The 72,089-nt window shown below is 33.6% G+C and overlaps 2 protein-coding genes across 2 annotated transcripts; one reads left to right on the top strand and one right to left on the bottom strand.

Moving 5' to 3' along the window:
• Window positions 1-39,087: 39,087 nt before the first annotated feature.
• LOC120144948 (secreted RxLR effector protein 161-like) lies at window positions 39,088-39,525 on the top strand. Its single transcript, XM_039158881.1, has one exon. The coding sequence runs from the start codon at window positions 39,088-39,090 to the stop codon at window positions 39,523-39,525; it is 438 nt and encodes a 145-aa protein (XP_039014812.1).
• Window positions 39,526-48,395: 8,870 nt separating this feature from the next.
• Window positions 48,396-65,665, bottom strand: LOC120145392 (DNA annealing helicase and endonuclease ZRANB3). Its single transcript, XM_039159240.1, has 26 exons — window positions 65,646-65,665; window positions 65,291-65,460; window positions 63,873-64,320; window positions 63,259-63,618; window positions 62,621-62,753; window positions 61,108-61,283; window positions 60,820-60,893; window positions 60,624-60,659; window positions 60,463-60,547; window positions 60,010-60,069; window positions 58,795-58,978; window positions 57,065-57,261; window positions 56,436-56,537; window positions 55,770-55,880; window positions 52,724-52,789; window positions 52,537-52,635; window positions 51,671-51,901; window positions 51,293-51,442; window positions 51,112-51,198; window positions 50,086-50,397; window positions 49,806-49,993; window positions 49,632-49,734; window positions 49,394-49,539; window positions 49,085-49,164; window positions 48,790-48,965; window positions 48,396-48,625 (listed from the first exon to the last, which is right to left on the bottom strand). Exons 3-26 carry the CDS (start codon window positions 64,218-64,220, stop codon window positions 48,515-48,517), a joined length of 3,615 nt encoding a protein of 1,204 aa, XP_039015171.1. The 5' UTR covers window positions 64,221-64,320; window positions 65,291-65,460; window positions 65,646-65,665; the 3' UTR covers window positions 48,396-48,514.
• Window positions 65,666-72,089: the final 6,424 nt, after the last annotated feature.

Genomic DNA, 72,089 nt, shown 5'->3' with positions numbered 1-72,089 from the left:
ATAATAGTATCTATTTATGCAACATAGGATAAAAATGTGCTTACGTAAAATCGTCTTTTGAAAGGTCTTCCTCAAGAAAACATTTTTTTTGTTTATGTGACAGGCCTTTTGAAGTATAAATATAATTTATATTTTATATGTAATCAGTCACATAAGCAAAGGTGTTGTCATGTAGACATATTTTCGTCCTCAGACATGGACTAGGGGGTAAATAGAGGCATTCACCCCTTGAAATTTTTAAATTCTCCTATATTCTAGATTTTTTCCTATGTATTTTCTTTTTATAATCTATTTTCGCCCCTGCAAGTTTATAACTTCACTGCATTCTAAAATTTTATAAATCCGCCCTTATCATAAAATCATACGTCCGTCCCTGTTCATCCCATATGATATAAATGGGTTCCATTCTAAGAAAATAATTTTTAAATGCTATTTTAATAATAAAATAATAAAAAGATGTTATTTTAATAGTTTAACCAAAAGAAAGAGAATCAACAATTTTAAATACTCGATAAATTAATAATCTCTCTACAATAATAATTTTTTCGATCCCGACTTGAGCCCAAGGTCTAAATTAATAATTTTGTTAAATTAATAAGATAATAATTTTTCAGAGGACTTATATATTTTAGAGTTGTTGTCGCTATGAGTGTTTCCTTAAGACATATTTTCGACCACTCTTTCGTGCTTGAAAACGTTATTCGTTTGTCTCCCAAGATACAACAACTAGATGATCAGCTATAATAGCACAACTGTAAAGATCACGAGCTATACTATTATCTTTATTTATCACCGAAAAACTAGAGAAAAAAAGCTTGTAAGCTTGTAAACTTGTGTTTAACCTAGAAGGTTAGCAATATATAGAGGATTCTCAAAGGAGAAAATAAAGGTAAAGCAATCCTTTCGGAACTACAATATCGTATTTTACTCGAATATAAATTTATAATAATATATTTATATTTTATAAATTCATAAATAATATATTTTTATTTAATCAAATATAAAATTATAAATAATATATTCTTATTTCAATAGAATATAAATTCGTAAATAACATATTCAAATTTCAATTGAATATAAATCCTTAAATAATATAATATTATCATATTAATATTCAAATTTTAAAGAATCAATACAATATCCTTTTAATTCAAAATATTAATATATATATATATATATATATATATATCAAATTCAAAGAAAATAGATTCAATATATTTTTTCAACAATTACGTAGTCTCAATATTATTAATTTATAGAGGTACGACACTACCTCGCCTTTGAGTTTTTCTTCTCCTCTCACATGTTTTGTCGTTTACAATTTTACCCCCCCCCCTCTCTCTCTCTCTAGCTTCACGGAGCACACTTCACCAAACCGTCGAAATTAGGGACCCACTAGTGGCTTTAGAAAAAACGAAAATTTTCGGTAAATTGCTTTGAATAATATGTTGAAAAAAAATCATCATACAAAGTATATGGAAAATTGTTTTTTAAGTATTTAGTGAAAATTATATGAAACATATAATGATTTTTAGAAGTTGTTTGAAATCTATAATATCTTCTTCATATTTCATGTATGCACGATAATAATATAGTTAAGACATTTTTCATAAATTATCAATTGATTTAAGAATCTTTTAAAAATGGTTGTACGATCAAGATGACTTCTAATAAGTACCGTAGCAAGGAATTTAATTAAAAAAATAAAATTTTATATTATATATGATAAATTTTTAAACATATTATTAGAGTAATTTTGTTGAAAATATTCTTTTTTTAAAATAAAAATCAAATAACTTTTTAAAGTGACATTGAATAGCTAATGTCAAGTAAAAGTGCCACGCGTCCCAAAAAAACATAAAGAGAATTGAGAAAGCTAAAATTTGATTTCAGTCTTAATATTCGATTTGCTTTAGGTTTGAAATTTTTAATATTTTCTAATATTTTGGTTTAATTACTATTTACATATTATGTTTGATTTTATTAAAAATATTTATTCGAGCAAATGAATTTATCTTTATAATGTAGAAAATGATTAAATATATAAAAGGTGCCCAACCTATACCCGTTTATCCAATTTAGTATCTAATATTTTATTTTGTTACTCAAAATGGGTTAAGCCATGACAGAATGTTAGTTTTCTCCATTAGGTGACACGTGTCACAATCTCGTAATTTTGAAATTTATTTTTTAAAAATATTAAAATTATTATTATATTTATATAAAAAAACTCTTATTTCTTTTAAATTACAAAAAAAAACCCTCAAAATCCCCAAATCCTAAGACTAACCCATCGACGTCACCCTTTTCGGTCACGACCACCGCCGTCGACGTAGTCCTTGTATCATCCTAGTTATAAGTCATCGTAGTTGTCGTCGATTAGCCATTGAAATCGCTTGGGATTGCGATTTTCATCCTAGGGTTTGTGGGATATAAAATGTCGATTCATTGTCGATCGATCGTTGATCAGTCACGATTTCATAGGGGTTTTGGTCATCGGGGGAAAATGAGATTGGGTGGAGCTTCGTCGAAAGCAAAGGGTGATGGTCGGTGTAGGTTTAGGGTTGAAATGAAGGTTTTCAAAGTTTTGGGGTTATTTCAAAATTTATGTGTTTTTTAAAAATATATAATTTTTTTATAATTTTATTTTATAATTTTATATAAAAAATTTAAAATTATCATATTGTGACACGTGTCACTTAACGAAAAAAACTAATGGTTTGTCACAGGTTGACCCATTTTGAGTAACAAAATGAAAAGTTAGGTACCAAACAAGAACGAAATAAACGTTAGACACTAAACTGGAAAAACAATCATAGGTTGGGCACCTTTTGTATATTTAAGCCTATAGAAAAATATTCCACTATTAAATTTGTGAAAATAATTTTAAAATATCATGTAATAATTATTTTTAAAAAATAAAATTCAACCAACATACCAAAATTGATTCAAACCAAAATATTACTCCAGTTAATGAAAGGGCAAGTCAAGCTAAATATGTAGCTAATTTACTCATAATCTGTGTATAATTGAATTCAAATGTAAACACTCAATCTCAAAATTTGAGTTTTTATCAACTACTAGCATTTTTTAAGAAAATCATCATTTTTAAAAGATAATATATATGTCATAATAATAATTTATCTTTTTATATTATTAAAGTAAAATATTTAAAAAATACCACTTAAAGATAAAAAATTAAATTGATAAACATATGTATAAATACTTTATTATCTTATTTATAATAGTTTATTAAATATTTATATTAAAAATATTTTATGTAAAAAATAATTTAGGAAAATATAAATATAAACGAGGTATATCTAATTTGTTTTAATAGTTTAGAGTTATTATAAGATAGTATATATTCATATTCTTTTTTATATATTGACGACACTTACATATTTTACAAATATAACTATCCAAACTATTTTTTAAAGTAAAATTATCTTTAATTATTAATTTTTTAAAAGTAAATGAACATCCTCGATTAAGTTTTTTTTATAAAACATATAGATTCAGTTGCACTATACATCCCTAAATTATGATATTCATTTAAAAATTAGACCTTAAACTTTTAAACATTCTAATTTCATCCTCAAATTATGTTTTTATTTTAAAATAATCCCCAAACTTTTGAACATATCTAATCTATCCCCAAACTATAACCCTCTTTTTATATTGATCCCCAAACTTTCAAGTATTCTAATTTCAACTTTGATGTTTTGAATGATTTAGGAGGATATTATTGAAAAGTTTGGGGACCAATTTAGAATAAGGGTCATAGTTTGAGGGTGCATTTGCAATGATCAAAAGTTTAGGGACTAATTAAAAATGAGAGTCATAGTTTTGGGGATAAAATTAAAATATTTAAAAGTTTATTGACTAATTTAGAATAAGAGACACAATTTAGGGATGTATGTTGCAATTAACTCAAACATATACTAGTATAACCTTTAAATAAAAGAAACCAAATAAAATGAAATCATGATGATTATTCACTTTAAATTAGAACACTTGTTTCGAGGTATTTTTATTGTTTACAACGGCGTTTTTACTAAAAAAATCACCCATTTCATAATAGTTTCCAATATAACACATTTTCTGACATAATCGTGCAAAGGCGTGTTTCAGGGGGCAAACTTTGCTGATGTGGAGGGAAGTGCATTTTAAGGGGGGCGCCTTCCATAGGTTTCTGCTGAGCTGGTGCTGGGGTGGAAAAGGTGCATTGCATGGGTCATGCATTTCCAGGATTTAGGCAACACATCGGTAAGCGCATTTCATATTTCTAAAACGTGCATTTAAGAGAGAAATACGCGCCTTCTGAATATTGTTTATGAAAACTAATGGCTAATCTCTCTTTTGATTGTGATCTTAAAATGCACGTTTTTTCTCCCCCTCCCCCTCCCCCTATATAAACCCCTCCATCCCCTAATTGTTCACACAAAAATCTTATTTCCTCTCATATTTGTCATAGTTGCTGTAATATTTCTCCTATTAAAAGGTAATAATTTTATTTAATTATTATATATATATATATATATATATATATTAAATAGACTTTGTTTTATTAATTATTTGTAATAACTCTTTTTTTGTTATTTGCAGTTATAATGGAAGGCGGGATGCTGCGATTAGATGCTAACCATATTTCGAGTCATTTTACTGATATGGTAATAAAAATAAATTATATTATTTTAATTGTTTTTTAATATTTTATTAATTGTAATATTTTTAATAATAAATAATGTAATTTTTTAATATTGTATTAATTTTAATTTATGAATATGTTATTAATTTGTGGAATGTTATTTTAATTAGGGAAATGATCGTATATTAGAAGTGTTTATTCGGAACTCTAAGATGAGCACACCAAGACATATCTGGAGGTATTAGTCTGTTGTTGGATTCGGTTACATAGCCAAAATAGTTGGAGGCTGCAAACTTGAGCCCACCCTTATTTTCGCACTAATTGAGAGGTGGAGATTAAAGACCCACACATTCCATCTTCTATGTGGGGAGTGCACCATTACCTTGGAGGATGTTTCAATGCATTTGGGGCTTCATGTTGATGGAAATGTTATTTGTGGTATGGCAAATAGTGATTAACATTCATTGTGCATGGAGTATCTTGGAGCTTCCCCGATGGAGTTCAACAGTGGCCGGATAACATTATCATAATTGAAAGGCCATTTTGAAGAGTTGAACGAAAAAGCTTCTGAGGATCAGGCTAAAGCATATGCCCAGGCATACATACTATGAATCATAGGAGGAATTTTGATGGCTGACAAATCTCGCAACCAAGTTCAATGTATCTGGTTGCGTTACCTCACTAATTTTGAAGTAGTCGCACATATAGTTGGGCTCCGTAGTTTTGATATTTCTGTTTAAAGAAATTTGTCGGGCAACAAATTACAGTAAAACTGCTATCGACGGCTGTATCCTCTTCTCCAATCATGGGCGTAGTATCGCATGCTTTTTTTTATGCTCGATCGTGAATAAGCCATTTGTCTTCCCGATATTATTAAGGTAATTTCAAAACTGAATTTTTATTTAAATAAGTTTTTTTGAGGAAATAATAAAATATTTTTATATTAAATAGGTGGTCAGTAACAAGGAAAAATCATCGAGATATCCCTGATGAATTAGACAATATCCGATTACTTATTAATCAAAAAGCTGGGTCATAGGCATATCTTTAAATTTTAATTTTTTATTTAATATTTTTATATAATTAGAATATTATTTTGATAAGAAATATATATTTCTGTTTTATTTTCAATGGATACCCTATGCAAGCGATGAAATAAGGCTTGCACCCCACCTCACTTGAGTAGGACATTAGATGTATGGGTGGCAGTTTTGCCTCATATATGCCATGCTATTGTTGAGTGCCATTTGATTGGCCATATGCTTCGTCAGTTTGGTTACACACAATATATTCCTGAAGCACCAATGAATCTCGACAATATGCTTAACATAGATAGACGAATCCAAAAGAGGTCAATTAGGTGGTGAAGCACAAAGACTGGATAGTAATGTGGGAGAACTGGTATCAACGCATGCTCCCTCGACAGTTTATAGTTGAAACTAGTTCTTTGGTTACGAACGACTATGTTGAGTGGTTCAACGGAAATGGGAAGTCGTTCTTACTTTTTGAGAAAGCATGAAGGGTGACAATTCATTGTCACCGAGAAAGATGTCCACCGCCAAAATCTTATTGTGTCCTGACTCTTGGACGAAGAGCATACGCTTCTGGGTCGTCCTCAGTAGCATCATAGAACCATCATAACATATACCATCACCACCCATTATGAGCACCCTGGGTTATATCCCAAGCCCCACAGTTCGGATGCCACCGTCTCAGGGATACTTACTGAGCCCACGGGGTACATAACGAGCTCACATGGTTACATTCTGATCCCACAGGTTATATTGTGAGCCCGTTGGGTTTTATGACACCCCATGAAGAATTCTATATGGCGATGCTTTACTAATACAATATATGGTTCATATGCTTCTTATTTTATGGGTGGAGCTCCTCCATAAACACTTCCACATCTTTATGGATTGCAGAAATCGATGTTAATGTTTTCACAAATTTTTGTAGTTCTCTTTGAGTAGTGGGATAGTCAATGATATAACTCTAGGGTCGTTATTTTATAAAGGCCCTTCATGTCATCCATGCCTAATCAAGAAAATGTCGATGATGATGATAATACTGAAGATGAGGAGAGTGAAGAGGAAGTTATACGAAGAAATCCTCATCGAAATAGACAACTATCGTCCTGTGGAACTCATTCAAGAAGAATACGTTGTTGATCCATAATAATTGTAATATTTTTATTTAGTGTTTTTATGCAATGTTTTTAATATTTCTTTATGTCTGTTAAATGTTTAATGTTTTCATTTAAGAAATGAGTGTCTTTATGTTTTTTTAAATGTTTAATATTTTTAATTTTATTTTAAAAATTGAAGTAATGTAAATAAAAATTTAAAGCATTAACTCGAATAGTACACAACATTACATTACATTACACGACATTAGAGTACATTACATTACATTAGAAGCATTAACTGGAAAATTATAAGCATTAACTAGACACAAGCATTAACTCGAATACTACACACCATTACAAGCATTACATTACATTACATTACATTAGAAGCATTAACTCATCAACAACACATCTTAATCTTCATAGTCAGTTGACTTGTCAGATGTTAAGTTCTTCAATCCTCCATTCTTTCACTTGTTTCCTTCTATATGTAAACAATTCAAGTTCTTGAAGTTCAGCTTTAATATTATGGGAAACATCTCCCAATTTGAAATTATTTGAAGTGGAAGGAGTTGCAGCTTGCTTCGGAAGACATTATTCACATATCCAATCTTGGAGCTTCAAAATGACGTTCATGCAATACCTTTTAAATGAAAAAAATGTTAATAGCATAATATAGATGAAAGAAATAATAGAAGTTAAGGTTAATCAATGATCTTACAAATGGCGTTTGATGTTACATACATAACAAATATTAAATAATTCATCCGAACATCAAGCTTCACATAAATCTCAACAAATTTTCAATGGCTTGTTGCTTGAGTTGTTGGTAGATTGCTCCATATTTTTTATAGATGATGAATGGTAAGAAATTTGTTTGTTTTAATAAGTGTTGAGTTAATCGATCGATGAATATAGCCAAGAGGAGGTGAATTGGCAAATAAAATTTTGGTGGAAGCTTTTGCAGAAAATTGAAAGTAATTGTACAGTGATTTACAGTGGTTCAACTTTCTCAAACAAAGTCTACGTCCACTACCTTAGCTATCCACACTAAGGATTTTCCAACAAATTCACTAATTTGTTCTTTCTTTTGAGGCTAAAGAGATAACCTTACAACACCCTCAAGAATATACCCCAATTCTTGAGAACACTCTTTCTCAAAGAGAAGATTACAAATTTACAAACTTACAAGAAAAACCTCACAAGACAAATGTGTTAGCACAATTCTAGAACAAAGAAAAGAACACTCAAGAATGAATACAATTGAGTACAAGTAGTGTTCTTGAAAGAAAAATGAATATTGAATGAAAAATATGCTTGAAATGCTCAAACTTGAGGTTTGATGCTTTCTTTTTGATTATCTCTCAATTCTTGTTTCTTGTTTCTTGTTGATTCTTGTTTTTATCAATGGCTTCTAAGCTTGTTTAAATACTCCTTGGATCACTTCTGAACGTTACGGATCATTAATGGAGGTACTAGAGCCGTTAGTGTGTGAAAACAATTAATAAAATTGGTTGGGAGCGTGCGTGCATCGATGCATACACAGGGTGCATCGGTGCATCAAGTGTAAAATTTGAATATTTTGGCCGTTGGAACACTTAGTGCATCGGTGCACTAAGTGTGCATCAATGCATCAAATGCATTCGATGTTTTGAAAAAGCCTGAGTGTATCGATGCATGTTATGTGCATCTATGCATGTTATGTGCATTGATGCATGTTATGTGCATCGATGCATGTTATGTGCATCGATGTATCAAATGCATTCGATGTTTTCATTAAAATATGAGTGCATCGATGCATGGAGAGTGCATCGATGCATTAACTGCATTCGATGTTCAATTTATTCGTATCGATGCATGGATTAGTGCATCGATGCATACCTTTGAAAATTTGATTTTAGGCTCGTTTTTGGCTCAAAATACTTTGTGAAAATTGTCTCAAAAATAGTTTAAGTATAAAACAAAATTTTACACATTTAGTAAGGATTAAAATTGATCTTGAAAGACTTAGAGTAATATTTGGATATTCGAGTAATTAAATCGAATATACTTAGAAAATCTTTTGTAAAATCTTAAAATTCATTTATACTTAATTTGTTATATCGAAAATGTTTTCAACAATCTCCCCCTTTTTGATATAACAAAACATTTGTGTAATTTTAAGATTTGTTTAAGAAAATTATTTTTGAAATCAATTTTGAAAAATTACTCCCCCTTACTATAACACTTTTCTCCCCCTTTTTGTTAAATCAAAAAGACTCTAAAATGTTATTAAACAAGGTTTGAAAAATATACGCCAATTGAGTTATTATTTTAACGTTTAAGCTGCTAAGACCACAATCAAAAGAGAGATTAGCCATTAGTTTTCATAAACAATATTCATAAACATGTAAAGGATAATTGGTCATATATGTCTAATGATGCAAAAATTAATAAACATTAAGCTCAAATTGAACGTTAAAACCAAACCAAATATAGATAATAAGCTTAAATATCCAAACATATAAATCATAAATCCAAACAAACGTCAAACTAAAGAAAACAATCCCAAAGCATTCCAAATGTTTTAACAATTAAAGTTCTAAGTTGTTCCAAAACAAAACAAAGTCTACTCGTCCATAGAAGGATCGGGAGGAGGAGGAGGAAATCGTGCTTGCATCTCAAGAGTAAGAGCATCCATACGTGCAAACATCTCCCTTTGAAACTCCATCTGTCGAGCTTCCAAAGTGTCTAAGCGATGATTTACCGCTTCGTGAGTAGCAATCAAGTGGGAATCGATGGAAGCATACCGTAGATCAAATGTCTCCAAAAACGAACGAAAATATGGAGGCACTTGATCCTCTTGTGGAACTGGTTCCGGTACAGGCTCATCATCTGGTACATGATCGTCGATATCTTGCATAAGCTGTTGAAGTTCGGGATCATCGTCAGCAGTCGGATCCGGAGGAGGAGCATAAGAGGAGCTAGGAGCAGCTCGTGAAGAACTCGCTCCCGGAGTTTGCTTACCGGGTCAAAAGACCCAAAGACCGATTTCCTCGTCTTGTTTCCAATCCGCTTTCTTCAACGAGGTGAGATTGATTTGATTTTGAAGAGGGATGGGATTGTCGAGAGAGACGTTTAAACCGAGTTTGATAAAAAGGTTACTAAGAAGACATCCATAAACTAATGTTTTGACATGTTTTGAAGGAACAATGTTTATGGTATCTAATAGCTCACTAAATATAATGTGTGGCAAATTTATTTTGTTTTTATTATTTATACAGTGTATCCACCACAAATCCCTAGTACGAAGAGTGGAGTACCTGCCTCCGGATGGTCTAAACCACTAAGAGATCAAATGGAGAAAACGATTGTGATGAGATCGTAGAGTACTAACACTGGCATTAGGAATGTAGGGATATGCCCCAATTTCTTTTTCATTATATAAACCTTCGTCATCTAACCCAAAATATGTAGCTATAGACTCGGAGACAATATGAATATATTGACCTAAAAGGTAGGATCTAATTCCTATAGTCCCACATTGAGTTTCATTTTGAATACATACCGCTTTAGAGTAGAAAATGCGGACTAACTGATGAAAGACGATAGGTTTTAGGGAAAACAATTTATCAAACTTCCATGTTTTAAGAATTGGAAGGTATTCGAAGTCAATATCAATCATGGCTTGACTAGAAGGAATACACTCTTCTCGGATTTTATAAGATTGGAAGGAATCCATATACCTATAGTAGAGTTCATTCCTACGACGCTTAGGCATATTAAAACATGTACTAATAATGGTCATGTTTTGGTCATTCGGGTTTGGATTTTTAGGTTGAGGAACGAGAGGATGGTTTGAATGACTTGAAGAGGACCTAGGGCATTTAGGGTTTAACATAGTTAAGGAATAGAATAAGGAATATAACCTGCAATTTTGAAACACATGTATGTAATAATCAATCCCAAAACTCCATTAAGTCCGCAATAATTCAAGTTTCTCTAAACCGAATCCTAATGTGCATGATTTTGAAAACTATTGAAAATATTATAATATATGTATAGTTTTCATGCAAACAATACAAATAAGTCAAAAACATCAATAAATTTCGAAAATAACAATTTTTTTAATTTCGAAAATTTAGAAAAATCTTGAAACATTGTTTGGTTTTGACGAAATTGATTATAAAACCTTGTTTAGAATCATAATATAATCAAAGCCCGATATAATGTTCATCCTAGAACTAATTAAAACTAGTCCTAAGATCAAAAATCAATAAAAGATAGGTTTTTAAAAAATACCTTGAAATTTTCGGATTGAGAGGAATGTAGTGATGTTTTGCATGATTTGATGATAAAAGAAGGATATGGAGATGAAATATGAATGAATTCCGATCAAAAACGAAGGTTATGGAGCAATTTTGAGAGAAAGGAGAGGAAGAGGAGCGGTGGCAGTTTGAGAGAGTTTAAGAGAGTATGAGAAAAAAGAGAAATAGGGTTTTTAACCAAAAACCCGACGGATGCATCGATGCATGGCCTTGTGCATCGATACATGGCCTTGTGCATCGATGCATATTCAAGGCGTGCATCGGTTCATTGTCACAATGAATTGATGCACATTCAAAGGGGATGCATCGATGCACTGTCAAGTGTATCGCTGCATTAAGCACAAAAATGTCAAAAATCTGTGTTAATCACTCAAAATGCTAAATTAATTAGATCTAGTGATATTGGCAACTCATATATTAAAAATTAATTATGTTCAATCAATCAAATTTATCTTTAAACATTATTTGAAAAAAAATTAATTTTCACTAAGAATCATAAACTCCCTCTAACTAATAGCAAGAATGCAATAAAAATGTCATTTTTATAAACATTTTTCAATATTAATTAAAAGTGTTAAAAACATTTTAAACACTAAGTGAAGATAGGTCAATTAAACCTAATTCTCCCCTAAGTTTCCAAAATATTTCTTTATCTAAAGGTTTTGTAACGATATCCGCTAATTGGTGCAAAGTATCAACAAATTCTAGAACTACATCTTCTTTAGCGACATGATCTCTAATGAAGTGATGTCTAATTTCAATGTGCTTAGTTCTAGAGTGTTGGATGGAATTTTTAGTGAGACAAATATCACTAGTATTGTCACACTTGATAGGAATAGTACCTACTTTAATTCCATAATCAAAAAGTTGTTGTTTCATCCATAAAATTTGTGCACAACAACTACCGGCTGAAATGTATTCCGCTTCAGTGGTAGATAATACAACACAATTTTGTTTCTTTGAAAACCAAGAAATCAGCATATTTCCAAGGAATTAGCAAGTATCGGAGGTGGTTTTCCTATCTAATTTGTATCCTCCATAATCCGCATCAGAGAAGGCATGCAAGCTAAAGCTAGAGTCTCTAGGATACCACAGTCCTAAACTAGGAGTGTCCTTAAGGTATCTAAAGATTCTCTTAACAGCTAGTAAATGTGATTCCTTAGGGCATGATTGAAATCTAGCACATAAGAAAACACTAAACATAATGTTCGGTCTACTTTTAGTTAGATAAAACAAAGAGCCAATCATTGACCTATATAATTTAACATCCACACATTTACCTTTTTCATCCAAGTCAAGCTTTGTAGAAGAACTAATTGGAGTGGCATAAGGTTTCCCATTTTCCAATCCAAATTTCTTGAGTATATCCTTGACGTACTTAGCTTGATTGATAAAGATGTCATCTTTTCTTTGCTTGATTTGGAGTCCCAAGAAAAATTAGAGCTCTCCCATCATGCTCATCTCGAATTCACTTTGCATTAGCTTAGAAAATTCTTGACAAAGAACATCATTAGTAGAACCAAATATTATATCATCAACATAAATTTGAACTACTAATAAATCTTTACCTTTATGCTTTAAAAACAATGTAGTGTCAACCTTCCCTTTTGAAAAGCCTTTTTCAATTAAAAAGTTTGACAATCTTTCATACCAAGCTCTAGGAGCTTGTTTTAAACCATAAAGCGCTTTTGTCAATTTAAGAACATGATCTGAACATTTTGAATCTTCAAACCTGGAGGTTGTTCCACATACACTTCTTCTTTTATAAAACCATTTAAAAATGCACTTTTAACATCCATTTGATATAATTTAAATTCATGAAAACATGCAAATGCTAATAACATTCTAATTGCTTCCATCCTAGCTACGGGAGCGTATGTTTCATCATAGTCTATACCCTCTTCTTGAGTATACCCTTGAGCAACAAGTCTAGACTTGTTTCTCACTATATTACCACTTTCATCAAGCTTATTCATAAATACCCATCTATTACCTACAATAGATTTATTACTAGGCCTTTCAACTAATGTCCAAACTTTACTTCTCTCAAATTGATTTAACTCTTCTTGCATAGCCATAATCCAATGTTCATCTTTTAATGCTTCTTTGATATTCTTAGGCTCTATGCATGAGATAAATGCAACATAATTACAAATATTTCTAAGAGAATATCGAGTTGTTACCCCTTTGGATGAATCACCTATAATCTCACCATCCTTGACATAGGTGTTCTCTCTTGGATAAGATACTTCCCTTTCTTCAATGGTTGGATTCTCGAGAGGATCGTGAGTTTCTCATCTTTCGTTTCTTCCTTTGATGATGGTTCTCCAACGTCATGTCCAACGTCATTTATATGTATAATACCTACATCATCATTCACACAAGAATCCTTCCTCGGAAGGAGATTATCATCGAAAACAACATGTATAGACTTTTCTACAACTAAAGTTCTTTTATTAAATACTCGATAAGCTTTAGAATTTAAGTAATAACCCAGAAAAATTCCTTCATCACTTTTAGCATCAAATTTGCCAAGATTATCTTTACCGTTGTTTAAAACAAAACATTTACATCCAAAAGGATGAAAATAGCTAATGTTAGGCTTTTTATTTTTAAAAAGTTCATATGGAGTTTTCTTCAAAATAGGCTTAATCATTACTCGATTAATAACATAACAAGTTGTATTTGTGGCTTCGTCCAAAACTATTTTGGCAAATTATTTTCAAAAAACATTGTTCTATCCATTTCTTCTAAAGCTCGATTTTTCCTCTCAACAACTCCATTTTGTTGAGGAGTTCTAGCTGCTAAAAAATTATGGCTTATACCATTAGAATTACAAAACTTGTAAATCCAAGATTTTCAAATTCAGTGTCATGATCACTCATAACACTAGTTATAGAGTAACCTTTTTCGTTTTGGATTTGTTTTAAAAAATGTGATGTAATTTTCTAATGCTTCATCTTTAGTACTTAAGAATAGAACCCAAGTATATCTAGAATAGTCATCTACCAAGACCAATGCATATTATTTTCCACCCAAGCTAGTAGTCATAGTTGGCCCAAAAGATCTATATGGATCAATTGTACTAGTTGATACGTCATTAATGGATTTAAAAGAAACTCGCTTTTGTTTTCCTTTAGCACAAGCATCACAGAATCTAAATGCTCATCCTTAGCAACTAGGCAAAAATTAGTCATATATATAGAATCTAAATGCACCATGTAAATGTTTCCTATTCTATGAGCAATAAGCATAATCCGATTAGATGCAATGTCAATAACTTTACAACCATTAATTTCAAACATGACATTGAATCCCTTATCACATAATTGACTAATACTCAAAAGATTATGCTTTAATCCATTTACATATAAAACAATTTTAATTTGTATGGAAGAGGTATTACCTACTATACCTATACCTTCAATGTGACCTTTTGAATTATCACCAAAAGTCACTTCTCCTCCATTTTTGGCGTTAAGCTCTATGAATCAACTTTTGTTTCCGGTCATATGTCTTGAGCATCCATTATCAAGGTACCATGAGTTTGGATTTGTTTCTCGTGCCTTGTAGCAATGCTCCTACAAACATAGATTAATTTCTAATATTTGGTACCCAAATTCTTTTGGGTCCATATTCACTAGTTTCTAAAATTCTAGTCCCCTTAGGTATCCATTTGTGTAGGATAACCTTATCTTTAGTAGTAATGAGTTCTTTAGGAACCCACATACTTCTAACGATTTTACCATTTAAGGTTTTTTTAGGACCTCTATGATTGTAGTTTCTAAAACTTTTTCTAACAAATTCATGAACTTTTGAAAGTAAGTTATGCAAATCAGTATTTTTCTTTTCAAAATCATTAATTTTGATTTGCAAATTTTTAATCTTACTTTCAAGCTCATTGTTGGTTTTGGACATAAGACTATTTTCGTTTTTCAATTTTGAAACATCATTTTTATACTTTGAAAATATAGTCTTATAATCCGAAGCCAACCCATTATAATCCTTAATAACTCATCATAAGATAGTTCATCTGAATCAAATGAGTTAGAGGTTACCTGAGAGTTTTCCTCGATGACCATCAAACACAAGTTGGCTACTTCTTGTTCATCTTCATCGGAACCTTTTTCATTACTCCATGTAGCTACATGAGCCTTGTGTTTCTTCTTGGATTGACCCTTCTTCTTCAATTGAGGGCAATCGTATTTGACATGCCCCAGTTTTTGCATTCATAGCAAACGATCGGGTCTTTCTCCTTTGATTCAGTTTTGAAGCCTTCATTCCGTTTGAATTTTCTTCCTCGATTGGGCCTCATCAATTTTCTAAATCGTTTGGCAAATAATGCCATTTCTTCGTCATCTTCATCCGAATCACTCTCATCTTTTGTAGATTTGAGAGAAACTCCAATGTTCTTTTTCTTCTCCTTTTCCTTTGGCGTTTCATCAATCTTATCAAGGTCCACCTCATCTTTAAGCATCATTTCATGAGTGAGGAGTGAACCGATTAGTTCTTCAAGGGTTAAGGACTTTAGGTTCTTAGCCTCGATGATTGCCGTCTTCTTTGATTGCCATGATTTTGGAAGGGAGTAAACTAACTTCCTTACAAGCTTTTCATTTGGAATGATCTCTCCATAAGATTTGAGACCATTGACAATCGTTGAAAATATATCCGTCATAGCTTTGATATCTTCATTTGGTTTCATCCTAAATTTTTCATAGCTATGTGTTAGAAGACTAATTTTAGATTCTTTTACCCCGTCTGTGCCTTCATGAGTGACTTGTAGTTTATCCCATATCTCATTGGCATTGTACATGATGAAACTCTTCCATATTCATCGGTCTAAGTGCACAAAATATGATATGAATGGCTTTGGAGTTGAGTTGGAACATTCTTGTCTTTCCTTCACTCCACATTCTTGGATGAGTAAGAGGTTTGATGTATCCATCTTCTATGATGTTTCATGCTCCCATGTCACTTGCTTGAATGAAATACATCATTCTATTCTTCCAATAAGTGTAGTTAGCTCCATTGAAGAAAGTTGGCTTGTTGACGGGCATTGAATCGAGAACGAAGTCGGAGTTTGAAGCGCCGACAATTGATGACTTGAATATCGATGTAACTCTTCCCGAATCGACTCAAGAGGTGATTAAACCTTAAAATGAGTGAGTCTTTGATACCAATTGTTGAGTTAATCGATCGTCGAATATAACCAACAGGGGGTGAATTGGCAAATAAAATTTTGGTGGAAGCTTTTGCAAAAAATTGAAAGTAATTGCACAGTGATTTACAGTGGTTCGACTTTCTCAAACAAAGTCTACGTCCACTACCTTAGCTATCCACACTAAGTATTTTCCAAAAAATTCACTAATTTTTTCTTTCTTTTGAGGACAAAGAGATAACCTTACAACACCCTCAAGAATATACCCCAATTCTTGAGAACACTCTTTCTCAAAGAGAAGATTACAAATTTGTAAACTTACAAGAAAACCTCACAAGAAAATGTGTTTTCACAATTCTAGAACAAAGAAAAGAACACTCAAGAATGAATACAATTGAGTACAAGTAGTGTTCTTGAAAGCAAAATGAATATTGAATGAAAATTAGGCTTGAAATGCTCAAACTTGAGGTTTGATGCTTTCTCTTTGATTCTCTCTCAATTCTTGTTTCTTGTTGATTCTTGTTTTTATCAGTGGCTTCTAATCTTGTTTAAATACTCCTTGGATCACTTTTGAACGTTGGGGATCATTAATAGAGGTAATAGAGTCGTTAGTGTGTGAAAATAATTAATAAAACTAGTTGGGAGCGTGCATGCATCGATGCATACACATGATGCATCAGTGCATCAAGTGTAAAATTCAAATATTTTGACTGTTGAAACACTTAGACCATCGGTGCACTAAGTGTGCATCGATGCATCAAATACATTCGAAGTTTTAACCTGAGTGCATCGATGCATGGTATGTACATCAATGCATCAAATGCATTCGATGTTTTCATTAAAACCCGAGTGCGTCGATATATGGAGAGTGCATTGATGCATAAATTGCATTCGATGTTCAATTTATTCGTTGGTGCATCGATGCATGGATTAGTGCATCGGTGCATACATTTGAAAAATTTATTTTAGGCTCGTTTTTTGCTCAAAATACTTTGTGAAAATTGTCTCAAAAATAGTTTAAGTATAAAACACAATTTTATACATTTAGTAAGGATTAAAATTGATCTTGAAAGACTTGGAGTAATATTTGGATATTCGAGTAATTAAATCGAATATACTTAGAAAATCTTTTGTAAAATCTTAAAATTCATTTATACTTAATTTGTTATATTGAAACATCAAAATGTTTTCAACAATAAGGCAAAGCAAAAAGGCATGGTCCTATTTATAGATGAGTTAAAAATAAAAGGGTAAATTACAAATTTGGTAACTAAACTTTAATATCTCTCTTATTTCATTCACTGTACTTTAAATCTTTTCAATTTCCTCATTGAACTTAATACATTGGGTTTTTTGGTCACTTAGCAGTTAAACAATTAACAGTGTTAAAATGGGTTGTTATATAGATGCAAAATGACGTCGTTTTGGTGAAAATTTTGTTTTTTTAAAAACAACGTCATTTTTAAATCTGTTAACTATTTAACTACAGAGTGACCAAAATAGGAGAAATAGTAAACTTTAGTGACTAAAAAACCCAATGTATTAAGTTTAGTGAGAAAACTGAAAGATTTTAAATTTTAGTTAGCAAAATAGGAGGGGGAGTAAAGTTCGGTGATGAAATTTGCAATTTACCCAAAATAAAATTTAAATGCAAATTGAAATCCAAATCCAAATCTAAATTCAAATCCAAATTCATATTCAAATTAAATTTTACATTAAAATTCAAACTTAAATTACATTGCTTATAATCCTACGATTAACAAAATCAACTAACATATTGCTTTCATATTTGCAAAAAGAAAAAAACAACCATTAGCATTTACAAAACACGTGCATATTTGTGTCTCATCCTTAATGATGGCTTTAACTGAGGGAATTTGCTAATCATTGTCAAAGTGATTTTTTTACAAAGTTTCAATGGTCCTTGGTTCTGCATATCGTGCATTGAAGGGAAATTATCTAACATTTTATATCCTTCTCGAAACTTCCCCTCTAAATGAAGCAATCGTATTCTCAATGCATATGTTGCCTATATTTGACCCATCATAGACGATTCTTTCAAAATCTTACAGCCAACATGAAGATTACATAATATTTTACAAAACACACAACTATACCTTCTCTATATAGTGCATCAAGATTTTTTTAAAATAAAAGCTTTTCGTAAAAACAAGAATTGAGAACAATCCAAAGGTTTTAAGACTACGGATACAAATTATAATTTGAAAAAACTAAGTTGGATTTTGCAGCCAAAGAAAAATCCCAACAAGTTAATCGAAGATTTAAGAGATCCTGAATATTATTCCCGACAGTGTATCGTAAAATCTCATACAAGATATCATTTGGGAGATAGGATAAGAAAATATTGGATGACATATTGATATTAGATTTAGTCTAAAGAAAATACGTGAGAAATTTGGAGGTGAGGGCCACAAACAAAATGAAAAGTTTAAAGGAGAGGATCACAAAAGCAATGAGAAGTTTAAAGGTCTATATATATATAAACTCTTCTGGCCAAATTATCTCAAACTCTCTATTATTATTTTACTTTTTCTTTTTTGATGTGATGTGATAAGAGAATCTTTCCATGTCATACTTTATCATCCCATCAAACATATTAGGGGTTTAGGTGAATAGTTCCTCGACTGTGAACATCATTTATGCCTATTATTTAATGAAGAATCTAAAGAAACTCAGAAGAAAAAGGAAGGTGCTTCCCACAATAATCGCTTTTAACTTTTTCTGAGAATATATGTCATGTCATTTTGTCTCATCCCATCAAACATATTAGGGTTTAGGTGAATAGTTCCCTGACTCAGAACATCATTTCTACCTATTATTAATCGAAGAATGCATAGGAACTCTAACGAAAAGGGAAGGTGCATCCCACAAAAGCACTTTCAACTTTTTCAGAGAATCTCTACCATGTCATACTGTCTTATCCCATCAAACATACTAGGGGTTGGCGTGAATAGTTCCCCGGCTGGGAACATCATTTTTGCCTATTATTAACTAAAGCATGCAGAGGAACTCTGACAAAAAGGGAAGACGAGTCCCACAAGAAGCGCTTTCAACTTTTTTAGAGAATCTATGCCATGTCATATTGTCTCATCCCATCAAACATGCCAGGGGTTGACGTGAAAGGACTCGAAATAAAATTATAAATTAATTAAAAATCTAAAATTAAATTATTTAAAATAAAATATTAATTACATTATTTTTCATTATCTTTTTTTACTTAAATGCATCATTGCCCCATAAAGTATACTATTTGTATCGAGTTACCCCATAAAGTATTTTTCGAGACATTTTTCCCTCTGAAGTTTAAATCGTTACCTCATTTTCCCCAAACTGTTAACTACGTTTGAAATAGCAAGGGTAAATTACATATTTAGCACTCAACTATTTTCACGGTTCTATTTTGTTCACCCAACTATTTTTTTTCTATCAAAATCATCACCAAACTTAAATATTTGTTTGGTTTTGATTACGTAAATCAATTCGATTTAATTTTTTAAACTTACTGACTTTTGTTAAATTGGTTCTTATATATATTTTTGTTTACAATAATCTCTACACTTGATTTCTTTTGTCATTTTGATGATATATCACGTGACACAATCTTAAATTTTAAATCATTAAAATAACTAAATATAAAAAAATTTACAAAGTTTAGAGAATATTGTGACAAAAAAGTTTCAAAATTCAAGTTGAGAAACGGTACTAAAGTGCAAGAAAAAAAATGTTGTGTTATCCCTAATTCATATTACACATGTTTGGATACTAGAACTCCAATTAGAATTATTTAATATCATATACGAAAATTTAAAAAGTTAATTTATGTTTTGTATAATTCAATTTTTAATTGTATCAATATATATATATATATATAATAAAACTTGATTTTCATATTATTTATTAAATTTCAATAGAATGTATTTTGAATATTTCTTACAAATCGTAAGATTAAATATTGAATTTATTTCAATGGATAATTGCTTAATCTGTTTAAGCATTCACATTAATAGTTTTTGCGATGAACCTTAATTAATTAAACTATTTTAACAAGTTTAATTTGCAAAAATTATACTATTAAAATTGATAGTGGAAAAACAAATTACTAATTAGTATAGTGAGATGAAACATTAAATCTTTTAAATAATGTTAGAGGGTTCAAATTTTATTTTTGTGAATGAAAAATTTATATTAAAAATATCACATTTATAATATATCTTTATAATAACTGGTTTAAATTGGTTGATCAATAAATAAATACCGATGATTTAATACATGAACGGAAGCTTACACAAAGTAAACCCAAAATTATTATAAACTTGAAAATAATTGGTGGTTTTACTTAAAAACATTGAATGTTTCATGGGGCGGCGACAACAAATTTTTAGAAGAATAATAAATAAATAAATAAATAAAAAGTAAAGATAAATAATTTATGAATTAAGGTAACAACATCAAATTATAGGTACCATGAACGAAAGGGCTTATTGTTTTTTCTTTATTAAAAAAAAGGTCATTGTATCTCTTCCTTGTCATCTTTTCATGGGACAAATATTTTTATTTAATTTAATTTGATTGTACCGTCTTTACCTAAAATTTTAATTAATATTATTTTGAATGAAATATTAAGTCTAAAAATGACTTTGAAGAGAAAAAAATATTAACTCTGTTGGGTTTAAATATTCAGGGGTCGAGTATGACTCAACTTTTGTTCAATTTATGATATTTATATATTATGTAATTTTTATCTCATACATATATAATTATAATGTAAAAATTATTAGTTTGGTTGAGTGTTTAAATATTTAGGGTCGACTATTTGTGTGTCGAGTAAAAAACGTGTATAAATGAATGCTTAAAAATAATTATAAATGGTCATTTTGTGATTAATTATCAAGAAAGGTAATATAAATTATCTGTCCATTTTCTCTATCAACTTATGATGACTCTTATGTTTAAAGCAAGAAATTGTGAAAATTCAAATTATTGAACAAACCATAAGGGTGCAAATTTCATCAATAAGTGTGTACCCTCTTTTTTATGCTTGCATTGCAACAGTCTCGAATAACAATGTCACCCAACATAAGCTGCAAAGAAAGTAAGAAAGATGTGTCAAATGATTTCACTCGTGAGTTATATAAAATATTTCAGATAACAAATATACTTACAACATGAAGGTTACGTTCAAGAATATGTTCAGACATGGAAAGGACATCAATAGCATGATCTTCATCCCTCTATTCCTTATTTTATTTCAAACTATCATGTTTGAAGTGGGACATCAGTAGTCTGATCTCGACAACCCATTTCCCCAATGACGTTGCCTAACATATCGTAAACTTTGGTCACTTTCGTTGGTGATTCCATATGTTTCTTGGAATAAGTTTGGGGCTAATAAACCTAGCCATATGGTTGGTGGGTTGAGAATTTTGGTTAAGGTAGATAGGTGTTGCGTGTTGTGAGTACTATAAAATTATACGCAAATGATGTGCAAGTATACACAATAGCAATAAGTAATATAATGATAATAGAGTATCGTCCTATGAGATTGGTGGAATTTAGGAGTTTAACCACAACACTATACTAAATTATCTAAATATAGAAATTATATATACACTGATGATGCTTCGACAATGGAGATGTGAGGGTGAATGGAATAATGGGGAGGGAATGTGATTGTTTCGTGGTAAGAGAACAATTTATAAAGTGGATTGATGAAAATGCCATGAAATTTAAAATGGTAAAAATAGAAAATAAATGGAATAGCTTGATAATCCTCACACTGGAAACTACTTCGGGAATGAATAGTGGGAAGTCACTTAAGGAGCTGAAAACTTATCTTTCTAACTGATCTAGTCTTCTAATATTTTACTTGTTCGATGGAGTTTGCTAAAAGTGTTAGCACTATGTATAGTCTTAGATCCTAACAAAACAGAATGCCATGGTATCTCCTCTCACTCTCAACTATGGCAACCTACACTATTGAAGACGTATAATCCCTCTTTGTCATTGAAATCCTATCTTAGTCTCTCTCAAGTACTAAGGATTAGGCTAAAGTGATTAACTATACCCCATTGCTTAAGTTAATCATACTTAAGATTAAATACTTAAGAATTAGTGACTATATTTCTCTCGAACATCTAGTCCTCATCTAAGAAATGAACATTCTCATGCTTCCTACAATATTAAAGATGAAACACACATAAAAAAGTAAAAACAAAAGATAAACATTCATCAGCCATTAAAATAAAGCTTCAAGCATCAATCAAATGAACCCCACCAAATATAACTTAGTTAATGGTGGGGTGTGACCAAACCATGTATAGCAAATAATTCATTCATCTCTACAACCCAATCAAAGTTTTAAGCTTAAAAATGGAGAAAATGTTGGAGCAGAAAGCAATAGGTGTGCACAACCGACACTTCCTTCAAGCCAACATGAACGGATATAGCGCGAGCTCTTCTTGGATGCTACACCACTCCCTCTAGATTCACCAATGGAGGAACACCTCTAAAAATGGATGGGAAAAAGAAGAAGAACTAAATGTTGATGCGTTAATGGAAGGAGAAAAACTTTATGGAGAAAATGATGGATCCTCCAATTCTCTCTTATATGGTGTTTTTAAATGAAAATATAAGGATATTCTTGGGATATTTTTCACTCAAAATACCCATTATACCCCTAAATGTATTCCTTGTGCGTCAAGTTTTACTCTTCGTTCAGGTAGTTGCCAGCAACATGCACTGCTTAACAAACAATTTTTCTTTTGTGAAAATATATTTTTGTCTTTTATGTGCATCAACATTATTCTCAGCTCCCCCTATGCTCCTTGTTACCTCCACATCACTAACCTGAAAAACCTTTCTCATTATATAACACCTTAACAAAGTAAAATTCCACGAAAAACACAACCACCACAAATGCAACTACATGCACCTAAAATGACCTATATGAACCCTTAAATAAACAATAACTTAAGTGAAAAAGACCCTAAAAATAGCCTTTTTACAGAGTTATCACACCCCCAAACTTAAGCCATTACTTGTCCTTAAGTAATGGATAAATATTAACAAAATCAAGATGTCATGGCAATTTTCAACAATAAGACAATAAGAAAAAAAATGAATTTCAACCCTTAGAAAAATTGGCATCAACATGCTAGCATATCAAGAAATCAAGTACTTTTCCCTAGGTCAAGATTCTTTGTGGTTGTGTTTGTGCGTGATTGTATCTAATCTATACTTAATGAATCTAGGCAATTTCTAATTAAGTTCCCTAGTTTTTCCATGACATTTATTCATTCATTAAGCACACATTTATACTCCCTTTTACTTAATACACATTTTTTACGCCGCTACGAGGAGAGTTAGCCCATCATAACTACGATCTACACTTGTTGTGGCTGCCATTTATTGAAATACGGTATCCAAGCATTGCCTCAATAGTGCAAACACGTAGAGTCATCCCATGACTACTTTCATTGTACGTTGCATTGTTGGCTTCCTTTTCAAAATCAACATGCTGATTGACGACACCCTACAAGTGAAAATAATGGTTAATCTTCAATGCTGTAAAATGAATATATTGATCCCTAAAAAAATAGCATGTTGGTCTAGTTTTGAGATATTCACATTTATGTGGTGCAATAATGTCCATGGCATTCGACGTAAAACCTTTATCTAGCTCGTCGGTGAAGAGAAATCCCAATAAAAAAAGCTTTTGATTCTTGAATTTTTGAAAACATTCTTTTACAGCCTAGTCCACAATTGTTGAGGGAGAGTTGCTTCGGATCTTGAATGTTATGTGCAACATTTTTTCACTGATTTGGAAGAAGAAAGAACAAAAAGTTTAGAGCTTTATTTGAATGTAAAAATGGCGTTGGTTAGAGGGAAAGAGAGATGAAGATGAGAAGTTAAAATAAAGAATGAAGAGAGAGTAAATGGGCGGTTAAAAAGAAGTGAGTGGATATGGTGAATTGGGTAGGTAAAAAGTAAAAAATAAGAATTAAATGAGGAGTAAATGTACAAATCAAAGAATGAACTAAAAATAAAATAATTAAATAAAGTGAAATAAAAATATTTTCCTCCTAAAATTTGTCTTTTCTTCCATTTGTAACTGTTCCACAGTTTGTGCATAAGACCTGGTAGGTCTGTACACTACAAAACAATTTGTAAATATCCATGAATAATAAAAATAAGAAAAATTATAAAATTATAAAATAAATTCTTTATTTATGCACAAATAGTAAAGTCCAATACCATGGCATTGAAGTTTGGTTCATGGGGCGGGCACACTCAAACATCGTGCAGGTAAAGCACATATTTGTCATGCAAAGGCAGAGAGAGCTCCATTGTAAACTTTAAATCGCTAACCATTGACTTTAAAGATCATCCAATCATTTATATTTTTTATATCAATTGCTCCATAGGGGTAGACGTGATGCACCTCAAATAGTCCTGACCATCTTGATTTGAGCTTTCTAGGGAAGAGCTTTAGCCTTGAATTGTAAAGTAATACTTGTTGGCCAACTTGAAAATGTTGTGGCATTAACATTTGGTCATGCCACTTTTTAGTCTTTTCTTTGTAAAACTTGGCATTCTTACATGCTTGTGCCCTGAACTCTCCATCTCACTAAGCTCAAGCAATCTTTTCTCCAACTAATTGAGCATTTTAATGGCCCAATACGCCTTGTGTTCCAGCTCAACAGGAGGTGGCAAGCCTTCCCATACACCAAATTGAAGGGTGACATGCCCAGATGAGTCTTAAAAGTTGTTTTATATGCCCAGAGTGCCTCATCTAACTTTGGTGACCAATCATTCGCCTCGGATTCTCTACTTTTTCTAAGATCTGTTTTATCTCGTTGTTGGATATTTCAGTTTGGTCATTTGTCTGTGGATGATATGCATTAGCAATCTTGTGACGGACTCATATCTTCTCAATGCCTCGAAAATCAACTTGTTTTCAAACTGGGTTCCCTCATAACTAATGATGGCTCGAGGTACTCCAAATCGAGTAAATATATTTTTGTGCAAAACCTTAAGCACGGTTTTGGAAGTATTCTTTGATGTTACAATCGCCTCCACCTACTTGGATACATAATCCATAGCAAGAAAAATGTACAAATCACCACAAGAAGATGAGAATGGTCCCATGAAGTCAATGCCCCAAACATCAAATAGCTCAATATCCAGAATGCCTTGCAATTGCATTTCATGTCACCTGGATATGTTCCCAGTGCGTTGGCATCGATCACAGGACTTGTAAAATGCATGAGCATCTTTGAACAATGTTGACCAATAAAAGTCTAATTGAAGAACCTTGGTAGCAGTCCTCGCTCCTACAAAATGGCCTCCACTTGGGGTCATGTGACAATGGTGTATGATGTCCTATTACTCCCCTTCTGGTACACATCGTATAATGATTTGGTCTGCGAAGTGCTTGAATAAATATGGCTTATCCCAAAAGTAGAACTTTGCATCATGCTTGAACTTTTTCTTGCCCTATCTATTCAACTCAAAAGGCAGTATACCATTAACAAGAAAATTAACAAGGTCAGTGTACCACGGGATTGTCGTGGCATATAAGATCTTCTCATCAGGGAATTCCTCTTGAATATCTAAAATGTTATAGCATTCAGAATTTGTTTCTAGCCTATATAAATGATCGGTAACTTGATTCTCAGTACATTTTCTATCTACAACCTCTAAGTCAATTTCTTGCAAAAGTAAGATCCACCTAATAAGTCTAGGCTTGTCATCCTTTTTGTTCACTAAGTATTTTATAGTTGAGTGGTCAATGTAAACAATAACCTCATTGCCTATTAGGTATGGCCTAAACTTATCAAATGCAAATATACGATAGGTAATTCCTTATCGGTGGTTGTGTAATTCATTTGTGTCTCATTCAAGGTACGACTAGTATAATATATTAAATGGAAACTTTTACCTTATTGCCCCAAAATAGTTCCAATGGCATAATTACTTGCGTCACACATCAACTCAAATGGTGATGTCCAGTCGGGAGGAACTACAATGGGCACTGAGATCAATCGTTTCTTTAGCTTAGTAAATGAACCTAGGAAAAACTTTTTGAACACAAAGGGTTGGTTTTGTTGAAACAAGGTACATAAGGGATTAGATATTTTGGAGAAGTCCTTTATGAATCTTTTATAAAATGCAACATGTCCAAGAAAACTCCTGATGCCCTTGGTAGGTAGGTGGTGGCAAATTTTCAATCACTTCATTCTTAGCTTTATCCACCACAATGCCCTTATGGGATATCTTGTGCCCTAATATAATGCCTCAATCACTATCAAGTGACATTTCTCCCATTTCAAAACCAAGCCATCCTCATCTCATCTTTTAAGAACTTTTTCCCCTTATGGGATATCTTGTGCCCTAATATAATGCCTCAATCACTATCAAGTGACATTTCTCCCATTTCAAAACCAAGCCATCCTCATCTCATCTTTTAAGAACTTTTTCCAAATTACCAAGGCATCATTCGACGTTATCTCCATAAATGGAGAAACCGTCCAAGAATATCTCAAGGAAATCCTCAACCATATCAGAAAAGATAGCTTGCATGCAATGCTGAAAAGTTGTCGGGGCATTACAGAGTTCTAAATACATTCTCCTAAATGCAAAATTGCTATAGGGACATGTGAATGTGCTCTTCTCCTGGTCCTCTGGTGCGATGGTAATTTGATTGTACCCAAAATAACCATCTAAGAAGTAGCAATACTTTGCCTGCTAATCGCTCCAACATTTGATCGATGAAGGGTAGAGGAAAATAGTCATTCTTTGTAGCATTATTGAGCTTATGATAATCCATGCATATCCTCCAACCAGTGACAGTGTGTGTGGCCAATAATTCATTATCTTAATTGGTTACCACAGTCGTGCACCTTTATTGGGCACACATTGGACATGGATTATCTATGAGCTATTAGATATGGGGTAAATCACTTCAGTGTCAAGTCATTTGATTATTTCTTTCATTGCCACTTTCTTCATGAATGGATTAAGCATTCGTTGTGTTTCTATCGAGTAGCCATGGCATTCTTCTAGCTTGATCTTATGCATGGAAATCATGGGACTAATCCCCTTCAAAATAGCCATAGTCGATCCAAGTTCTTTCTTATGCTACGACAAAACAGAGTGTTCCACCCCAGCTGGCAATTTGTCATGTTTATCTATGTTTTCATCGTCAATAGGCCATTCATAGTCTGCTAGCTGAATGAAATTGCTTTGGCAAAGTTGTTCACTTTCCTCTTCAATCAATAAGTTCATTTTGAAAATGCATTGACATTCTTCGGCCTCTTCAATCAATAAGTTCATTTTGAAAATGCATTGACATTCTTCGGAGTCATCAGCATACTTGAGAGTACAAAAAACATTGACAGTCACACACTGGTCGGCAAATCTCATGGTAAGTTCACCTTTTACACAATCAAACAAAATACGACCAGTGGCTAGGAAAGTCTTACCCAAGATGATGGGAGCCTTGGAATCAACTTCAAAATCAATGATAAGCTTGTCTACTGCGAACACAAACTTATACACCTTCACTATGACATCCTTGACACTCCCTTCAGGTTTGACATGGGATCGGTCAGCAAATTATAGAATCACAGAGGTGGGTCTAGCATTTCCCATACCAAGATTCAAGAATAAGATTTTGGAATTAATTTCACACTTGAACCAAGGTCGTATAGTGCCTTTCCAACGAAATTAGTTCCTATAGAACATGAAATAATAAAGTTGTTCGGATCATTTTTCTTTGCGGCAACTTGATCAATACGGAGCAATATTCTTTTGCCGTGGCAACTATCTCATAATTCTCAACTTTCCTCTTCTTGGTACAAGTTTCTTTGAGATTTGGCATAAGTCGACATTTGTTCAATGGCTTCCAAGATAGGTACATTAATATAGAGCTGATCGAGAATGTCCACAAACTTTTTGAAGTAAATTTCATCATTGTGCTTCTTCAATCTTTGCGGGAAGGGCGGTGGGGGTCTAACTTCCTCAACTGCGGGAGTAGGAATTGATTTTACCTTGGAATCAGAATTTAGTGCTTTGGCAGGTTCACTAGTAGAACCATAATCTTTTTCCTTTTCGACAATGATATCATCATGTAATTTAGGTTCAACTTGTTCAGAATTGGGGTAGAATCATCTTGTTGCTTTACCCTAACTTAACTTGTTGATTACTCTGAGTTCCACTCCGAAGAGTCAATACATTGCATTTTTATTTTCCATGAGATTTAAAGACTTCATTGTCACTTGCAAATCGTCCTTACTGATGCCCTTTCAATGCCGCTGTAATTTGACCAACTTGACCTTCCAAAGCTCCCAGAGATGAGTTGTGGCTTTGAAGTAAAGCGCCTTGAATATGAAGCAAAGCTCCTTGATTTTTAATTGAAGTAGTGTGGTCTTGATGCATTATCTTCGTGGTAGATATTAAATCTTGAATCATGGCCTCAAAAGAACTAGTGTTTGCTGAAGATGAGCCTCCCTTGTTGGCATTATGATATGGCATAGTGTTTTGGTAACCTTGAGATTCAATATAATTTTACTGATAAGTAGGTTGACTAGCATTAGGGGCTCCTTAATTACCCTATGAGAAATTAGGGTGTTGGCGCCACAATGGATTATAGGTGTTGGAGTAGGGATTGTTATTGCCTCGATTAAAATTGCCTACATAGTTAATAGACTCATGATTGGTCGGGCAGTCGCTCTTGTGATGATTGTCATGGCATAAAAGACATGTTGAACTAGTTACCTCTACTTCCTTTGCTCAGAAGAGCGTTGTAATTTTTTCAACATATTAGTGATAGTTGAGAGTTGAGCAACACAGAGTCCTTGGTATCTAACTCAAATTCCCTAGGTGTTTTTCTCTCAGTTCCAATCCTTAAGGAAGGAAACTGATAGTCATTATTGGCAATTCGATCCAAAATAGAAAATGCCTCAATAGGTTATTTATCAAGTAATTTCCCAGGGAACACAAATTTATCCACCTTCACTATGACATCCTCGACTCTCCCTTGAAGTCTAACATTGGATCGATCAGCAAGTTGTAGAATCACATAGGTGGGTCTGGCATTTCTCATACCAAGCTTCAAGAATATAGATTTTGGCATTAAGTTCACACTTGAACCAAGGTCGCATAGTGCCTTTATAACAAAATTAGTTCCTATAGAACATGAAATAATAAAGTTGCCCAAATCATTTTGCTTTGGTGGCAACTTGCTCAATATGGAGCAATATTCTTTTGTTATGGCTACTGTCTCATACTTCTCAATCCTATTCTTGGTACAAATTTCTTTGAGAAATTTGGCATAAGTCGACATTTATTCAATGGATTCCAAGAGAGGTACATTTCATCATTGTGCTTCTTCAATCTTTTGCGAGAAGGGCGGTGTGGTCTAACTTTCTCAACTGCGGGAGTAGGAATTCCTTTTGCCTTGGCATCAGAATTTAGTGTTTTGGTAGGTTCACTAGTAGAACCCTCATCTTTTTCCTTCTCGGTAATGATATCATCATGTAATTTAAGTTTAAGTTTTTCAAAAGTGGGGGTAGAATCATCATGTTGTTTTCCCCCAAACTTAACTTGTTGATTAATCTGAGTTCCACTCCTAAGAGTTAATACATTGCATTATTTTTTCCATGAGATTTAGCGACTTCAGTGTCACTTGGAAATCGTCCTTATTGATGCTCTTGCAATACCGCGTCAATCTAACCAAATATATCTTCCAAACCTCTCAAACAAGAGTTGTGGCTTTGAAGTAAGGTGCATTGAGTATGAAGCAAAGCTCCTTGATTATTAATTGAATTAGTGTGGACTTGCAACATTGTCTTCATGGTAGATAAGAAATCTTGAATCGTGGCCTCTAAAGAACTAGTGTTTGCTGAAGATGAGGCTCCCTTGTTGGCATTATGTAATGGCATAGTGTTTTGGTAGCCTTGAAATTCAGTATAATTTTACTGACGAGTAGGTTGACCAGTATTAGGGGCTCTTTGATTACCTTATGAGAAATTAGGGTGTTGGCGCCACCTTGGATTTTAGGTGTTAGAGTAGGGATTGTTATTGCCTCGATTGAAATTTCCTACATAGTTAATAGACTCATGATTAGTCGGGAAGTCGTTCTTGTGATGATTGCCATGGCATAATAGACATGTCGAACTAGCTGCCTTTACCTCAGTAGAGCATTGTAAACTTTTTCAACATATTAGTGATAGCTGAGAGTTGAGCAGACACAGAGTTCTTGGTATCTAACTCGAATGCCCCAAGTGCTTTTTCCCAGTTCTAAGCCTTAAGAAAGGAAATTGATAGTCATTGTTGGCAATTCTATCCAAAATAGAAAATGCCTCAATAGGTGATCTATCAAGTAATGTCCAATTTGTCGAGGCACCGAGCATCATCCTTATGTGGGCATTGACTTTATTATAACACATAACTACTTGAGTCCAGTCTTGAAAACCATGATTAAAACATTTTCGAAGCAAACTTTTGTAACTACCCCAACATTCATACATAGATTCGTCATTGCCTTAGTGAAAAGATACTATGTCATTCCTTAGCTGAGTGTTCATATTTGGCGGGTTATAGTGCAATAGAAAAACTTTACAAAGATCTGCCCATGATTCTATTAAACCAGATGGAACACCACTCAACCAAGCCCTCACTCGATCATGTAAAGAGTATGGAAATAGCTTTAATTTCAACACATCCTCATGCACTCCTTGTTTATAAAAAGAATCACAAACCTCTAAAAAGTTTTGAATGTGATGCATTACATCCTTAATTGGCATGCCCCCAAATTGCCCTATAGAATTCAACATATTAAACATCACAGGTTTGAGCTCAAAATGGGTTACTTGATTTTTGGGTGCCATAATTCCAGTATTCAAATCATCCAGCATAAGATTCAAATGGTTACAAATAGCACGAGGCCTATCAGCAAGCCCAATTTTATGGAAAACCTCGATATTATGATCGATTTCCTCTTGACTAATGCCTTTGTTCCCAACTTGATACAAATTTCCTTAAGCACATCTCTTTTTCCTAAAAAGTATCTCAATCTCAGGTTCAATTGGTTCTAATGGTTCGTTAGAATGTTTTCTGGTCACACACCAAGTAAGCCTGAAAAATAATAAAGTAAAATATCAAGTAAATTATACAAAAATAAAGAAGCAAAATAAAATGCTATGACAAACTAATTAACTTCACGTTGTCAATCCCTGACAACAATGACAAAAACTTGTTGCGTGTTGTTAGTACTATAAAATTATACACAAATGATGTGCAAGTATACAAAATCGCAATAAGTAATATAATGATAAGTGAGTATCATCCTCTGGGATTTGTGGAATTTATAAGTTTGACCACATCACTATACTAGATTAGTTAAGTATAGAAATGATATATACACTGATGTTGCTTCGGTAATGGAGATGTGAGGGTGAATAAAACAATAGAGAAGGAATATGACTGTGTCGTTGGAAGAGAACATTTTATAATGTGAATTGATAAAAATGCCAAGGCAATGTAAAATGGTGAAAATAGTAAACAAATGGAATAGCTTGATAATCCTCACACTGGAAACTATTTCGGGAATTAATGGTGGGGAGTCACTTAAGGAGATGAAAACTTAACTTTCTAGTTGATCTACTCTTCTAATGCTTTACTTGTTCGACGGATTTTGCTAAAACTGTTCTCGCTATCTCCAGTTTAAGATCCTAACATAATAGAATACCACAGCATCGCCTATCAGTCTTAACTATGGTAACCGACACTATTGAAGAAGCATTACCCCTCTTAGTCATTTGAAATCCTAGCTTTGTCTCTCTCAAGTACTAAGAGATTAGGCTATAGTGATTAACTATACCCCATTGCTTATGTTAATCATACTTAAGTTTCTCTCAAGTTCTTAAGAATTAGTAACTAGATTTCTCTCAAACATCTAGCCTTCATCTAAGAAATGGACACTCTCATGCCTCCTACGATCTTAGAAGATGAAGCACACATAAAAAAAACAAGTAAAAACAAAAGATAAACATTCATCAACCATTAAAATAAAGTTTCAAGCATCCATCAAATGAACCCCACCAAATATAACTTAGTTCATGGTAGGGCTCAAAAAAACCATGGAGTAAACCAAATCGTTCATTCGTTCCTACAACCTAATCAAAGTTTTAAGCTTAAAATGGAGAAAATGTTGGAGAAGAAAGAACTAGGTGTGAACGGTCAGCACTTTCTTGAAGCCACCATGAACAACTATAACGTGAGCTCCTCTTGGATGCTATGCCACTCCCTCAAGATTCATCAATAGAGTAACACCACTAAAAATGGATAGGAGAAAGAATAAGAAAAAAGTGGTGTTGCGTTAATGGAATGAAAGAAGAGCTATGGAGAAGATGATGGATCATCCCTCTCTCTTTTATGTGGTGTCCTTTAAATAAAAATCTAAGGATATTCTTGGGAGATTGTTTCACTCAAAACACCCATCATACCTCCAAATGCATTCCTTGTGCGTAATGTTTTACTCCATAGGTGGAAATAAACCCCATTCAGGTAATTATGAACAACAGGCAAGTATGTGCTTAACAGACAAATGTCATCTTATGAAAATATATTTTTATCTTTTCTGCACCAGGAATGCCAAGGACATTTTTCACTAACGACATTTTTCTCAGCTCACCCTATGCTCCTTGTTACCTGCACATCAATAACCATCTACACCTTTCCCATCATATATCACCTTAACAAAGTAAAATTCCACAGAAAAACACAACCACCACAAATGCAACTACATGCACCTAAAATGACCTATATAAACCCTTAGACAAACAATAACTTAAGTGAAAAAGACTTTAAAATAGCCTTTTTATGGAGTTATAAATAGGTAGGTTGGTTTGAAACTGGAATTGAGTTGGGATTTGGTGTAGAAGAAGGGGGAAGGGGAAGAAGAAGCAGTTTTCATAAAAGGTCAAAAATTTCCATTAATTGGTGATCAGTTAACGTACCAGGTAAGCTGTCAATGGGTTAGGTAAGCGCTTAACAATCTAACTTGGCATTCCATCATCTAGATTAACGGTTGCTAAGTTCGAGTTATCATTTTATTACAAATCGATAATGTTAGTGACTAATTTGTAACTTTTGAAAGTTTAGTGGAAAAAAAGAAAACTTACTCAAACTTTAGTGAGCATTCGTGTAATTTGCCCTTATTTTTTCTTAGCATCAAATATGAAATAAGTGAACTAACGGGGGTTGATTCAAGTTGTAAGCAGCTTATATCACTTAAGCAAGTCTCGAGTTTGAGTCCTTGTGTATGTAGAAAATCTCTGCCGAAAGACTCACCCACCAAAGTCAAATGTATAAAATGGGTCGGTCTGAATTAGTCAAGGTAAAACCTTGAGGAACCGAGAGGTCAATAAAAAAAGATGAAATGAAGATAGCCTTGAGTTTATAATGTGAGAAGAGCAATAGTAAGATTAGTTGCTTAAGCACTGGTGAATGTATCTGAAACTAGTGGTTAGCGATGATAATGTAATTCTTCTCTTAGATAAGTGACCGAATCTTGAACTTTCTAAGATTAAGTTGAACTCGTAACACAAAAACTAACCCCTTAATCCATCAAAGTCCTTGATGTGTCAACAAAAATATTTATATACGAATGTATACATATAGCTAGCTTTCATCAGGATTCTAGTAAATGTACTAGAAAAATGACCCAATATTTTCATAGAAGGTGACTAGCCCTTCTCACTTACGTGGGTTATTTTATCAGGTTTATCTCAACATAAACCACCCAAATATGGACTATAAAATAATTAAAAGATTTTACTACTGCTCGACCTCACAATAAATGAGGTGAATTTCTTCAAGTTCATCTTAAATGAACCACTCAAACTATGGGATAAGAAATCATTAAGAATAAATACTCAATCGCTTTAATAAATAAATTCAATGTCTTCTCAAATAGGATCATTCAAGCTCTTCGGATTGGGCTCCTTAAGAGTTTAAGAAAACTCGTCATCTATAGCTACAAGTTCATCTACTCCTTCTTGATAGGACTACAGATGCTACAAATGATGTAATGATAATAAGTGCAAGCATACACTATTGTATCAAGTAATAGAGTGGATGCAAAATAATGCGTCGAGTGTCAAATCTCAGAGAGATTAGTGTTTACTAATTGAATTACGGTACAACAAAGTGTCACAAATTGTATAATGATTGCGATGAACAATGTAATGACAATATTGAATCCCACAGAGATTAGTCTTTTTATATGATTTGTGTTTGCATGTTTTAAGCATGAGTTTAGTTTTATCTTGAGACTTAAGTATAATTTTTTATTTAAGAAGTATGATTTTCAAAACTCAACATCCTAATTTTAATATCAGATTCTAGTAGGATTTTTGGGTATCGATATCATATACTATTTTCAAATATCAAAGGTCTAATCTCAAGATTGTACAATTCATTTTGAAATTATATGTCCCAAATTTTAGTACTTGTTTATTTTTTTCCCCTTTTGATGATTTTATATGGCATTGTAACCCTTATAATTGATGTGTTGAAATTTAGTCTTTGAATTAGAAATGTACAAATATTTCCTCGTTGTAGGTTTAAATTCATTAAATTTAATCTTTGATCAGTTAAGTGACATCATTGACTTAATTTTTGTTTAAGTTAGGTTAGGGGTGTAATATGCGAATAATTTTCTCAAAGTCATATCTCCTCATATGTGAATGAGAAAAACATTTTATAAAAATCCTATTGCTTTAAATATAAGGACCTTTTCTGCATTGTGAATCATTTTTCTGCACTTTGGAATATCTTCATGGTCTCCCCTCAGGACCCAGAGTCATTCTTCTTATCATAGGGGAGAAATCAATATTAGCCCATGCCCAACTTAATTTGATATCATTGCTTATCTCATATTAATGGAGTATGTGGAGTAGGTGATAATAATGTATGGCTAGGAATATTTCTCAATTTAATATTTGTATGGTGTAGGTTGTATGGTGAGGACTATAAATACCCCCTTGCATTTGAGTTATGCATTCATCCAAAAAATTTGAGTGTAGTGTCTTGAGTATAAGTTGTGAGCTTTCTATTGAGTGTTTATTTCTCTTCAAATTTGAGTGGTCTTTTGAAAGTGTTGTAGTGACTTTTATTGTGGGTATAATAAAAGTAATTTGGTTACTTGTTTGGGTCAAATATTAGTAAGGTTAGGGTTTTATACTCTAAATTTTCTCTACAATTGATATCAGGGCCACGTTTTAAGGTCTCTTGAAATTTTGAGTATGCTCTGTGGTTGCGGTTTTAACTAATCTTCCACATCAGAAAAGATTTATTGATATTATTGTAGGGGTTATTACAAACCTTGTGGAGTTTCTTTGTGTTTAGAGTAATTTAGTACTCTGCACGTTTGTTACTCAAGCTTGTTCGGTGTAGTCAAAGTCTTACCGTTAAGATGGGTAACCTTCAAGTGGTTGAAGGAATCAAGAAGCTCAACAACAAAAACTACAATACGTGGGAAACATGTATGGAGTCATACTTACGAGGTCAGGACCTTTGGGAGGTTATCGGTGGTGGTGAAATTACACAACCGGCGGATGAAGATGCCAATGGCATCTTGCGAAAGTGGAAAATTAAAGCAGACAAAGCGATGTTTTCTTTAAAGACTACAATTGAAGAAGAAATGTTGGAGCACATCCGAGATGCTAAACCACCAAATGAAGTATGGGACACTTTTGTTACACTCTTTTCAAAGAATAATGATACAAGATTGCAACTTCTTGAGTATGAGTTACTATCGATGGCGCAACGCGATGACGATTGCACAATATTTTCACAAGGTAAAGATGATATGCCGTGAGATTTCAGAGTTAGATACGACAGCTCCTATTGGGGAAACCAGGATAAAGAGAATAATTATCCATGGTTTGAGACCCGAATATCGAGGGTTTGTTGTCGCTGTACAGGGATGGCCAACACAACCATCGCTTGTTGAGTTTGAAAATTTGCTTGCAGATCAAGAAGCCATGGCCAAGCAAATGGGAGGAGTCTCGCTGAAGGGTGAAGAGGAAGCGCTCTACACCAGCAAAAGTAGAGGCACTTTCAAGCGGTATACTGGCAGTGGATCTAAAAAGAATGGTGATAAGGTGAAAAGTTACCAAGGAAAGGGAGGCTCTCATTCAAGGGGAGCTTCCAAGAATCGCAGTAATAGTAGAAAGACTGTTAGACCAAGAAAAAACATGTTGAAAGTAATACTGCTTCTTCCAGCTCCAAGGAGAATAGTGAAGATGGTTGGGATGCTGAAGCGTTATTCGCTATGGAGGAAGAAGAATTAGCTCTCACTGTAACAACACCAGAACAAATTGACTATGAGAATGATTGGATCATAGATTCAAGCTGCTCAAATCATATGACGGGTGACAAAAAGAAGTTGCAAAACCTATTTGAGTACAAGGGAGGTCGTATGGTGGTGACAGCTGACAACTTAAGATTACCGATAACTCACATCGGTAAGATGATAGTTACGCCTCGATATAATTCTAACCAGATGTTTACCATGTCCCAGGAATGAAGAAAAATTTTCTATTTGTAGCTCAATTGACATCATCAGGTCATTATGTCTTATTTGGTCCCCAAGACGTGAAGGTTTATTGTGACCTCAAAATCTCAGAAACACCAATAATGGAGGGACGATGTTTTGAGTCAATCTACATGATGTCAGCAGAGTCTGCATATGTAGACAGTACAAGGAAAAATGAGACATCAGATCTATGGCACATGTGGTTAGGTCACGCTAGCTATTTCAAGCTAAATGTGATGGTGAAGAAGTCAATGCTTAAGGGGCTTACTAAACTAGACGTGAGAACAAACACGGTCTGTACGGAATGCCAGTATGGTAAAGCACACCAATTACCATATGACGAGTCAAAGTTTAAACCAAAAGAACCATTGGAGTTGGTTCACTCTGATGTGTTCAGACCGATTAAGCAACAGTCAATTAGTGGTATACGGTACATGGTAACATTCATTGATGACTTCTCCAGGTATATGTGGGTTTTTTTATGAAAGAAAAATCTGACACATTCTCAAAGTTTAAAGAGTTCAGAGAGTTAGCTGAAGGAGAAGTGGGAAAGAAGATATGTTGCTTGAACACAGACAATGGAGGAGAATATAGCTCAAACGAGTTCTCCCAATACCTAAGGGAATGTTGAATACGTCATCAGTACACTTGTTCTAACACGCCATAACAGAATGGTGTAGTGGAAAGAAAAAATTAGCATCTTGCATAAATTTGTCGAAGTATGCTACATACAAAGAACGTACCTGGAAGGTTTTGGGATGAAGCAATGAGGACTGCAGCCTTTGTGATCAACAGACTTCCTCAACCAAGGTTAGAATTTGTTTCACCCTTTGAGAAACTATGGAACATGAAACCTACAGTTAGCTACTTTTGAGTATTTGGATATGTATGTTATGTGTTTGTTCCTGATCATTTACGGATCAAGTTTGACAAGAAAGTTGTTAGATGTATCTTTGTGGGATACGACAGCCAGAGAAAATGGTGGAAATGTTGTGATCCAATGAGTGAAAGATGGTACACAACATAAAATGTGGTATTTGATGAAGCATCTTCCTGGTGGTCCTCAAAGGAGGTGTTGCCAGATTCGAGAGAATTTGGAGACAATCTATAACAAAAGATGGGGGAGCATAGTGTTCAACTCCAAACAAGTTCAGATGAATCAGGAGATATAAATGATGATGATGTTGAACAAAGAGTGACTCAGAATCCTTGGCAAACTGGTGTGTATCAACAACCAAACAAAGAAGGTGGGCCTAGTGAAACAGAATAATCAATTTCATAATCTCAACGTCAAAGGTCAACAAGAATACGAAGGCCAAATCCCAAATATGACAATGCAGCCATAATTGAAGAAGAAACAGATCATGAGACGTTCGAAGAAGCATCACAGAGTTCTTAGTGGATGACAGCTATGAAAGAAGAGATCGATACACTTCAGCAAAATCAAACTTGTGATCTTGTGACAAAGATAAAAAATGTGAAACTCATATCTTGCAAATGGGTTTACAAGATAAAGCGTCGTTTAGATGGGTCAATCGAGAGGTACAAGGAACGATTGGTAGCTCATGGTTTCTCTCAACAGTATGGACTAGACTATGATGAAACATTTAGTCCAGTGGCAAACTTACAACCGTACGAGTCCTACTTGCACTTACAACGAACAAAGACTGGAATTTGTGGCAGATGGATGTGAAGAATATTTTTCTCCATGGAGAGCTAGCTCGAGAGATCTACATGACCCAACCAATGGGTTTTCAGAATCAAGATCATCCTGAATATGCGTGTAAGCTACAAAAAGCACTCTATATATTGAAACAAGCACCTAGGGCGTGGTATGGTAAGATTGTTGAATTTCTAACGAAAAGTGGTTATTTAGTAACACCTGCAGATTCTAGCTTGTTTGTCAAATCCAATGAAGGTAAACTAGCTATCGTTCTAGTGTACGTGGATGACTTAATCATAACCGGTGATGATGAGGCAGAAATTCTTCGGACGAATGAGAATTTATCAGTTCATTTCTAGATGAAGGAACTTGGACGACTGAAGTACTTCCTTGGTTTAGAGGTTGACCGCACACACAAAGGAATATTTATGTGTGCACATGAAGAAAAATATTTAGAAAATGCGACAATGTATCGATAATTGGTAGGTAGTCTGATCTACTTAACCTTGACTCGACCTGACATTTGTTATGTCGTTGGTGTGATGAGTCGATACATGAAAAATTCGAAGAAGTCTCATTTAGAAGTGGTTCAACGAGTACTTAGATATGTGAAGAGTACAATAGACTATGGTCTTTTATACAAGAAAGGTGGAAATTGCAAACTAGTTGGCTACTGTGATGCTGACTATGTAGGAGATCACGATACTTGCAGATTAACTACTGGGTATATGTTTACCCTTGGATCTGGAACGATCTCTTGGTGTAGCAAGAGACAACCAACTGTGTTCTTATCAATTACGAAAGCAGAGTACCGAGCAGCAACAATGGAAGCTCAAGAAAGCACATGGATGATACAACTAATGAATGATCTACATCAATCAGTAGATTATGCAGTTATGTTGTACTGTGACAACCAATCGACAATTCGGCTAGCGGAGAATCCTGTTTTCATGCAAGAACTAAACATGTGGAAGTGCATTATCACTTTGTAAGGGAAAAAGTTCTGCAAGAAGAGATTGAGACGAGGTAAGTCAAGACATATGAACAAATTGTGGACTTGTTTACAAAAAGCTTGAGCGTTGGAAAGTTTGAATATTTCCATCGCTAGCTTGGCGTGATTCAAATAATGGGGGCTAACATTGAGAGTGAGTGTTGAAGAAATCAATATTAGCCCACACCCAACTTAATTGATGTAAACAACTTAATTTAATGTCATTGTTAACATCAATTAAGTTAGGTGAAGATGTCATTTCTTATCTCATATTAATGGAGTAGGTGGAGTAGGTGATAATAATGTATGGCTAGGAATATTTCTCAATTTAATATTTGTATGGTGTAGGTTATATTGTGAGGACTATAAATACCCCCTTGCATTTGAGTTATGCATTCATCCAAAAAATTTGAGTGTAGTGTCTTGAGTATAAGTTGTGAGCTTTCTATTGAGTGTTTATTTCTCTTCAAATTTGAGTGGTCTTTTGAAAGTGTTGTAGTGACTTTTATTGTGGGTTTATAACAAGTAATTTGGTTACTTGTTTGGGTCCAATATTAGTAAGGTTAGGGTTGTATACTCTAAATTTTTCTCTAAAGAAAGTTCTCCCTTTCGCGATTATTTGGTTTATCTGGCATTTTAGGAACGATATCACCTTTAGGGGGAAGGAGTTGGATTTTTCTCCACTGATCTTCATTATTAAGTATAGATTTGTGTGTTGGTGTTTGAATAAATCCCTATAAGATGTAGTTTTCATGGATGATTTCATTCTTGTTCTTGTTAGAGTTGATGGTTCCATTTTTAATATTTGTCCTCCTTCGACTCCAAATGCTTGGTGTCCTCCCCCTCGACTGGTTGAAAAGGAACGTTGATGATGCATACAATGAAAAAGAACTTAGGTGGGGTTGGTGGCCTTCTTCAAGATAAATCAAGTCAATCTTTTCTCATTTTTCCATTGTGTCAGCTCAGGGTATGCAGTATTGATGGAGATTCTTACTATCAAATTCGGGATTAACACCTTCATTGCATCGGAATGGTATGAGAAATTTAGTCTTATTATTGAGAATGGCTAAAAAATTGTATTCGATTGAATTTTGAACCCTGTCAGGACTCTTTCTCTTTATCTCTCTGAGATTCTATGCATATCTAAATTTATCTCAGGGGGTTGGTTGTCTATTCGACATATCCCAAGGGCTAACAACATTGAGGTTGATTCTTTATCTAAAAGAGGGATTGGATGAAGCATCTGAAAGGTGGATGATTTCTCTATTTTCATTTAACTTGTGTCTGCCGACTTTACTCTTTGGTGGAAAAGGCATCAGATTGCCTTAATGTCATTTCTTCTAGGGGCTGCTAATTTAGGATATATTTATTTTATGTGTTTCTATCATTTTGTTTTCCCAAGCCGTATGAAATGCCTTATCCAAGTTTGGTTAATAATATTAATTTCTGGTACTCTTTTCCTCCTTTCGCTTTTCGATATTGGATCTTTGTTTCTATATTGATTATGAAAGGGCTTTTTAATGAGACTCGTTTATCTTTCAAAAAAAATTGAAGGACCTTTTACTTCAAATAAAACTAGAATGAGCCCAAAAAATTCAAGGCTCCCATGCCTATGCACTAGAGGTACTATGGACTATGTTTACCACAAGCTCCCAAGCTATCAACAGATGATAATTGTATGAAGAGGAAAAAAACTGAAAGTTTGACAGTCAGTTTAGGAATGCTTTTGGCAATGGAAAAAATGATTTTTGGCCCCGTAAAAAATGCTAAACATCCAAAAATTGATTTAAAATCATGGTTGGAAAAGTGGTTTTAACCTAACCTCAATAGCTTAAATTTCTAACTTTTGTTGTGGAAAATCATTTTTGGAGTAAAATTATTTTTTATCCTCAAATCTATATTTTCAACTTACAACATAATGTCTAAAATGAATATTTTATCTTTTCAAAATCATTTTTAACAGTAATCTCAAATAGTTAAATTTTAAACTACACTTTTAAAAAATATTTTAAAAAAATACTTTTTTAAATCACTTTTCAAAAAGTAATATCAAAACCCTAAACCATTCACCTCAACATCCCTCACCTATAAACCAAAATGCATACTACCAAGCCACAATCATCTCAAAACCCTCTAAATAACCCTTAAATGTATGGATTTAGGGTTGATGACACTAGAAGTAAAATCAAAAACAAAAGTAAAAAAAATCAAAGTCCATCCTTATAAACACCTTTTTTCGAATTTATTCCCCAACAAATACCACTCCACTTAAACCTAAGCATCGCCACCCATTACAATCTACTATGTGAAACCGTAATGGCAACCAAGCCCCAAAAGCACCCAAACACGACCACTACCCAGAACTATCCTAATCTAAGATAAATCCTACAAAAAACAAAGTAAAAAAAATAAATAAGTTTGTGTCATCAGAAATCACAAAATAAAATTAAAAACTAATTTGTAACTTAAGAAAATTAAGACAGTACGTAATTAACGAAGCATATGTTTTAAGTGTCATCATATACTTTAACTTTTCTATAATTTACTCTTAAATCTATTTTTTTTTTTACTTTGATTAAAAATAAATATTTTTAAAACTATCTTTTTAAAAAGACTTTTAATTAAAAAATGATTTTATATATGATTAATCACAACTAGTCTAAAATAATCAATGACTTCAATATAAAAATCATTGTGTTTCTCAAATATTAAAACGTGTACATTTTCAAGGATTTTTTCTTTTAAATTGTCAAAATATAGTTTCAACACCCAAATTTAATACGACAAATTAACTCGACACCAATTTATTTATAAAATGATCAAATTATATTTATTTTAAACTATAATAAATATTATTTATAAAAAAACATTTCATCATATTTTCATATAATCTTATATAAAAGAACTAAAAACATTACTTAAAAAACGTACAAACAACATTTAAATTTGACATACTTTAATCACTCCATCTATAACCATTTTTTTGACTTTTTTTATTAATCTAGAGGTAATTATAAGTAGCATTTTTTCAAAAGTTTCTGACAATAAAAACTCAAACACATTTGTAGTATTTGAGCATGGATGTTAAAGACCGGAAAACAACTTCTTCATAAGGGATGTTGAGTCCCATGTCATGATCAAACCCGAACACTTCCTCTGCTCAGTGGAGCAAGCTATGGAACTCAGTTCAGGTCAAGAATGATATGGGTACAATATATTTGCTTCTGTTCAGGCTAATGTAGACGACGATGTGACCTCTCGACACGTCCATAGGGAGTCCTCCTTGTTCATCATCGTCGTAGCCTTGTTGTTGTTGTGTCTTTCCTATGCCGGAACATCATTTCAAGATTTGCTTTATGACGACTGTTTGTACCAGTTTGCTCAATTTCCTTGCACTCGGGCATGGAGAAGAGATTCACTACCTTGGTCGTACGATCCAACACCATGGATCGTTGCTTCAACTCCATGGAGAAGCATTGGAGCTTTACGTAGTGGTGACTTGTTCTCGATAATAAAACATTCGTTTTTTTTTTTTTTAACTTTTTGATATCTAGAATTTCCAAACAGGGTGAAAAGTGGGGTTTTGAGGATTAGGGAAAAAGTATGGGATATATTGGAGAGAGGGCTAATTAAGTTAAGGCTTATTATAAAAAGAGTTGTCCAAATTATACATTTTTTATTTAGGTGCCTAAACTTTTTTTTCGATCAATCCAAGTGTCTAACGTTATAAATGTTATCATTTTAAGTGCTTATGTCGTAACGATCGTTAAAAAATATCAACCACTTAAAATGCGACACATGGCAAGTTTATAAATTTTTGAAATTTTATTTTAAAAAATACTTAAAATTATTATTATTTTCCAAAAGGATTCAAAAAATTTCTAAAATTAAAAAAAAAAACAAATCATTTTTGCAACACAACTTTCCTTGTTGAGTTTCTGCGGCTTTTCTTACCCTATTTTTGCTCTTTGTATCCACGAATGGTGGAGAAATTAATCATATTTTGTCCAATTTTGTTTTCAGCATCCACGAATGGTGGAAGAATGAGAAACTTAGGCTTATCGGAAGTAATTTTAAAATTTAGAGATTATCGCTAGAGATTTGAGTATTGGGAATTTTAGAATTTAGGGGTTTGGTTCGGCAACAAAGACGATTGTAAGTCATTAGGTGGTCAACAACAGATGGTTGGCAATTCAACGGGTACAACGACAACCAAAGATGGTCGGCAACAATAAGATTGAGATTAAAGATTTTAGAGTTCTTTTAAGATTTCCAAAAATTTTGGTTTCATATATATATTTATTATTAATTTTAAAAATAGAAATTTCTAAACAGGACATGTATTACTTAATAGGGTTTTTCAACGATCGTTCCGATCGGAACACTTAAAATAATAATGTTTATAACATCAAACACCTATATTAACCAACAAGAGTGTAGGCACTTAAATGAAAAGAGTGTAATCACTTAAATGAAAAGAGTGTAGACACCTAAATGGAAAAAAAAAGTAGAGTTTCGACACTTAAATGAAAAGAGTGTAGATACCTAAACTTTCATTTGTTTCAAAACTATACCTATCATTTACTTTTTGTTTTATTTTAGTATCCCGTCGTTAAAAACTTAACGAACTGTTGTGCGCGTCATTTTTATGGGTAAATTACATCATTCATCACTTAATTATCTTCTCACTCCTATTTTGATCATTAAAGTTTAAAAAATTTTAATTTAACTACTCAACTTCCAAATTGCTCATGTTTGAATCACTCTAATTTAGTTTATTAGTAATTTTTGTGACATGATTTTTTTTATTTTATTAATATATAATTAAAATAAAAAAGTAAATTTGAAAGTTAGAGTGATTAAATTATGAGTACTTCGAAATTAATTAATTAATTAAAAAAAATTAAACTTCAATGACTAACATAAGAGTGAGAAGATAATTGAGTGATGAATAACATAATTTACCTATAAAAAATGTCATGATGTAACAATTGCACTAAGGTACCAAAAACAAAACAAAAAGTAAGATTTTAAAACAAATAAAAGTTTAGATACTAAAACGAAACATGACTTATAGTTTAGATATTAAACACATAATTCAAGTTAAATGGAGTTTTCAAAAGAGGAGAGAATCACATGGGTTGTGGGGACAAAGTTGAGAGGCTGCTACTAGGGGTGCACAAAAAATCCGAATATCCGATTTTACGAAAAAAATATCCGAAACCGGATTTGGGAAAAACCGATTTTTTTTTTACCGGATCGGATTTTTTTTAAACCTGTTATTTTAACCGATTTGGAGAAAAAAACCTAGACCGGTTTTTTTACCGGATAAAAAACCGGTTTTTATCCGGAAAAAAAAACCGGTCTGGGTTTAAAAAACTAACCGTTAATATAGCCGTTGGGAGGGTTTTGTGACCGTTTTTGACCGTTTTTTTCTTTAAAAAATTACCATTTTACCACCCTAAACATGTATAAATAGGTTGGGGATGTATTTGGTTGATTACAAATTTCTCAAATCTTATTACACAACACTTAAACATCTCTCAAATCTTACTTTTGTAATTTTTTGTTCATCATGAGTAACACGGCTGAATCTTCCGTCGGGGGAAACCTTGAAGTCGTGAGAGTGATCGAACACACTCGAAACAAAGACATTTGGGATCACTACGATTTATGTGAGATGTCAAATGGCTCGAGGAGGGCGCGTTGTAAACTTTGTCTAAAGTTTCTTGCATCGGAAGGAAACACAACGTTGAAGAACCATTTGACAAAATCATGCAAGGCACTTCGCTCAAGATCAGATCCTAGTCAATCGAATCTTACACCGCAAGGTGGTGTTTTTGTTTACGACAACGAAAAATTACGAGAAGCGTTTACAAAGTTCGTGATTACAAAAGCATTGCCGTTCGACCTCTTTGATGATGAAGATTTCACGATAACAATTCAACAACTAATGCAACCACGTTATACTCAAGTAAGTCGTACTACCCTTAGAAGAGATGCTATAAAAATGTGGCGTACGGCGAGGGAAAAAATGATTTTAGGATTCCAAGAACACCGTTATGGTGTGTCGTTTACATGTGACGTTTGGAGTTCCCCTCATAATACCGGAAATTCTTTTTTAGCCGTTACGTCACATTGGTTAGATCAAGATAATTGGCAAATGATGAAAAGAACAATCGCGTTTGAATTATTCGGTGAGCCGCATACCGGTGCTAATTTATTTACACTTTTAAAAAGGGTAATTTGTCTTTATAAATTAGAAAATAAAGTTTTTTTCTATATCCTTTGATAATGCATCGAATAATACAAAAGCGGTTCCAAGATTGAAAATATTACTTTCACCGATTTTAGACGGTGCGTTTTTTCATACCCGTTGCGTTGCACACATAATTAATTTATCCGTGCAAGCCGGTTTGGAGGTTATTGAGCCGATTAGATTAGAATTTAAAACAATGATAAAATCGGTTCTTTGTAACAACAACAAAAGACTAAATGATTATAAACGATTTTGTAAGTCCGTTAATAAAAACTTGGGTCCTAATTTGGATTGTCCAACTCGTTGGAACTCAACTTGGATGATGATGCATACTGCCTTAAGGCAAAGGGAAACATTGCAAACATTTCACGATCGGCTTTTCGAGAGGGGTCATGTCCCAAACATTTATCCAGATTCGAGTTGGGAAACTATAGCCAAAATAACCGATTTGCTTGAGGTTTTTAAAAATGCAACAACTTTTTTATCCGGTGTTTATTACCCTACTAGCCGTTGGTTCTTAATCAAATATTTTTGTTGGCTACCCGACTAAATGACTTTGAATTTGAAACCGAAGTTTTTCAAGAAATTGGCTTTGCAATGAAGGAAAAACTTTTAAAATATTTTAAGGAGAATCCCCCCATTTTTACTTGTGCCGCCGCTTTAAACCCAACGTTAAATGTTGGTGGGGTTGAAACACTAATTGAACAAATTGCGTTTGCTTTTAATCTAACCGATGATGAACCCAACTTTGTCCAAAACCAAATAAATTATTTTAACAAATGTTTTCGAGACATGTTTGCAATTTATTTAACTAAATACGGATCAAGTAGTGTAATACACGATCAAATGAGAATGAATGCGGAATCATCTAGTAGACGTCCAAGTAACATAAATTTGAATCTTTTTAACACTCTTGTAAATTCTCAATCCAAACGATCACGTACTACCACCCCAAGTAGCGAGTTGGGAAATTACATGTCATGCGATTTTCTATCAAAAATGACATTTGAAGAGTTTGAAAGTTTGGATATTTTGGCTTGGTGGAAAGAAAAGGAAGCACAATTTCCGATTCTAGCCGCCATGGCCCGTGATTTACTAACCGTCCAAGCTTCTACGGTAGCTTCGGAATCCGCTTTTTCTGTTAGTGGCAGGGTTATATCGCAACGGAGATCAAGACTAAGTCCGAGTCGGTGGAAGTATGCATTTGTTTAAAGGATTATTTGGATGGAGCGGCTCGTAAGCAACATATCACACCCTAGAAGATGCAATTGATACCGATTTGGAAGCAAACTTACATTGATGAAGTCGAACTTGGAATATCCCCTCCAAACGAAGAAGGCGAAGATGATGAAGAAGAGATGGCAATGTAGTTTATTTTATAACTTTATTTCAATTATCGTAAACTTTGTTTCAATTATCGAACTTGAAGTTTTTAAGTATTTGAATTTATCGAACTTGGAAGTTTTTAAGTATTTGAATTTATCAAACTTGGAAGTATTTAAGTATTTCAATTATGTTGAGTTAATTAAGTATTTCAATTAAGTATTTGAATTTATCGAACTTGAGGTTTGATGCTTTCTCTTTGATTCTCTCTTGATTCTAGTTGCTTGATGTTTCTTGTCTTTGATCAATGGCTTCTAAGCTTGCTTAAATACACCTTGAATCACTTCTGAACATTAGTAATAATTAATGAAGATAATATAGCCGTTTAAGTGTGAAAACATTTAATAAAAATGCTTGGAGCGTGGGGGAATCGGTACCCTCTCATAGAGAATCGATTTCCTCTCATAGGGAATCGGTTCCCTAAGTGTAAAATTCAAATATTTCGACCGTTGAATAGGGGGGAATCGGTACCCCCTATGGGGAAATCGGTTCCCTCCGAGCATTCTGGAAATCTCGAAGCCAAACCATTCAGTGAGGAATCGGTACCCCTTGGGGGGGAATCGATTCCCTATGAGCAATCTGGAATATTAAAATCGATTTTTTTATAACCGGTTTTTTTAAAAAACCGGTTTTTTTAAAACCGAAACCGGTTACACCGGTTAGGATATCCGGCCCTCCAAACCGGTTAAAAACCGAACTGATTATTTTATAAACCGGTTTTTTTCTATGAGAAAAAACCGGATCGGATAAAAACCGATCCGGATCGGATTGAAATCCGACAAATGTTCATCTCTAGCTGCTACCAGTGCCGCAATCTGCACTTGTTTTTCTTATTTTTTATACTTTGATATTTGAGTGATCGAGAAATCAACGAGCCTAAAGACACATGATTACATAAACCAAGCATCTTCAGATTAGTTTATTTTCTTTGATTGTTCTTGATTAAAACTAGAAGAGGACTTGAGAGTCGGATTAATTACCAACGGTAAAGATGAACAACCTATGAACGGGATGGTGGAAAAGTTCAGGTCGAAGAAAAGCATATTCAAAAAATATGTAAACTAAAAATTTATCATTAAACTACTTTAAATTTACAAAAAGCCCTATAGTTGTATTATATTTAAAAATCAAGAATTGAAAGAAAAATTAACCTTTTTTTATAAGCGTGTCACATTATCAACTTAACGGTATTCAACATATTATTGACCAAAACTTAATAAAATGATACATTAAGTGATCAAAAATTTAATTTTTTTTTAATTTCATAAGCACAAGTGAAAGGCTGTTGTTTTTTCAAGCCAATCCACACTGCAAGACCTAATAGGATATCAGGGAGTGTTTTTTCAAACTACTCATTTTGAAGGCTGCTGTTTGTTCCAGCAGAATAGGCACTCCCAGGGACATTGACTAGAAGTTCATCCTCGGGTATCTCCTCGATTATCTCAAAGGGTCCGTTATCCTGAAATGAACCAAATTGTAAATGCATAACGCCTAAAATACGATATTTCAGTTTTTACCATAACCATCATCTTACAAACTTTTTTTTTCAGGCTGGAACATGTTATAACATAGAAATGAACAGCATCTACAAAAACAGTGTAATTTTAACCCTTGCCCGAATACCTTTCCACAAGAAGCATTGTTTTCTTTATTCTGAGCATTTTTAAGGTCAGCCATGATGGCTTTAAGTTTTTTCTTTGCTTTGGTTCGCATTGACCGTCGTTCAGCACATTGTTCTGCAGTAACAACAGCATGACAAGCCACACAAAGAGTCCTCATATTCTCTAGCCTGCATTCACCTGAAATTTCGGATACAGCATAAAACCAAAATCAAGCTCAATTTAACAGAATAGCAGTAAAACAAGTAGTTAAGAAGAAGAAAGCCCTAGAAAAAGCATGTTCATGAACAATAATATACCTCCCCCTCTATAAACAGGGACAATGTGGTCCGCATGCCATGCATTGCCCTCCGAAGGATCACTAACAAGCTTCTCAACCCTGCAAAAGGTATATTAGGAAATTGGTTCACAGAAAATACTGTGATCTGGAAAGTAACAGTGAATGACTCAACTTATGCGGACATTTTCCCACATAGTTATTCAATACTTGATATGTCTTGGAGATTTCTTTACATGAAACCTCAAACTGTCACTGCATAATTTTCTACAACAAAGTATTCTGCAGTAATTAGGAAACTAGCATCGGTAACTTATCCTGATTGACATACAAGATCTTCTGACTTGCAATCTTTGGTGCAACTCTGTTTACATACTCCTGTCGTCTCTCTAACGATAAAGGTTTTAAGTTCTTCACAAGTTTATGGCAGTCTAATTGGCAATTTGTGCAGATACCATGCTCAAGTTGAAAAAGTTCCTGGAAATTTTGAGTTATCGCATAAAGCATGCACTTAAAAGGGGAAAATTCGAAAGATAGATAAAATGGTCTAGTAAACATTGTGACCAAACCTCACGGAGGAATCTGTTGCTAGTTCTTAGGCGGTATTCTTCGTAGCAGCCAATATTGCAAAAAAGGTCCTCAAAATATTGAGGAATCTTGGCATTTATCCCCCTGAAGACATAAAGAAAGCAAGTGATATATGAGACGAATGGTACAACAAGAGAAGAGTAATTAGTTCTTACTCGCATTGTTTTTGGCAGAGTTTGCAAAGTGGTTCATCAGTCAGGGTCCAACCCTGAGTGTACTCTTTCTCCTTTTTATTGCAACTACGCCGCAGATGGACCTGTTTCCAGACAGCATTGGGAGGTAAAGAAACATTTAACTCACAAAAAGGTGTAGTACGCCGCTTGCTCCGACCTTTCAGCAGTCCCTGCAATAGAAATATAAAGCAACGCCTTAAGTCATTCATTTATGTAATAAAGAAGATATCCCAGAGCAGAATACATGTTAATTTAGACATACCCCACTGTTATGGTTAATGCTTTCCTTCAAGTAGCATAATTCAACAGACAAAGGGAGTTGCAAAGGCTTTCCACGTAATTTTCTTTGTTCAATGGGTCTCAGTTTATTCCATTCATCAATGAAGGCTAAAAGAGCATGCCTATAGGCTGGATTGACCTTGAAATATTTGCAAACTGTGTCTTTATTATCGCTCGCAAGAGCATTTTCTAACTCGATTTCCTCTTGTCGGAAATTCTCGAACAGCGGCACTGGTCTCAAATCTTTCCCTGGGATGCAAGAATACAAGTGGATTCTTCCAGTATATTGGCTTACCTACACATTAAAAGTACAATATCACTGTTGCAGACAAGAAACCCACCAGATTTGTATATGATTGCATTGTCATTTAAACTGTTGATCGCTAACAATACCATCATTGTTGAGACCTAGATTCAGACATCTATTTGAGAGAAGGGGGAAATTTTCAAGTGATTTTTTTTTATCTCTAGAAAGAGACGATTTCTCCTAGAGAATTAAGGATGTATGTGGGTGAAGCACTAATAGGAAGTTGCATAAATCTAAGAGAATTTCAATAAAAATGCATAACTCCAGACGATTTGACTGTCCTTTGATATACTATGTAGACTGCTATAATAAGTAGCCAACTACTTGCTATCATTATAATTGATTTTGGGACAGATTTTGGCAACTAATTTGCAAATCTAGCTTGGATTGCTTCCTTGTTTGACATATTGAATGGGACGACTATAATTATTCTTTGTTCTCTGGAAATGCCATAAATTTTATAGCATAAATTCTGAAAGAATTCTATCAAATAATTTTGAACTACCATAAAATCAGTGAAATTAAGAAACAAGTCACCATGTTAATATCTGTTTACATGTCTACCACAAACAAAGACTACTCAAAGAGAACAATTTGAAATGGAGAAAATTGTTATCGATTGCCCAGGGTGAGCAAACAACTAGAAAGTTTTGCTTAATGCAAAATAAACCAAGATCTACAATTAGGTACTAGTTTGTTTACCTCAAACCGCAGACAACCAACTTGAATAAAACATTCAGAGTCTGATGGCTGAACCTGTGAACCATCATCTGTTGTAATTTTGTGTCCCTGCATTAACATCAAATTTGAATTAGTTATTTTAAGTCAAAATCTAAAGGACGGAATCATTTTGCTATATTGAGAGAAATTTTCAATTAGATACCTTTGGCATATCATGATATTTACTTCTGTTATCCGTTTTAAAAGGGGATATGCCACAAATTCCAATTTCATCCACAAAAGAATGCAATTCTTTTTCGTCTTCCATGGAGCTAAGATTTTGATTTATTTGTAGATCAAGAACCACACCACCCTATATTAACAACGAAAGCATCATTAGCTTGTAATAAAGTGGAAAAATGCTCAAAAGTAAACAGGGAGGGGGAATAATTCGCTTGATCGGGGGTGGGGGACTAAGATTTTGGTTTATGTGCTTGGTCAGAGGAAGCTCAAGTATGCAAGTTAACCATTCCAGTGAAATTCCTTCTAGTAAAATATAAAAGAAAAATAACTTTTTATTCTAATAATGTTGAAGTTTTACATCATCATTATGATTGTAGATATCACCAGTTTGATTCCTTGTGTCAGACTCAGATCTGTCATTCATTTCAGCAGTGACATCCGAAAAGGCTTCTGAAGGCCGTAAATCCTGGGAACATTCAGGGTCTTGCAGCTGCTTTAAGTCCAGTGAAAATTTTCTAGGCGGATCCTTCATCAAAATCTTTTTCTTACAATTTCCATCAGGGGTTACCAGATAGGAAATGCCTTCAACCTACCAAACCAGAAGAATAAAGTTTGATCTTTTAGAAAAGAATTATGAAACCATATGACGCCAGCTAAACAAACAACCAATAAGTAATGCATCTTACCAAATATGCACATGCACACGTATATCATGATCGGAATGGGGAAAATGAAAATAATTCTATGCAACATGCCAGTCAGGTGAAGTTATCAAAACAAATTCAACTCTGTCAAAGACTGCAAAAACACTGATAAATAACCATCTGCAGTATAATATTTAATAGGAGTTTGACTGTGTAAGGCTAAAGCACTCTGATGCAACTTATTGCACACAACAAATATCAGTAGCCACCATGTGCTTCACAGGCATGAGCAGTCAAAAGAAATCATATAATCCTGATATCTCCTTACCATAGTCTGAAATGTGTTGGATATCTACGAATTGGTAAAAAAAAAAAAACTTAAAAACGGTGCAACCAAACAATGCCAATTACACCTGCATCTTTTCCATACTTCTCATTTTAAGAAAGAATCTAAACTCTGCACTATACATCCCACAAACAAATATATAGTAAAAATATTTTTTTAATAAAAAGAGTGGTCCATAAATAGTAAGTTGCCACTTTTATTGAGTAGTGGAAGGAGCAGAGAAAGAGTACATACTTCTATCTCTCTCATCGCATCATATTTTCCATTTGTTGTGGATGAAACACGGTGAAGACTCTTGTTTAGATTTCGCCAATGTGACTCGTCCAAAGTATCCTGTAGTATGAGAAAACTATAAATCACATAAAAAATTAACAGCAGACAAATTTGAAGAAAACTTCTGCTATAATATATGCACACACACCTTTGCACAGAAGATGTAAATGTTGACCGCACCTGTCTGCCCCCGCCTGTGAGCTCTATCCTCAGCCTGTAAGAGACAAGGATGGAAGGGGAAGTAAGACTTCAAGTTTGAGCAACCAAAAGTATATGTTTATAAAGCTATGGAGAAGATAGGTACTTAAGCAAATTTGGGATTAAACAAGATAAAACTAGTAAAAGATAGTAAGAGCTCTCTATTCCCCCCTCCCTCCTTTCTGAGACAGGGTTCACAGAAATAAAGTTAAAAAAACTCCAATTCCACAACCTTAATTTTTTTTTTAAGCTTTCTTTTTCAATTACCAGAATTGAAAATGTAATTTCAGGAATGGAGACTTTAATCAAAGCATTCAAGAGGATAATCATCTAGAATCCAGATCTCTTTGCTTGTCTATCTTTCTCTCCAACAAATCTCATTGGACATATGCATTAAGAAAAATGCAGAAATGATTAACTACTTTTGTGCTTCAACTGACACTTTAATCTAGCACAAAATTTTATGCGAATCATCACTTTTCAGCTCTTTTAGTAGCATCAATTATCGTGCCATAAAATCTAGCAAACAGTGCTTACCGGATGACTTCTCTTTAAAATATTTACTTCAATTTTATTTGTAATCTGCCTTCACCAATTTTTTTTTTATAGGAATTGCAGGCTTCGTTAAAGACCCCCTTCTTGATTAATGGAGCTTTGAATGGAAGCTCCTTAATTAGCGGAATGAGGAAAAGAGTGCCTTAAACATTTTATTAATCATAAGAAATTACATAAGATTTAACAACTCCATACTGGATAACATAAAGCTTAAGAACTCTACGAACAACATAAACCCACTAATAGAAACAGGAAAAACCACTGATGAGACCATACTATCAACCAATCCCCTTCTTTGCTAAATTGTCTGCCTCCCCATTACAAGCCCTAGGAATCAACCTAACTGAATGCACCCTATCAGAGATGAGTGAAGAAATCTCTTTAACTAAAGGCAATAAAAAAACAGGAGCCAAAGCCGAGAACTGAATCCATTCAACTGTAGACTTACAATCACTCTCGACAATCAACCTTCCAATAGAAACCCAACAAGAAGACAAAAATATTTCAATGCCTCTCTTTATAGCCTTTAACTCAGCAACTGGGGGGGACCTTGGCCAACATTTTCTGAAAAATTCAGGAGAGTGTTGCCTTTCCAATCTTTTAAAATACCTCCATCCGAGTCATCTAGTCTTACAGCTCCATCAACATTCATCTTCAAAAAGTCTACAGGGGGTGGGATATAGCGAGTCACCTGACAATCCTTTAATTTATGAACTTGAATACCATCTGCAAGAGACGGGTCGCCTATCAGCACATCCTCCTAAATAGGACATTTAGGGTACTTGGCTAGAAACCATTTAGATAACCTGAATCTAATAATGAAAAACAGAGACTGTCTGTCAAGAGTAGATCCTTCGAACACCATTGCATTCCTAACTTTCCAAATAGACCAAAATACGACTCCCGGAATAAATTTTCAAATCAACGATTTCACCCTCAACTCACCCCAACAGCTGAGCAATGAAGGAGGGTCCTTTGGAAAGACTAGGACTAGATCCCAAAAGCTTGTTGTTTTGTTCCACAATTTCCATACTACATAACATGAAATAAACAAGTGTTGCACTAATTCCTCGTGTTTCTTACAAAAAGGACAAAGGATATCATCACCTAGCTGCATTCCTCTGTTCACCAATTATGTTCTTACTGCCACTTTCTGATGAGCTAGCTGCCATAGGAAAGCTTCGACACGAGGTGGTGACAATCCCAACCACACCCCTTTTAACCACAAATCAGAGCCCCCAGACTCCCTCCTGAATGCATTTCTGCAAGATTTTACCGAAAACTATCCATCACCACTTGCAGACCAAGATAGAAAGTCTTCTACTGAATCTGACAGTTTAAAATCCTTCAGTTTTGTCATCAAATCCATCCACTGATCCAATTCCCAATCACACAGATTACTTCTTGTTTGAATATTCCACACTCAACCGTTCAATTCAAAGCTGCTAAATTCAGCAACCTTGCCCCATTTATTTGGTGATAGCACGTATATTCTAGGAAAAAGATTTTTTAAAGGAAGCTCATCTACCCATGCATCTGTCCAAAATGAAATAGACTTTCCATTACCCACTTTCAACTTTGAATATGATCTTAAGCAATCACCCTCTGAATCATTCTTCAAGAAATTATTAGCAATGCCTCTCAAAATCCAGGAAGATTTGGGAGAAAAAACCTTCCTAATAGACATGGTATTGCAACTAACCTTGTGCTTGCTACATAACACGCTTTTCCATAAAGAATTCTTTTCATTGGCAAACTTCCACACTCATTTTCCCAATAGAGCCCGATTAGAAATATTCAAGTCAAGAACACCAAGACCAACTGAATTCAAAGGCTTGCAAACTGTATTCCAATTCACCCAGTGTATCCTCCTCTTTTCCTCATTACTCCCCCCCCATAAAAATCTGGCCATTAAAGAATTTAACTTCATACCAATTTTGCAAGGCATTTTAAAAAGTGATAAGAAAAAAATTGGTAAGGATGTTAACACCGACTTCAATAAGACTGTCCTGCCAGCTAACGAGAGACAAGAAGCTTTCCACCCGGCAAGTTTGGAACTAAGGTTCTTAAATACTGGATCCCATAGGCCTTCACCAATTTGAAAAAAGAAAAAAATTCCCTTTGCAGTCAATAAAAAATAAAAAAATAGATTAGAAAAGAAAAAACAATGGTTTAAACGAAAAACAAAAGAACAAGTCAGTTGGTAACTCAAAACAGGGCCACAGAAATCTGAAACTCCTAGCAGCACTAAAAAAGCAGTGCAAGTGCAGTAACCTTGTGAAGATAGATTGTTAGGTTTGAACTTAGAAACTCGACCCCTAAATATTTATACATTTTACACCATTCTACACAAAAAATTCATTGCATTCCATTCTTTGATGCGACTATATTGAGTAGTGGCTATTATTCAGAAAAACTAGCAAATTCTGATATGCATAAACCTGTAGCATCAACGATGGTGACTGAGGCAACTCCAGGAACACAACATGTTTTGCTGATGAAAAATCAAGTCCAACACCCCCAGCAGTTATTCCAATTATTGCAATTTTTACCTGATGAATGAGGCTAGATATTGTCAGTACAATACAGGTAAAAGAAGCTTGGCTGCAAGTAAGAAAATGGCCTCTTAAGTAACGTCTGCCACACTAGAAAATAATATATGACATGCATGAAAAGATTTGTTTCAGTTCAGGTTTTTGCAGATTTTTAAGTATCCAGGGAAGTGCAGAACACAAAATAGTTGCGTGGACAAAATGATCACTGGAGTGAAGTGATCATCTTTCAGTTAGAAAATTGAATTCTAAATTAAACTAGTTTTTCCACTATTTCAAAATGCATGCATAAAAACCCTAAATTAACAGAGACTATCAAAGAAAAGGAAGACATAACATCAGACAGAAAAATCTCATAGCAATATAACCACTTTGGGAGATCCAATTTTCACATTACATGAGTCATGCAGTTTAATCTTTTGAATGTGTGTTTAAGCTAGATAAGAATTTACAATTATGCAAACCTCAAACGACAATATGGTCAATAAAGACAATCGAAGAAATTTCATAAACAAACAAAAGGAATATCAACAAAAGGAAAAATGTTACACAAACCTCATTCAGTGATTGGAATGAATGTACAGCTGATTGTCGATCTTTTGGTAGTGTGGTTCCATCAATACGGACAAAACTAATTCCTTTCTCACATATGAAATCCTGGACAATTCAAAACAATGATATTTCTCATGAATAGTCGAGAAAAGGAAAAAAAAAGACAAAGGCTTATAAACCTTATTTTAAAGTTAGTAAGGTGTCATCATGAATATAACCTACGAACACAATAGTATTCAGATGGCTACAGAATAAATAAACATTGAAATAAAAATCTTTTATGTGTAAGAAGATGTGACTTATATCTCCATCAAAACTAGCAGAAATTAATCTTGACAAAAGATTGCAATTCCCTTTTTATTCTAAAATAGAAAGTGATTAAGTAATAAGTACATAGATTCATGTTGACAACCTAATTGTTCTTAATTTTAGTAATATTGATGCCGTAGCATCATCATCAATGAGACAAAAATAATCTATCGTGCACAAGTTCAAAGCATTTAAAGATATAATCAGATCTTTCCCCTTTTTTGTCTTTATCAATCCTGATAGTAATCTTTGCACAATTAAGGATGCATCTCCAATATCCCCTTAGATGTTAGTCCAGTGAACGAAGGGCTTCTTATACTTACCTGTATTCCATCAAGAACTTTATGATGATGGGCAAAAATTATCATTTTTTGAGAACAGGAGTTTAAATCAAATTCTTCCGATCCATCTGGATTTGAAGTAAGTTGGTGAATAGAAAACCATTCACGAAATCCACGAAGCTTTGCAACACCGAGCTCTTGATAAGAAAGTTCACCGGCATTGCAATTGTTAATGGCATCTGGAAGCAACAGAGGGCAACATATAACTAAGAAACTATACTTCTATATTGCTATCACTATGAAATACTTATGACATCTAGCACAAGAAAAAAAACTTGCAACACCAGCATATGAAACCAAACAAGAAATTAATTATATTCACTTCCTATTCATGTAAGTTTTCTCATAACCGTTCAATTAATCAAAGATTTCTAAGCATACATTCTATAAAATATATATCAGTTATAGGTAATTGTGTCTTTATAAATATAATGATGCAGAAAATAAAAAGATAGAGAAAATCACTAGAAAACCAAAGACTTTAAAAATATTACAAAAGTTGAGGTAAATTTCTACACCTCTTTTTCAAACATCTAAATAACCTCCATGATCAAAAGCTAACAAAAATTGAACTAACATATGTGTTTATTGGCTATTTCCTAACTCCTATGCAGTATACATGACAAGACTAGTTAATAAACAACCTAAAATTGTAATTGAATTTGCAATCTAAGCACAAGAAAATGTAAGATTAGTTAAATAGACTCTACTCATAAGCATAACATGATTTTCAAGAATGAATTAAATTAAGAGTACACAGTCTTACGTGAAACCACACTAAACAGCTTTGGTTGCATTAAAATAAGAATATCTTCAAAATACGGTGAGAAAAATAGAAATAGAAGATTTCATCCTAAATCGAAAAGGACTAGAAAGCATCTTTACTGAAAGTAAAACCCCACAGTTTGAAAAGGACAGGAAGAAAAAATCACTCAACATCTGACTCTCTCTATTGTGACCAACATTAAGAAGACAAAAGAAAAGAAGAAAAAGGAATTCTTCATGTATTGACAAAATTCTACAAGAAAAAGAAAGGGAACATGCTCGTTCTAGGTTTAGATGATGATGCTCTATGTGAAACAAAATCCAATTTCTAATTCTTATAACACATGAGAAAGTGCCTCAATTCTAGTAAACATAATATATGTAATGCACCTTAGGGACTGCAGCTTATACAGTATAGGCTTACAATAAATAATCGTATGCCGTCAACATGACATATTCAGTATATTCCACAGGCATATGCAACAAAATATGCAAAACGGTCATGTAGATAAAAATTTCATCATTTATCCAAGCAACATGTATTTGTTAAAGCAGAAAATGAATAATAAGGAATCCGTATAAGTGGCTTAAATGGTGCAAAATACTGCCGAATCCTCTGCTGCTTGATATAAGCTTTGTTTTGGCATATCCAGCAACTAATCAAAAAAAATGACATCAATGTTTCTGGAGTTTGACACTATCAAAAGTAGGCATAGAGGAGAGAATCCGTATAAGTGGCTTAAATGGTGCAAAATACTGCCGAATCCTCTGCTGCTTGATATAAGCTTTGTTTTGGCATATCCAGCAACTAATCAAAAAAAATGACATCAATGTTTCTGGAGTTTGACACTATCAAAAGTAGGCATAGAGGGAGAGAAAACTAACATGTAGGATTGCCTTACAACATTGAATATTCTCACATACAACACATATAAAAAGGTCCATACCACGGTTTCCACCCAGGTTTTCTGTAGCAATATCTTTGGAAGCATTATTTTTAAAAGCATCAGCATTGGAAAAACTGACAGTTGCCTTGGCTGAAGCTATATCTGATCTCTTCAAATGCAACCTTATAAGCTGGCGACGTTTGGGAGGTAACTGGACCAGCACATGCTCCTTCAAGCGTCTTATCTGCAATTGGCCAGCATCTATCGCCACATGAGTAACTAAAGTAAAATAAGCGTAAGAAGTACAAACACCACATATTTATACTTCGATTTGGATTACTATTTAAAGCAACAGTTAATTCAAACACCACAAATATTTATACTTCGATGTGATTTACTATTAAAAGCAACGGTTACCGTCCAAACATCATATCATGCATGACTACATTATAATAATCGTGAATTAGGAATGTAATACAAGTGAATTATAGTGTAGGATGAAACCAAAATTCTAAATTTGGAATGATGGTATAAGCCATCAATAATATTTGAGGCACACTTTTCCTCCTTCCGCTGATTAAGGAATTCCAGCAGGCGTTCCTTTAATCATGAAGGGGGTTTTTAACGAGGCCTCCTCTTCTTATCAAAAAAAAATCTAGAAAATGGTATAAGCCAAATTTGTTCTAATGCCCATATTTAAAGCACACTTGCACCTTGGTGTTTTGGTGTTCCTTCATCCAAAACAATGACAGACATAGTAGTAAAAGAATGGCCTGCATAGTATTCTTTTAATAAAAAGACTTAGCAAATAAAAATGGCAATTTGAAACTGAATAAAACTTCCAAATAAGAACATTCACATAAAGATTCTCTTGAACTACATAGCAGAATGGAAATCCATATTCAAATTTGAATGATTAGAATGTAGGATGCGAGATTAACATTTTCGTCAACCATAACTACAACTGAATCCTAACAGGTTGAATGCTTGATACACCAAAAGAAATTTATTCTTATAAAATGAGTGGACTGACCAACTAATAGCTTAAATAGAGCACAATAGTGAAATTACATCCACAAAACCAACCCCTACGTGGGAGAACCTTCTCTGGTGAGCAGTCAAAATAGTTTGCATTAGGATCTGAATTCTTGCTTGATACAATGACGGCCTAAAATGGTATATGCTTAAAAAGAGGTATACTGACGTTGCTTTTTGCCTCAAAAAATTTGATAGTAATCAAGCGAAATGTTATGTGCATGAGAACCAAGGACACACCATGACTGTTTGGCTAAGTAACACATTCAACTCTTCCAAGCGAACACCCTTTGAGAAATCCTGCAAGACAACTCCATCAAATGTATTAGACTTTCGTGCTAACAATCAGGCCCAAAAATTAGATGTTGATGAATAAATAGAACTTAGCACCACAATCCTTGTCTTATATAGCTAACAAATCAGACAACCAAAACAAACTACAGCCACTAGGGCTATACTTATGCTACAAATAAAAACTTTTTAAGAAAAAGAATTGCAGAACTAGCTTATTAAGAAAAAAAATTGCAGAAAAACGTAAAAAACTGCATCACCAAAAGCAATTTGCTTTTTTAGGGAAATTTATTAAGCACCAGTAACTTAATCTCAATCATAGAAAAAAAATTGGACGAAACTAAATTGTGTTTCTTGAAAGACTGCTCAAATTTTGACAGAAAAAAAATGTTCAAATGTTACCTTAAAACCTTGAATGGTCTGAGCAAAATTGAGATCACAGTAAGTTTCTGCAAACTTGTACTTGGTCTCTCCCAACAAACCAGGCCTATACAGAAGCATGGTAAACAAATTTCTAACAAACCTAGAAAAACGCAAGATGCTTAAGTGTAAAGAAAGCTTACCACAAAATATTTATTTGATGAAAAATGTCGTATGGCCTATATTGGAGAAGTAGGATATTAGAATGTGCTAATAAAAGCAACAATAAGATAAGAAAGATGTCAAAGGTAGAATTACAACTAAAAATGATTAGATACATATTATGTCCATGATAAACTTAGTATGAAACGGATGATGATGGTGCTATTTTGCTTCAACCTTGATAAAGAAGGTGTTCCTGATAAGAGAACTATACGCCTGACCTTCTCTGCCAAATCGAGAACTGTTTGTATCTGTTATAAAGGACATGTGCCACTATTTAGTACATGATATTGAACACTAAAATAAACAAATGATATAACTCATAATGTTACAAGTCATGTGCATCTCCCGCTCTCTAGAGAGTTATTATCTGATCTAATCCAATAGAATTATCAGGTTTTAGTCCAAACAATTGAATAACAAGTCGAACATATAAACTTTGATTAAAGCAAGGGACACATTTACCTCTCCGGATTCTGATGCTTTTCGTGAACACCGTAGATGGTGGGATTCATCAACAATTAATAAAGCCCATTCATGTTCAAACATGGTCTTCCTCAAGTGCTGAAGCATTGTAAAAGAAATAACCACAACTCTAGGACATTTGCTTAAGTATGCAGGATTATCCCGATGACCAAAAACTGAAGTTCAACAGATAATAGTGATAAAAATAAAAACATTAGTCCAACCACCACAGAGATTCAAAATTTCTAGATGTGAAAAAGGAAAAAAAACAAAGAAATATGCTTCAATTACTTGTCAACATAAATATCAGTATTTTGCATCGGCAAAACTCTAACATAATACCTGAGATTATTTAAGTAAAAGAGATTAATTTTACATCTACTCTTTTTCAACTATCAAAACAAGTCTTTTTCCATTGTTTGAGGACAGCTATATGGCTCATATATGCATCACCATGCTAAACTTATTATCATGTCCAATATAGGCTTAGTTTGTATTGAAGTCCTTTTACATGGTTATCAACCATATCATTTTGGCCTTTTCCTTCCTCTCTCTCCACATGGTTTTCCTCCATTAACTTACACTTTCTTACAGATTTTTTTAGGTTTTCAGTTCTCCTTTAGCATGCTGCAACCACTTTCACATGTTAGTCGCTTTACAAAATAAAATGGGAAAAAAATATTAACTAGTTGCAAACTTCTCATTATTCTCTAACAATAAGAATTCTATGTATACTTCCCTTATAATTTATAGGTATTTTAGGTCATTTTCCTTAACTGATAACTTCACACAACAGTATGATAGCAATCAAGCAATAGGTTATAGAAGACGCATTGATCTGTGGGATGATATTGACACGGCACTGATGTGAAATTTGTATATCAAATTTTCAAAAATGTTATTTAAGTGGCACTGTTCACACTTCAGAATGCTACGCTAAAATATAAATTGAACGTAACTACTTTTAAAGGTTCCGGAAATGGGCTTCACTTGAGTATTTATACGGTTTTCATCTTTTTTAGATGACATTGTCCTGTCAGAGACTTCAAGGAACCTAATGTCAATGATATACATCTAGTTGTTAGGGCTGAATGTTGGAGAACCTACCTAAGCTCAAGGGCAGTGCTACATCAAGCTTTTGTGATCAAATTATAATGAAAAAAGTTTTATTTTTTTGAATGCTGACCCTACCTAACTTACATAATATAAGAAAAGGGTCAATGAGGATTACACATTCTTTTTGTTATGGAAATTGAATTCAACCCCAAATCTTACTGAACTATTAAAATTGCCTAGAGTTATCTCTTTTAAGGATATTAACTATATAAACTATAAATGATTGACAATGAAACATATGCTCTCAAAACACTCTTTGGGAAAGAATACAAACAAATCAAAGTTTACTTTAGTATATCTTCAATTATTTGCATTCCTAACAAACACCCAAATTCCTCCACTCCTAACCCCAAGAAAGTAAATTAGAAAAAAAGATGGAATGTACGCCAAATATTACCAAGATGTATATCAGAGGGTAAACAAAAGGGTAGCCATCGCTCTAATTCTTCTGCCCATGAATAACGCAAAACAGCAGGGCAAACAACGAGAATAGAACCTTCATTCATGAAACAACCAGCAATAGCAATAGCCTGAACACAAGTCAGAAACATAAAACTAAACTTAATTTTAATGCCATCTGAAAACAAAAAACAAAACCTGAGGGGTGAAACAATCTCCCAAGTTTATACAGTATCAGGAATTATACTTTCTTAAAAATTTACATATATTGCCCATTGCACTTAAGGGAAAATATTGCATGTTGGTTGGCAAATGTATTGATAGCATATACCACACAATATAAGTACAACACTTTCTTTGTTAGGGAACCAAGTCAGTACAGTTTTATTATAATTATTACTATTTTTTTTGTTTTGGGGGGGGGAGGTTGTTCATTTTCATCCATGCAAATGGATAAACACCTGCCTTTTTTATCATTTGTAGATTTTACAAAATAATACACCCAAAGGGAAGCATAGATCATTGTACCATACAGAAGCTGGAAAAGATTCAGGCATAGAGGGCAGCCATGAAGCCACAATCATAATTCACGTCAAGCCATTAAAAGCACACAGAACATCATACTTATACAATTACCTGGAGTGTTTTCCCAAGCCCCATTTCATCTGCAATTAGACACCGACCACCTCGTCGCAAGCCAAATTTGATACCTTCAAGTTGAAAAGGGAGAAGTGCATTTAACAGTGTTCCTGGGAGCTTTCTGATCAATGCATTTACGTCCTCCTCGGATAAATGTTCCGGTCTAACTGGTTTCCATCGTCCAGTAATAAAGCAATGTGAAAATGTTTCAACAACTCTGAGAGTTAGATGAGGTATCTCCTTGATTTCAATCTCCTTTGCTTTCCTTAAACATGACAAAACAGAACCGTAATCCCTGAGCTTATAAACATATGCATTTATACCTCCACTGTCTTGGGTTTCATGTGACGGCATAACCTATAAAATAAACGACACAACAATATCCAACAGAATGTCAAATGCCCGACAATAAACAATACAAAGAATCTAGAGCTTTATTGATTCTTCAAAATTAAACAATTTCAAGAAAACGAGAGAGAAATAGAACTTTAAAATTAATTGGTAGTAAGAAATAAACAAATAAATTTAAATCTTGACCCATATGAATCTAAAGAGGCGAAATAGGAAAATTCAAAGAACCCAAAACTAGAAACCAAAAAAAGCCAACTCACATCAGATAAAACATCCTGCAATCTTTGCAAACAAACTTCATCTCCTGGGTAGAGACACCAGCGCAGAATCTCTGGGGCAATCGAGAAGGAGTCAGGGGAGTGAATTTCAAGCCTGGCCTGGAACTGTTTAGACAATTCGGTACTCGAAACTTGAGATCGTTTTGGGATACGGGCATTTTCATGTGCAAGTTTAGGGCACTTGGCGAGCCTCCAATAATGAAATAGGTTTTCTTTATGGTGAATGTTGGCAGTAGATGACTCAGTTAGCGCTTTTCTCTTAGCGATCGCAGCTAACCGGTTTGCTTCGGCTTGCTTTCTTTGATCTTCTGTGAGCTTACTTTTCTCCATATTTTTACAATCACTACATTTTGATCCCTTTCTTGTAAAAAATCAAAAATCAACCAACATATCTCAACCACTGTCACCACAGCCTCCCGGTTGCCATTGCCTACAGCCACAAATAATCATACAACAATTAAAAAATGTTAGATCAAAAAATATAACAGTACTTCAACTCCAATTCCAAGCTCCATACCATTGAGAGTCTCCATGGTTTTTTTTATAATGTGTCTGACATTTATTATTATTTTTATTTTAACCCAAAAAAAAACCTAAATATGTGTAACTAGAATTAAAGACCAACAATTATCACCCGCTCCAAACAATCATTAATAACTATTAACAATTTGGACATTCATCACGTAATAACTTTAGCCTCAATTTCCCACATTACAAGACATTTTCGCCACAATTTCACTAGTCAATATCTAAAAATAATTGACAATTAAAATAAAAAATACAAATTTCCCTAAACAATTTTTTGAGAATCTCATTTTAATTTCTTTAAAATATTTCACCAAGTTAAACGAATTAAAACAACTTTTAATTAGATCAAATAATCAACAATTGTACAAGCTATATACTCTTGTTATTAATATAATTTTTAGTACCATGTTTTAATTTTTTCCCATATTATGAACTAAAATCATATCCAAAATTATTAAATTCAATTGCACTTAATCTAATGAACTGTTCGAGAAGTTGGTACCAAATTTGCGATTGCAATGATATTCTACGTACCACATTAAAGACAAGAAATACACAAAAGTATAGGAAGTACTAAAAGGACCCCGTTGATTTTAGATTTTTACCTTTGAGTCCTAAAATCATGATTCCAGGTGGAAGAATAAGAGGGAATATGAAAATTGATACATTGATTATTGAAAGTAATGACTAAATAAAAGAAATAAGCAACCATTGTAAATAGGATGAGTTCATCAACCAAGGGCTTGGCAGTTCCAAAACAAGTAAAACATGTTTCTCTCGAGTGAACAAAAATTATTCCATAGTTAACCAAACAAAACGAAACAATCGAAATCAAGGTAACCCTTCTGGGTGAAACGGTTTCAAAATTATACCTCAGTAGTCTGATGTATAAATGTCATCATCGATTTTAAAAATCATCTTCACAACTTGTGTTACCAGCAAGATCTGTTATTGCTTCCCGATCAGCGTTTCAAAGACGTCTTGCTGCCGCATATCATTAGTCCTAACATCATTGCAGTTTTCCGTAGTGTAGATTGTTATCCTAGAAACGAATAAAAAAATTATATGTGAAAATTTGAAAACACATGAAAAACCCATAAAATAAATTGTCATGGTCTCAAAAGAGGGAGGATAATGAAGAACAAAAGAAATGAAAGAAAAAAAATAGGACTAGATATGAAGAACAAAAGGTGAAAAGGGGAAAAAAGAGAAGAGAACGCGACATACCAGGTGAGCGGCAACAACAAATGAATAAGTTTGAAAAAAAAAAGCCCTAAATAACATATAGATAGGGAGTGGTATTTTTGTAAATAAATTTATATTTAACCTAAAATTATTGTGGTATAGTTTAATGTTGGTATTATTATTATTTTAGGAAAGAAGTTTATATTTTGCAATTTGGTATTATTACTATTTTATTTAAATGAATTTTATATTTTCTTTGTATTTTTTATTAATTATATGCTTATGGTGTAGTTTAAATTAAAAAATAAATTATATATATATTAAAACTTTCAAATAAAGCATTTTACTAGATCTTAAATAAATAAAATTGTTCTTTTAATACTGTTTTAAATTTTAAGATAATTTTCAAACTTTCGTAACGATTTTTAATAATAAATTATTTTATAAATGTTTTACAAAACATTTAACAAGTATATAACTCAAGAATTATTATAAGATTTTTGCTAATTTTTTGTGTTAAAAATATTCACTTTAATATGAATTTGTGTTATTTAAATTAAAAAATGAAAATTTTCAATGTGTGTATTAATATTAATATATGTGAGTAAATAAAAAATTTAATAATTGAAAATGAAAAAAAGATGAGAGACAACAACAACAACAACAACAAAACCCAATTCCCATATGCAATGGGGTAAGGGGGAGGTAGGGTAGTAGGTTGCCCCCAACGCCAGGTTGAGAGTAGCTTCCGTGGAAGACCTCCGGCAGTCAGAAAATTAAAATATAGATAAATGCAATGCATGTATAAATAAATACGTAAATACATAGTTGAACAGTATTCATATGCAGTCATTAATATCATATGCGCGTTTGTAATGGGCAGTAATCCCTGCAAATAAATCTCTGTGAAAAAATCTCTGCATATAGACAGAAACGTAAGACCCGACTAAATTTAAAAGTGAAGAGAATGTTACACAGAAGTCAACGATAGCAAGCCCAGTTCTAAGCCTTCATAAATACCAATAACAGAAACGTATAAAAAGTAGAAGTCATGGACAAACAACACAACAACAACAAAACCCAATTCCCATATGCAATGGGGTAAGGGGGAGGTAGGGTAGTAGGCTGCCCCCAACGCCAGGTTGAGAGTAGCCTCCGTGGAAGACCTCCGGCAGTCAGAAAATTAAAAATATAGATAAAATGCAATGCATGTATAAATAAATACATAAATACATAGTTGTACAGTATTCATATGCAATCATTAATATCATTAATATCATATGCGCGTCTGTAATGGGCAGTAATCTTTGTATATAGACAGAAACATAAGAACCGACTAAATTTAAAAGTGGAGAAAAAGATACACAGAAGTCAAACGATAGCAAGGCCAGTTCTAAGCCATCATAAATATCAATAACAGAAACGGATAAAAAGTAGAAGTTATGTAAATTACTACAAAGGCATTAAAAGAAGACAGAGATGATACACCCTAGAGATGTGACCCACACTACTCGACTATCCTAGTCTTAAGTCTCCATACTTTCCTATCAGAGGTCATGTCCTCGGTAAGGGCTAAATCCATCATATCAGATCTCAAGCAGTCTTCCCACTTCCGTCTTGGTCGTCCTCTCCTTCTGGCACCGTCGACTGAAATCGACTCTACCCTCCTGACCACATCAGATGGTAGTCGCCTAAGGACATGCCCAAACCACCGTAGTCTTCCTTCCCTCAATTTCTCGGAAACAGGCACCACTCCCAAGGACATCCTAATAGCAGAGTTTGTTGTCATATCCCACAGAGTCCTACCGCATGTCCACCGAAGCATTCTCATTTCTGAGGCCTCTATCCTCCTTACATGATCCTTCTTGGTTGCCCAACATTCAGATCCATACAATAGTGCTGGTCTTATTGTCATTCTATAAAATTTTCCCTTAAGTTTTAGAGGCACCTTCTTGTCACACAAAACTCCAGTAGCGGCCCTCCACTTTAGCCATCCCGCCTTTATACGGTGTGTAACGTCATCATCTACACCCCCATCTTTATGTATCATAGACCCTAGGTACTTGAAACAATCCTTTGAGGGGAGAACGTGTCCTTCTATGCATACTTCTACATCGTCTTCGTTTTGGTCCCTACTGAAGTTTGAACATAAATACTCTGCCTTATCAATATTGATCCTTAGACCTTTTTCTTCTAAAGCAGTCTTCCAGTTAGCCAGTCTACTATTCAACTCAGATTTTGTTTCAGCCACTAGGACAATGTCGTCAGCGAAAAGCATACACCATGGTACACCGTCTGGTGTCGCACAAAAGATGTCGTCCATAATCAAGGCGAAGATGTAAGGGCTAAGAGCCGACCCCTGGTGGAGTCCGATTTCCACCGGGAATGCCTCGGTGTCGCCAACTGTAGTCCTGACGTATGTAGTAGATCTACAATACATATCACGAATCGTCCGGATATAAATAGTTGGGATCCGTCTCGTTTCCAAAGTCTTCCAGATCGTATCGCGGGGAACGCTATCATAAGCCTTTTCAAGGTCAATGAACGCCATGTGAAGATCTCTAGACTTTTCCCTATATTTCTCCATAAGTCGTCGAAGTAGATGAATCACCTCCGTGGTAGACCTGCCTGGCATAAAGCCAAATTGGTTTTCCGAAACCCTAGTAACTTGTCTCAACCTAGCCTCTATCACCCTTTCCCATAGCTTCATGGTATGGCTGAGTAGTTTAATACCTCTGTAGTTACCACAACGTTGGGGATCTCCTTTATTCTTATAGATTGGTATCACCGTGGACTCTCTCCACTCCTCTGGCATCTTGGCAGTCTCTAAAATAATATTAAAGATGTTGGTCAACCACTTAACTCCCTCTTCTCCTAGGTCCAACCACACAGTGATAGGAATTTGATCAGGACCGGCAGCTTTGTCCCTTCCCATCTTTCTAAGAGCCATTTTGACTTCCTCAAACCCAATCCTACTTGTAGGGCAGTCATTGGCCGATGTATGATGGTCGGATGACCCATCAACGGTACTTTCTCTACAGGGAGAGGCACCGTCATTAATAAATCAAAGAAGTAATTACCCCAAACCCTCTTAAATCATGATCTTCGCTATAAGAACACCATTGTTGTCCTTAATAAATCTAATGCTACCTAGATCCTTTTTCTATTCTCCCTAGATTTTGCAAGCCTGAAGATGCCGTTTTGTCCTTCCTTGGTGTCTAATCTCTTGTACATTTCCTCGTATGCCTTATCCTTTGCTTTAGCCACCGTTTTCTTGGCTTCCCGCTTTGCCTCCTTGTATCTTTGTTTATCTCTCGACCTTTCTTCATCGTCATTGCATTGTAGAAACTCCTTGAAGCAAGTTTGCTTTGTCTTCACCTTAGTTTGGACTTCGTCGTTCCACCACCACGATTCTTTATGTTCCTTGGCCTTCCCTGTCGACAACCCCAGGGTGTTTTTGCCCACCTCTCTGATGGAATTTGCCATATTTTTCCATAACAAATCTGCATTATTTGAGTTTGTAGTTCCAAAACCTGTATTAGACAAAACCTTACTCCTAAAGTCATGGAAATTACTACAAAGGCATTAAAAGAAGACAGAGATGATACACCCTAGAGATGTGACCCACACTACTCGACTACCCTAGTCTTAAGTCTCCATACTTTCCTATCAGAGGTCATGTCCTCGGTAAGGGCTAAATCCATCAAATCAGATCTCAAGCAGTCTTCCCACTTTCGTCTTGGTCGTCCTCTCCTTCTGGCACCGTCGACTGTAATCGACTCTACCCTCCTGACCGTATCCGAAGGTAGTCGCCTAAGGACAAGCCCAAACCATCGTAGTCTTCCCTCCCTCAATTTTTCGGAAACAGGCACCACCCCCAAGGACATCCTAATAGCAGAGTTTGTTGTCATATCCCACAGAGTCCTACCGCATGTCCATCGAAGAATTCTCATTTCTGCGGCCTCTATCATCCTTACATGATCCTTCTTGGTTGCCCAACATTCTGATCCATACAACAACGCTGTTCTTATTGCCATTCTATAAAATTTTCCCTTAAGTTTTAGAGGCACCTTCTTGTCACACAAAACTCCAGTAGCGGCCCTCCACTTTAGCCATCCCGCCTTTATACGGTGTGTAACGTCATCATCTACACCCCCATCTTTATGTATCATAGACCCTAGGTACTTGAAACAATCCTTTGAGGGGAGAACGTGTCCTTCTATGCATACTTCTACATCTTCATCGTTTTGGTCCCCACTGAAGTTTGAACATAAATACTCTGTCTTTTCAATATTGATCATTAGACATTTTTCTTCCAAAGCAGTCTTCCAGGTAGCCAGTCTACTATTCAACTCAGATTTTATTTCAGCAACTAGGACAATGTCGTCAGCGAAAAGCATACACCATGGTACACCGTCTAGTGTCGCACAATAGATGAGAGAGAATTTTTTAATAAAAGAGATTAAAATGAATGAATTTATTTTTTTTAAATTACACTAAGGTAACATGTTAGGTTCAATCTAGAAAAGGTTTGTGTTAGGATCTATAGATGATCAGACTCCAGTCGTCATTTTTTATTTTTTTAAAATTAATAAAAATAAATAATATTATATTTTTAAATAAAATATAAAAAATTATTTTATTTTTACTTTATTTTATACTAAGATTAAAATATAACTTTTATTATAACTATTGTTAAAAAAGTAAAAAAAAAAGTAAATATCTTTCTAAATAAGGGCAAAAGTAAAAAAATGAAAAATATGATTTTAATAAAATATTTTTCATTGTTACATTAATATTATTTGTTATAAAATATATATCATTTTAAGAATATTTAAATTATTTGATTTTACTTTTTCATTGTTTTTTTACTTTGATCCTTATTTAGAAAGATGTTTACTTTTTCTTTACTTTTTAACAATATTTATTTTAATCTTAGTATAAAATAAATCAAAATAAACATTTTTAAAAAAAAATTATATTTACTAATTTGACCTTAGGTGTAAGAGCAAAATCCAGTTAATTAGTTTATACGAAGATGGATTGGGTGGAAAGAAGACGAACTTGGTAGCCATTGATGACGTAACCCCACTCATGTTTTCTTCCTCAGTTTACTCCCGAGCTTAGCAAAACTATCGGGATTTTTTGCACTGAAACTTGGAATTAAAGGCAAATTAATAAAGATACCATTTTTTGGACATTAATGGAGTTGGAAAGAGTGATGGGAGGGTAAAGAAAGCTGGGATGAGATTAGGGTACAGAGTGGAGAAAAGGAAAAAAGGAATGCTGGTGCTGGAGAAAGAGAGAGGGGAAGGTGGAAGAGAAGGAAAGGAAATGACATTTTTGACATATTATATAATTTTATTTTTTTAATTGATTATCATTTTTTCACATAAAATAAATTAAAATTAAATGTTGACGTGGTTTGTTTTGATTGGTACTAATTTTTCTAACGAAGTTAACGTTTTGGGATAAATGGAATAATGATTTAAACTTTAAGGAGAAAAACGTCTCGAAAAATACTTTAGGGGACAATGATGCATTTAACCCTATAAATTATTTCAAAAAAATAAACATAAAAATACTACAAATAAAACTAAATTACTAAGAAATTAAATAAATATTAAAAATACTATTAAAAATTAAAAGAAATTAAATATATATAATAAACTATAACATGAAAATTTATAAATTATTAAAAATTAAAAAAAAATTGAAAAGATATATTATACATAATATATGCATATAACATATAGTCATCGTAAACACTTATATAAAGTATTCTAACTAGTTTAGTCGAAAATTACAAATTTTGTATTTAAATACAATTAGGAAAAATAATAAGTTTTTTATCAATACACATATTTAATCATACTTCGAACAATCTAGTCATAGTACAGAATTTGTAAGTCTCGTCTAATCCAATAAAAGTACTTTGTAAAAGTATTAAAGTTATGACCATATGTTAGATGTATATATTATGTATAATATAGTTTTTAAAAATGTTTTTGATTTTTTAATAATTTATATTTTATTATTTTATAAATTATGATATATATATTTATTTTTTTAAAATTTTAATAGTATTTTTAATATATATATATATATATATTACTAATTTAATTCTTATTTTTATCAGGTAAGGTCATCCCCTCAGCACTATGATCTCGCTCGTTCTCTCATCTAAAACGTTATGCAATGGTTCATTAGTTGTATCATCCTCAATACCGAGTTAGTGACTAAATTGAAAAACTTAAGAATTGATTGGCTAAAGTAGATAAATTTAATAGTTCATGGACTTATATGAAAATTTTATGTAGGATCAAATTGTAAAGAATGATGGATAGAATGTCAAAATGGTTATTTGACCTAATGATGAATTAAAATCTAATATGGTAAAGATATATATATACACGTGGGAAGTGGAGGATAAAAGAAAGTCTTCTAGAGAACTCTTCTTCAATATTCTTCTCCAGCCGTGAAGCT

This window comes from Hibiscus syriacus, unplaced genomic scaffold (assembly GCF_006381635.1).
Source record: "Hibiscus syriacus cultivar Baekdansim isolate YM2019G1 unplaced genomic scaffold, ASM638163v2 tig00002338_pilon, whole genome shotgun sequence".
In the NCBI taxonomy this organism is placed as follows: Eukaryota; Viridiplantae; Streptophyta; class Magnoliopsida; order Malvales; family Malvaceae; genus Hibiscus; species Hibiscus syriacus.
The sequence above is the reverse complement of the archived record's forward strand: the minus strand, read 5'-3'. Positions and strand labels throughout refer to the sequence as shown.

Coding starts and splice junctions, on each gene's coding strand:
- LOC120145392 (XM_039159240.1), bottom strand. CDS start 64,220: ATGGAGAAAAGTAAGCTCACAGAAGATCAAAGAAAGCAAGCCGAAGCA. Junction 63,619..63,872: donor TGCAGGATGTTTTATCTGAT/GTGAGTTGGCTT, acceptor TTTATTTTATAG/GTTATGCCGTCACATGAAAC. Junction 48,626..48,789: donor ACAATGCTTCTTGTGGAAAG/GTATTCGGGCAA, acceptor GGTTCATTTCAG/GATAACGGACCCTTTGAGAT.
- LOC120144948 (XM_039158881.1), top strand. CDS start 39,088: ATGAAAAATTCGAAGAAGTCTCATTTAGAAGTGGTTCAACGAGTACTT.